Source organism: Triticum urartu, chromosome 3 (genome assembly GCF_003073215.2).
Source record: "Triticum urartu cultivar G1812 chromosome 3, Tu2.1, whole genome shotgun sequence".
Classification (NCBI taxonomy): domain Eukaryota; kingdom Viridiplantae; phylum Streptophyta; class Magnoliopsida; order Poales; family Poaceae; genus Triticum; species Triticum urartu.
Window position 1 is genome coordinate 1,604,403 of NC_053024.1, and position 72,089 is coordinate 1,676,491.

The 72,089-nt window shown below is 47.8% G+C and overlaps 2 protein-coding genes across 3 annotated transcripts; one reads left to right on the plus strand and one right to left on the minus strand.

The window, feature by feature from the left end:
* Positions 1 to 4,733: 4,733 nt before the first annotated feature.
* Positions 4,734 to 8,908, minus strand: LOC125542245 (disease resistance protein Pik-2-like). 2 transcript variants are annotated; one of them, XM_048705201.1, is made up of 4 exons: positions 8,551 to 8,908; positions 7,705 to 8,495; positions 5,850 to 7,583; positions 4,734 to 5,745 (listed from the first exon to the last, which is right to left on the minus strand). In XM_048705201.1, the coding sequence occupies exons 2-4, from the start codon at positions 8,490 to 8,492 to the stop codon at positions 5,031 to 5,033; spliced, it is 3,237 nt and encodes a 1,078-aa protein (XP_048561158.1). In that variant the 5' UTR covers positions 8,493 to 8,495; positions 8,551 to 8,908; the 3' UTR covers positions 4,734 to 5,030. The 2 variants fall into 2 exon arrangements, with proteins under 2 accessions (XP_048561158.1, XP_048561159.1); XM_048705202.1 differs by lacking the exon at positions 8,551 to 8,908 and having other exon boundaries at positions 7,705 to 8,528.
* Positions 8,909 to 14,556: 5,648 nt separating this feature from the next.
* LOC125542246 (disease resistance protein RGA4-like) lies at positions 14,557 to 26,321 on the plus strand. Its single transcript, XM_048705203.1, has 3 exons — positions 14,557 to 15,769; positions 22,062 to 24,100; positions 25,909 to 26,321. Exons 1-2 carry the CDS (start codon positions 14,970 to 14,972, stop codon positions 24,088 to 24,090), a joined length of 2,829 nt encoding a protein of 942 aa, XP_048561160.1. The 5' UTR covers positions 14,557 to 14,969; the 3' UTR covers positions 24,091 to 24,100; positions 25,909 to 26,321.
* Positions 26,322 to 72,089: the final 45,768 nt, after the last annotated feature.

The window sequence follows — 72,089 nt, forward strand, 5'->3', positions numbered from 1 at the left end:
CGGTCTTTGGTCCAAGCTTCCGCTTCATTGGAATTGGAACATTGACTTTCGCCAAACAACCCCATGTTCGTAGATAAGAGAGTTTTAACCTTTTCTTCTCCCATTCCTCGAATGGAGTTATCTCTTTGTTCTTTGTGGGGACTCGGTTTAGGACATGACATGCTGTCAATATTGCCTCCCCCCACCATGCCTTGGAGAGACCCGATGTGTCTAACATGGCGTTAACCAAATCAGTTAGAGTACGATTCTTTCTTTCGGCCACCCCATTTGACTGAGGTGAATAGCGAGGCGTCCTCTCATGGATTATACCATGTTCCGCACAAAAAGCATCAAATTCATTGGAAAAATACTCTCCACCACGGTCGGACCTAAGCTTCTTGATTTTTGATCAAGTTGGTTTTCCACTTCAGCTTTATAGATCTTGAAAAAGTTCAAAGCCTCATCCTTAGATTTCAGAAGATACACACGGCAGTATCTAGTGGAGTCATCAATTAACGTCATGAAATATTTCTTTCCACCTTTTGTCAAAACACCATTCATTTCACATAGATCTGAATGTATAAGCTCTAGTGGTGCAAGATTTCTCGTTTTCGCAGTCGTGTGAGACTTACGAGGTTGCTTAGCTTGCACACAAAGTTGACACTTAGATCCCTTGGCGGTGGTGAAACTAGGGATTAAGTTTAACTTTGCTAGTCGCGACATGCAACCAAAGTTAACATGACAAAGACGTGAATGCCACACATTTGATTCACTATTGTTGCAAACATGATTAACAACTTTATTGCAAACATCTGATAAGGATAAACGAAACAGGCCTCCTGACTCATAGCCTTTACCAACAAAGGTTCCATACTTGGATATTACAAATTTATTTGACTCAAAGACAAGCTTATAGCCATCTCTACACAGAATAGATCCGCTAACAAGATTTTTATTGACGGAGGGGACATAATGCACGTTCTTCAGCCGCATGATCTTCCCCGAAGTAAACTTCAGATCGACCGTGCCAACACCACGAACAGAAGCACTTGAACCGTTGCCCATCAGCACGGTTGAAGTCCCTGCAGTCTGATAAGATGAAAACATGGAAATATCACCGCATACATGCACATTAGCACCCGTGTCAATCAACCAATCAGGAGAATGACATACTGAAAGAATAGTGGGAAATATACCATACCCATCATCCTTCATGTCAGTGTCTCCAGTGACAACATTAGCGGTCTTGCTATCTTTCCCAGGGTGACCCTTGTCATAGCGATTAGGGCAACTAGGAGCCCAATGATCAGGATCCCCACACACATGACAGACACCTTTCTTCTTGTCATTCTTCTTCTTGAAGTTCGTGTGTTGCACAGCCTTGTTCTTCCCATCAAACTTTGCTTTACCATCAAATTTGCCCTTGTTCTTGAACTTGTGGGGCTGGAAGTTCTTCTTCTGTACCAGATTGGCACTAGATCCTCCCTCAATACCTCGAGCACGTGTGTCCTTTGCTCTCACCTTTTCTTCCACATCAAGAGTGCCAATGAGATCCGGGACGAAAAACTCTTGTCTCTTATGCTTCAGTAAGGTAGCAAAGTTCCTCCACGAAGGAGGAAGCTTAGTGATGATACCTCCGGCAACAAACTTGTCCGGTAGCATACAACTGAAGTGCTCAAGTTCTCTAGCAAATGACTGTATCTCATGAGCTTGCTCAACCACGGAGCGCTCTTCAGTCATCCTGTAATCATAGAATTGCTCCATGATGTACAGCTCAGTCCCAGCATCCGAGACCCCAAACTTGGCCTCGAGTGCGTCCCGCATATCTTTTCCATTGCCAATTGACGCATACACATCAATTATGTTCTCACCAAGAACACTCAAGAGAGCAGCTTTAAACAGAGTATCCATTTTCTGAAAAGCTTGTGCCTGTTGAGAATCAAGCTCTCCTTCAGGTTTGCCAAGAGTGGCATCATAGCAACTAATGGTTTGAAACCATAAGACTGCTCTCACGCGCCACCTCTTATAGTGGATACCCTCAAACATAGGAGGTCTCATGGGAGCAGCAAAACCACTTGATGTAAATTGCCTATAATAAGGTTTTTGGATTGTTGGAAATATGCGCAATTTACCAAATAATTTTGCTAATGGAAATACTAGATAAAGCATGACTAATATAGCAAATATAAAGCAAGTCATGTAATCTGACAGAGAGAAGGTAAACATCGTCTGCATATATGAACTTGAGCTAAACACATCTAGAACAGACACTAGATGAAGTTGCTTATACGACATAGAACCTAACATGCGTAGGGCAGAAACTAGAGCCAAGAACTGTAGCAGGACTTCTAACAGAAAGGAGAAGAACACGTACGGGACAACAGCAGCAGAAGCGCTAGGCTTGGGGTCGGTGTCCTCGCCTGCCATGTCGTCGAGGAGGTCGTGGACGTCGGGGAAGAAGTCATCGTTCGGGAAGTAGTCGTCGGCGACCGGATCGTCCATGATGAAGCAGCCAGTAGTCGCGCTGAGCGCTCCCCCAAAACCTTATCACCCTTCTCCCGTACATGACTCAAAAGGTGCGATTTCGGAGGCCTACTGTCCCGACTCGCAGTGCACGCCGCAAGCCGGGATGAGGAAGACAGCAGCAGCTCAGAGATGGAACCGATGGCGAGAGAAGGAGTAGTTCTGGTGCGTCTCTCTGGGAGGAGCGACCTCCCTTTTATAGGCGCAAGAGAAGGAGGCGAGAGGGCGGCGACGGGAGGCGAAACGAAGAGACGGAGATGAAGCGAACAGCCAGCAGCCGAAGGGCAAATCTTTTCAGCTTCTGTGTGACCTTTCGTATACCCGGAGTGCATGGAAAAAATTTAGACATCGGCTCGGCTCATTCCCGCAACCCGCGGCGCGGCGCGGCGAGGCGGCGGAGGAGGAGCGTGCGTGGATGTCCCTCTTGTTCTCATGCTCATACAAGTGGGGAAAGAATCTCCCTTATAAAGAGGTCCAATTTCCTCTAAACTAGCAATGTGGGACTAAACTTTAGTTACACCTCTTGCCTTGCACAAATGGGTCTGCGTGGGCCTCTAGGATTTATTAGAAATTTCTGAAACTGCTATTGGGCTAGGCCCAAAATAGACAAAATTCCAGCAATCCCCACCAGATCCTAGAGGCACACAAAATTTACCTTTGGTTCCAAAACACTGTTTTATATACCGGTACTGCAGTGGAGACTGTTAAGTTGAACTTCCACCTAGAACTCTATGCTACACTAGTAAGCAACTTCATCTAGTGTCTGTTCTAGATGTGTTTAGCTCAAGTTCATATATGCAGACGCTGCTTACCTTCTCTCTGTCAGATTGCATGACTTGTTTTACATTTGCTATATTAGTCATGCTTTATCTAGTATTTCCGTTAGCAAAATTATTTAGTAAATTGCTCATATTTCCAACAATGGTTAGGAGTCACTCGAGAGCCTTCAACCATTATATTGTTAATAAATCAAGAGTTTAGAAATGAAGATTCCCTACTTCATGAAAATCTACCTCAAGTGCGGCTTGACCTTTGTGGTCGATAAGCCATGGTGGAATAGGTTGGCTTGCACTTTGTTGGCCACTTATGGTTTTATGGTCTGTGTGATTTGAAGCCTCCACCAACGTGGAGTAGGATATGGCTTAATTTTCTGAATCTGGGTAAAACGTCATCGAGCCCTTCTATGTTTGCATCCATGAACTCTACTTCCTGCTACAATCAGTGGCGGAGCCAGGACTTTCAACATGGGTATGTAGAGTAAAAAAATTGTTGCCAACAATGCAAAAAATAAAGAAGTTCATAATAATAATAATAATAGTGAAACTATAAATTATTCTTTGTAGCAACCGTGTCTCTACTAATTCAGTTACATTGCAACAACAAGGAGAAATGATGGTGTTTTCCTTTACTTGCATGAAGGATTTACCCTCAAGAAAAGTAACCAAGCAAGCACATTTAAATATTGTTCCTCAATGGTGGAAAATCTTTCAAACTTCTATATGCCCACGAGGCTGTTGTCTTCCTTGCCAGCCCGATACCTGAGTTTCTTTACACGGGTCACCATCGACTAGCTACTTTTCCAGTACTATATACATACTCCCTCCGTTCACAACCTAAGGAGCTTTTCAAGGGTGGAGTGATTGTGCAGGTCGTATTTGAGATGCACCATGTAGTGACTTTGGGTTTGGGTGCTCTCGTTTCTGGATCAGATGATGTTCCTTAGGTTGTTTTTTCTAGTTTTCTAGACCTCATAACCCTACCTCCCAGCTCTGGTGTTTTTTTGTGTTTTTTCTCTGTTCGGTTTTCGACCCAATTTCCCTTATAAATGGGCCACTTCTTCCACGGTCGAATTCTGTTCAGCCGTTCTTTGGCAATAAATACCCCGCTAATGGTTGTTTCGTTAAAAAAAAACTCGCAACCGATCACTATGGTTTATTGATGCCTAGGGCGATCTCGACAACATGCCAAATAGTTTTAGCAAGAAAACAGTCAGAGAAGAGATGTTGCATAGTGCTCATTACGGTTACAAAAACTGCATTTGAGGCTTCCTATCCAAGTCTGTACAGATGCATATGAGCGAGATATATATCAGATGAACCGTAATAAATCTTTCAGGAAATTTAGCTACAAAACAGATGTATATGAGCGAGGGGCGAATTCTGTACAGATTCAGATATATCTGCATTTTTTTTTTTTTTGGGGGGGGGGGTGGGTTGTTGAGTAAATAGCAGTACAACATATGCACGATGGTTTATACGTACGTAGCATACAGGAGGCCTTAATATGCCACAGACACAAACAATGTCGGGGCTTACAGTATTATTAGGACTATTAATCATCACTGCTGTCTGACTGACACACATTGTAAGGAATCAAATGGCCTCATTAGGCAATAATTTGTCCTAAAGATGAAATCCAAATCAAACAAGCGAAAGAAAGGATCAAATCAGCTCACGGAACAGTGTACGCCGGATGCATGATACAGCCGGCGCCCAAGGATATGAATGCCGGGGGGAGCAAGCGCCGTATCATTTGTCCACAAGCAGGGCCATCTGCAGCTGAATCTTCTCAAGCAGCTCTTCCTTGTGTGCGCCACGAAGCGTGTCCTTAACCTCTCGCTTGTTCATGAACAGGAACATCGGCGCACCATCAACTTCGTATGCCTCGGCAATATACTTCATATCATCAATATCAACCTCGAGAAAAATGGCATCTGGAAACCTGTTGGCGAGATGAGCAAAAAAGGGAGCTATGATGCTGGATGCCCCGCACCAGCTCGCGGTGAACTCAATCACGAGCAGCTTGTTGTCCTGCTCGATCATCATGGTCCAGTCATCCAGGCTGCGGATCTTAATCACCGCCGATGGCTGCTCCTTCACATTAGAGAGCGGCCCTAGACGCCTCACCAAACGGCCTCGACGTTTTCTGTTGAATTCCAGTAGGGGATTGTTGGGGTTCTGAGACACTTGGTCTCTGATGTGGGTCTCCGCGGCAGAAACTGTTGTTGAAGTAGGCTCACAGTAGATGGTGGCACGGACCTGCACGAGACAAGAGAAATGCTGGATACCAAGCACAAAGTGATCTGTATCCTCCGATGACTGGAAGTCAATGAGAAGCCTTCGGAGGTGCGGCATGGAGCCTTCTTCAAACTGCAGCCCCGTCCAAGCGCCATGCTCGCAGACGTACCAGAACACCTTGAGGCGCTGAAAGCCATCCTTGCTGCTCACGGACAACCTTGCTGGGCTGCAATATTATCCATGAATACGTACAGTCAGTCACTAAGCTAATTAACTAAGCATTTGCCTAGAAAAATGCAATGCATGCGATAAAGAAAACACTTTACTCACCTTTGTGGTTCACCGGTGAGGCCATATACATGTTGTGGCCGCAGTGAATGCAATTTTAGGAGGACTAACTTTGGCAGCCCCCCGAGGGCGCTGACACCTTCTGCATCTACTATTGAAACTCCGATATGCAAGTGAGTGAGGTCAACAAGGAAAGAGATGTCCTGTGGGACTTTTAGGGGGCACAATAGCCAGTCCAATCTTAGCTCAAATTTCCGCAGGTAACGTGGCCTTACATGGCTCCAGCAGTCAACAAGTAAGTCGAGCAGACGATGAGGGTATTCATCAAGAAAAAGGAACTGCAAGTTTGATTTCCCCACCTCCTCCACCAAATGCTTGATGCCCTGCCGTTCCGCTTCTTTTGCAGTACTATTATACGTAATCCTAAATCTCACCCCAAGCATCCGCAGCCGCATCAACTTGCTAACAAGCCCTGCCACATTGTCAGCAAGTGAGCCATCACCACCCAGACAGACCGTTGATAGTTCCTCCAAATTTTCCATTTCCCCCATTCCTCCTCCCTGTCCCCGTATTGTGAGACCATTTGCAAGCAAACACACCAACTTGCCCGTGCCCTTAAATTCTGGTAATTCATTTACCTCAGTCTGCCTTAAATCTAAGGTAGACAGGTGGTCAAGTTCCATAATTTGTTGAGGCAGCTCTGTGACATCGGCCCCGCCAAGTGCCAAGTACCTCAGCAGAGACAAACTTCCAATGCTTCCCAGTTGTTTGTTTTGCAAGCGCTTGACATCACTGAGATCTAGCACCCGTACAAGTTTGAAGTGATCTAAAAGATCAGGGATCCTTCCAACATCCCCACAAAATGTAAGGGATCTCACCTGAGATAGGTGCAAAGAAATTGCTTTGTCTTGGTCACAAACTGAGCTTTCTTCACTGGTTGAGTCCTCCTCCCGACTCTTTTGTTCCAAAGAACAATAATATTTACTGCTAAACAAGGCGTCACCTTCGTCTTCTTGGCCGCAGTCAAGGCAGATTCGCCGGACCCTTTCATAAGGAAATAGTCCACACTTCAACTTTCCACCTTCAGTAGTAAAGTTTTCTTCGGCTGACAAGGATTCCATGAAATCAAGAACAACACCATGAACAGTACAACCCGTCGGCTCATCATTATCATCATCAAATGCCGGTTGAATCAGTCTCCTATTGATAAGCTCATTGAAGTAGCTTTCCCCTGTTTCCCACAAGCTTTCTCCATCTCTTTTAGCAATTAATCCTTCAGCTTCCCATCTTCTTATCAAATGATCTTTCTTGATGGTACGATTTCCAGGAAAAGCACTCAAGTACAGAAAACAAGACTTCAAAGGAAGTGGTAGATCATCATAGCTGATCTCCAGTACCTTTCTCATCCATTGTGGTGTGGAATGACATTGGTCAGGTGGCAAGCATGCAGATTTCCTAGATAGTAATGCAGCTGTAATAGTTATGGCCAATGGCACGCCGCCACCACACATTTCCAACATGTCATCAGAAACTTCAAGCAGCCTATGTTGTTCTGAAACAGGTACTTTACTATGAAATAATGTTTTGGAATCTTTCTCGCTAAGGCGCTCCATCGGATGAACAAAATCACTGGGATGTATGCAACATGATTCTGCTACATCCGTGGTACAAGTTGTAATCAATATCCTATCAGCAAACTTGTCTTTATTAGGCAAAGCACAACTGATCTTCTTCCAAGTCCATATGCTCCGCATGTCCACGAGCACAACAAAATAACTAGCAAAAAGAACAAAATGGTAAAGTGAACATCAGTACGTATTGGCTGGTATGGCTTGATATCACAATGCGAGAAATATTCAGTTAGTACGTAATAGTAAGATAAGATATGGTTCAGTACCTCTTTGTTTTTAAGAATGCCCAGAGTTTATTGATGACCTTCTTCTCGTCCCATGCTTCCATGTCCTCAGAGTTGTAGCCGTTCCATAAATACTCTTCGCAGTGCCAATCCGGCATTACTTGCTTGAGTATACTGATCAGGGTCGTCTTCACGGACGGGTTCCGGCCGAGATGCACGAAAGCCCCGCAGCTGAACTGCCCTTGGAGTTGTCGGTATATTCCCGTGGCAAGAGTTGACTTGCCAATTCCTCCGGTTCCCACGATGCACACCACCTTACGCCGCTCTTCTTGGACCATCAGGTGGTTAACAAGAACATTCCTTGGTTCATCCCTGCCCACAAGGCGGCAAGGCGCCTCCCCATGGAGCAGTTTAGGATCCATGGCAACTGATTCTCTGGTTTCAGCATCATCTTGTAGTGGACAAGTAGTACTAGTACTAGGCGTTGTGCTGCTGAGAAGGCCGTACCTTGTGCAGCGGTCCCGTGCACCTTGGATCTGGCCCTTGAATTCTTCGATTTGTTCCTCCACATCGTCCAGCTTGGCCTTGGAGGGATCGCCGTCGATCCAGTCCTCCATGTCGTAGACCACCTCCCGGACTTGCAGCATCCACTCGTTGATGAGGGAGTTCCTCATCCTCTGCCTAGCAAAGCTGTGCAAGACATCGCTTAGGCTCATTAAGCTCTCTCGCACGCCTTCAGCGAGGTCAGGATACTGGTTCTCCAGTACTCCCAGCTTATCGAGGAGGGAGTTCATCGCTCCCGTGGAAGAGCTCACCATGGGATCACCCATGATCCCCCGCAGCCACAGCCGCCCCCCCCCCCCCCCCCCCCCCCCCCCCCCCCCCCCCCCCCCAAAGTCAACACAACGATGCACAAACTGGCAACATGAGGCGAATGGAACTACGGGTACCCATGGAAGAGCTCACCATGGGCAGCAGGGGGGATCCCTCGGCAAATGGGAGCCATGCTGTGCGGCTGCGCCGGCCGGATGTGAGAAAAGGAAACGATGCCTCGCACTCACGCATAATCTTTTGGGCTTAATTTCTAGCTTCTCACATACGACCCCTCGCCTAGTCTCCCAAATTCGTTGGGACGGCTTGTGGGAGAAGCTGGGCAAGGGAGACTAGTACGTTTGGTTTCACGTCAAAAACGGTTATAGCCTCGCTGGGCTAGGATACGTGTTTGGTTTCCCTAAAATAAACTCTCTTTGGAGGGCCAGATAGCCTCGCTTGGCCAGGAAATGCTTGCTCGCCAGGGAGAGCCAATTCGGCTCGCTCTCGACGGCAAAACACATCGCACGAAAAGAATCGCTACCGATAATTATGGCAAGAGTCCATGTATTACGGAGTGTATATATGGCACGGTTTGATTTGTTATGGAACGTACGTATTAAGTTTTATACTCCAGCAAAAGAAAATAACCAAACAAGCAGCCCAGGCAAGGCTGGCAAAGCCGAGTTGAGGTAGCTGGGCTAGCTCAGCGATAGCCTATCCCAGCAATGCAACCAAATGTACCCAATGATCTGTTTGTTTGCGCTTCTGCTTTAGTTTTTGGTGTTTTTCTAGCGCTCTAAAAAACACTTCTCCCATTTATACATAAAGCGGAGAAGCACGTTTGTAGGTGCTTCCCTCCAGAAGCTGTACGAAGCACCTCCGAACGTGCTTCTCAGCTTCATGTGTAAACAGAAGAAGTGCTTTTTAGAGGGCTACTAGAAGCATCAAAAGCTGAAGCAGAAGCCCAAACAAACAGGGAGACTGTGAGTTCTTGAATCCCTGTGATGCACACTTTCTTATCTCGTGTGAAAGATCCCGTGCCATGAGCGGCCTTGTGATGGGGCGATTGTGCGGTTTAATTTGCTTGGGTTTAAAAAAATTAGGGCTGTTATCTTTTTTATAATATTTTTAAAGATTATCACCGTCGGTTTGTTGCTACATAATTTTTTTAAAGATTATCACCGCCGGTCCATGGCTTGAAGCGATATTGAAAATGATTATCACTATCGGTCCTATGCTAAATTATCACCGTCGATCTTTTCTATAATTTTTTAGAAGATTATCACCGCCATGGACAGGCGGTGAAAATGATTATCACCAATGGTTTTGTGCTAAATTATCACTGTCGATTTTTTCCACGCGAATGCGAAAACTGGCCGGTGAAAATGATTTTGTAATCTCACTCAGTTCCACATAATATCTCATATAAATTTGTGCACTTATACCAAGTTCCCTTTCGCTTCTAGTGCGTTTCTAGTGACAGACCATTTAGAATGGATTAAGAATAAATAGGTGTGAGAAGTATTGGCTGGGTGCAGGAACCAAGAAGAAAAGTGAGATGTATTATGAAACTAATGGCAAAATAAATAAATTATATGAGATGTTGATATAAATCCCGTTTATGTAATGGAGGGAGTAGTGTCCTGTCCGTGGGCTGCTAAACTTAGCTAGTAAGTAATATAATTAGGCAGTAGTGTTCTGTCCATGGGCTGCTAAACTTAGCTAGTAAGTAATATAATTAGGCATAGGAAAGAGTTTTAGTATTAACCAGCGTCCCCTTCGCAACATTTGCAGGGCCAAATGTCAAAGATACTTACCAGGACACTGATCTGGCTTGATTAATTCTGAATATGCCTATGGTATTGTGTAATGTCATTTTAAGATCCAAAATAATTACTCTAAGATAGGAAAACATGTTGGTAACCATAACAAAAAAAAATGATTGGATCCCTAACTTATCCTGCATGTAGATCTTAATATAGGCAATCTCCAAATCCAGTTATAGCTTAATTTAGTCCAATAATCATATTAGTTCCTACAACCGATTGAAGCCACAAACCGGTTCTGATCCTATACAGAGGTGACCCCAATCGGTTTGAATCATCAACAACATCTATTTTGTGTCACAAACTGGTTGTGATATCTCCTAGAGGCACTATGAAAGATTTGTAACATGAACTGGTTGTAATAGGTAGCATCATAACCGATTCTTGGCTAGCCTGACCTCTATGAACTACATGCATTTCCATAAACGGTCCAGACGTCACAAACACGCATGAACACTCACCTCTATGAACGCACACATGCACACCCTATCCCTATGAGCACTTCCGAGATACTGAGTCGGGTCGGCGGGTCTTGAGAGATTGACGAAGTCATCACAGGCGCCTCGCTGTTGACGGATACATCACCTACCACTGAAAGCAAAGCGCCAGTTAAATCCAGGAAATGTGAGCACCCATGCCAAGTCTAAGACTTGAACCTGGATGGGTTGGTTCCACCACAAAGAACCACACCATGCAAAAGGCCATTTCTATTGTAGGCGCTTTGAGGTAACGTTCCTGAAGGTGTCGAAAAATCTAAGATGCTGACTGACGTTCGTGAGAGGCATGGATAGATTAGAGGGTGTTTGTTTCTAGGGACTTATTGGTTTAGGGACTTAAAAAAGTCCCTATAAGTCCCCATCTAAACCAAACAGGAGGGACTTATAGGGACTTAAAGTGAGCATTTGGGACTTATGAAATAAGACTCTCAAGGAGGGACTTATAGGGACTTATAGTTGTAATATGGTCTTTTAGTCTATGTTAAGTCCGAGGAACCAAACAGGTAAAGACTTTTTAGGGACTTAGGACTTATAAGTTGGGACTTAAAAAAGTTCTAGAACTTATGAAACAAACAGGCCTTAGTTCAAACATGCCATCACTTTGAATGCTTCAAAGTAACTTTCACAAGGCATCGAGAAGGCAGACATGGCACGCTTCAAAGCAGCTTTACCAAAGCATCGAAAAGGCAAAGATGCTATATTGATCTGGACTCTGGATGCTCCAATAAAATGGAACTCATTGGAATGCTCCGTCTCGAACACTCAAATAAAACACAGGGGCATCGAAAAAGCAAAGATTATTTTGGTTTGGACCCCAGACGCTTGAATAATCTGAAGGAAATATGCTCCGACTTGACGTTCATGTTCACATAGATACCCGAAAAGCAAAGATGATGACCACTAAAAAAGAGCAAAATGATGTTCCGTGGATACTCATCGGATCGTCTAATTACTAATTGAGAAGTGGAAGGGGCATTAAAATAAACAAAGATGCTGTCAGTTTCAACACTCCAACGGTAGGTGTCAAAGCAAAGATGCGTGGACAAACGCTCCGACCTAATGTGTGATTATTTGAGTGCGTGGGGAAAACAATGATGTGAAGAGCGTCGCACGGGGGAATTCATGTGGTGCCCTCTGTGCTACCAAACCATTAAAAACCAATTAAAATATAGATAAATTATTAAGCCAATGTATTGTCTCGTTATGGATGTTTCATATGCTTACGTGAAAGAGACAAGGTGTATTGGAAACACCATGCACATTGTTTCATCTAGATGGAACCCTTCTCATATCTCCCTTCACTAATTCTTTGCCACATCATAAAAAATGCTGACATGGCATTGTATTGATGATAATGAAACTCCTACGGAGAATAGCCTAACTAGCAGAATTTTTTTGAGCCCATTGTCATAGACACAACCATACGGTAATTAGTTGATTTGTGATTCCTAAGACACAGCATTATGAAACCAATTTAATGGTTGTATCATTATGTCTTCATATAACCTGACGGGAAGTAGTATAATGAAAAATTATAGTTTTAACTTTCATGAGGGGTGCTGGTCTCAAGGAAAATTAAAGTTGCCCTCGATTGGGACGCTCCAAGCTAAAGTAGTACACAATGGCATCGAAAAAGCAAAGATGCTACTCCTCGGAATGGGCATCAAAAAAGCAAAGATTCTGTTGGTATGGACTCCGGACACTTGAATAATCGAAGGAAATATATGCTCGGACATGACGTTCAATAAGCTGCCATCAATAAGAACGCTTAATGTTTACGTTCATATGGATATCCGCACAAAGCAAAGATGACGACCGCTAAAAAAACAAAGATGATGTCTTTATGGTACTCATCAGATTGTTCAAATAATTGAGAAGTGGGAGATGTATGAAAAAAACTCAAAGACGATGACCGCTCTAAAAATCGATGATGATGACCGCTCAAAAAAAAAATCAATTAAGAAGTGGGAGGGGCATGAAAAAAGAAGAAGATAATGACCGCTCAAAGAAAAAGAAGCAAAGATGAAGTCTTTTTGGATAATTATCATATCCTCTTCAATCTTTCTTTCTTTTTTGATGAAAAACGGTAGGGAAGGTCCTATTGTGTAATCTTTGCTACTGTCTCAAATCAATTAATAACTGGGAGATTTGTGGATACTTATTAGAGCGTCCAATCAATTGAGAAGTTGGTAGGGCATGGGAAGAAAAGATGCTGTCAATGTGGACACTCGAACGGTGGGTGTTAAAAGCAAAGATGCGAGGAGAAAAGCTCTGACCTAAAGTGTGATCATGAGGGGTGCGTCGGAAAACACTAACGCTGTCGTTGTGACCTCACATCATGAATAATGTGGCGGGGGCCAATTCACGTGGTGCCCTTTGTGTTACCAAACCATTATAACTAATTAATGCATAAATAAAATAATCAGCCAATCCGATCCGTTCATGGTTTATATACTATACTCTCCTCACTTAACCCAGTAAATTAAAAATGCTATCATCATGGATCAATGTCTAGATCCAAATGCATCTTCAAGGGCTAGCTACTCCCAATGTATATAAGGCTGGTCATACTGAGGAGTAACTTATATTAGAGCATCTCCAACAGCCGCGCTAAATTTGGTTGGATGAACTTGTGGGCATGATTTTGAACTTGTGGGCATGAACTTTTATTTTATCAATTTGTTTGTGTCAAATTTCACATGTTCATTTTTTTTCAAAATATCATATATGCAAAATGCCCGGCGAGTCGCGCGCGCTGTATTTTTGCGCTCTGCTGGAGCGGCGCGCGCGCGCTGCATTATAGCGCGGCTGCTGGAGCCAGCGTAGGCGGGCGCGCAAAACCAGCCGCAGTGCGCGCGGTAAACAGGTTTTTTGCGCGCGGCGCTTAGCGCGGCTGTTGGAGATGCTCTTAGTGTCATGTATATGACACTAGTCTAAGTTACTATTTTTATAGTGCAAAGTAACACGGTAGTAGTATCATAAATGACTTAATTTATTAGCTTGTAGACTCATCCTTTTTCGGGAAGCGCTATGTTATTCTAAACACGTCTTTCCTCATTAACTACATGTCACATAAGCAAAAATCTCTTGGAGTGCGTTATGTTACTATCTAAGTTACTGCCACTATGACTAGCCTAGGACTAGCCACAATGAAGAGTAACATACACTAGTAACATATACAAATCCCTAGACTATGTTACTACCTTCATAGTGGGTAGTAACATAAGTGTGGTGTCTTGCAAAGCTTCATTTATTAGGTTATAATCTCATATTATGTTGGGACATGTGATGTTATAGTAACTAGCTAAGGGTCTGTTTAGTTGGTGACTAGTGTGGCCAAGCCAAAGTGTGGCTAGCCACACAAATATGGCAAGCCACACAAGTGTGGCTAAGAAATTGGACGTCAAACTTTGGCAAAAGTTGGCAAAAAAATGTCTCTATGACAAATGGGCCATATAGGTAATAAAGTGTGGCAAGCCAAAGTGTGGCAAAAACCAAACACATGCCAACTAAAGTATGGCTGCCAAATTTTGGCTTAGCAAACTGTGGCTGGGAACCAAACAACCCTAGGTTACTCAAACTACCTCTTTCTTCATTAACTCATTGCTACATAAGTAAATTTGCTGAGTTGGACTCGATGTTATTGTCGAAGTTACTCCCACCGTGAGTAGTCTAAACATGTCTAACAAAGATTTTTTTAACAATTATTGTATAGATAGAATAATAAGCTACTCCAGTCCTTTCGTAGTATACAAGTCTCCCCGCACCCCTAGCAAATAAAAAATGCTACCATTGTGGATGCCTGCTCTCTCTTCCCCCGACTCTTTTCCCCAACCGCATCCCATTGTCTCTCCAAGTCGCGCGCGCGCACACACACAGCACTGATCTACCTAGGCCACCAAAAAATCTCCACCAGCCAAGCCGCCGCTTGCTGCTGCTGCTCCAAAGTCTCTCTTCTCGTCATCTCCATTTCTCGACTGATCACGGCAAGCCAGCAGCGGGGACCGGGGAGGCATCCAAGGCGGGGCTTGGCTATCATATCTGGCGGGCGCTCTGCTGCGGCGACGCCGGCTAGCGACTCCGACGGCGGCTCCGCCGCGGCGAGCGACTTCAACGGCGCTAGCTTCGTCCATCGCTTCATCAACTCCACCAGTTGACGTCCATTCCCAAAATGATAGGAGGAGAGGTGATTCAAGCAGTGACCTTCGCCAACTCTGTGCTTAGCAAGGTGGCTGATCTGATCACGAGAGAGAAGTCCGTGAAAGGTGCAGTCAAAAGAGGCCTCAATGACATCAAGCTGGATATGAAACTGGTGATCGCCGAAATCGACTCGAATGAGAAGAACCACCAAGGGGCGACACATGAGAGCAAGGTTGTGCTACTGAAGGAGTTGGCTTATGATATCGAGGACTTCATAGATCGTACGTGGGTTCCGGGTGCATCTGGCCCTCTCCGCTCGGTAATTGGCCTGGACCCTCGACCTGAAATAGTGCAAAGAATCGAGCATTTCAAGGGCAGTATCCAGAAAGTACGGACCTGGCAACCTGATGCCGGATCCAGCAATGGCGAAGACAGTGCTGCAACACGGTCGTCCTGTCCTTCAGCCACACCTCCTAATCCTTATAGCCAAGATCTAGATCATGAGGATACCTTCAGGAGCATCTGCAGACACAGATGTGAGCTGGGAATGTTGCTGTCAGCAGCCGAAGGGCAAGAGCTGAAGGTGATCTCGATTGTCGGTTGCCGTGGCGTGGGGAAGACTAGTCTAGCAAGAGCAGTCTACGACGACTGTCGCGACAAATACGATTGCGTTGCTTGGGTGATTGCATCCGAGTACCCCAATCTGGAGGACCTTCTGGCGAAGCTCCTCAAGGAGGCACAAAGGACGGCTAAGCCTACATCTACAGCTGCACAAGGGAGCATCTCCGATACTGAGCAAACAAGCCTTCGAAATTTCTTGAGTGACAAAAGGTATCTCTCTCTCTCTCTCTCTCTCAAAAGTATAGACTTGGTCCCTCAAGATTTTTTGGTAGACATTTGGTCCTTCAAGTCTTAAAACCAGATAAGTTTCGTCCAAAACCAGATTTTGACCGGGTTTGACCATGTTGACCCGGGTTGATCGATGAACAGTAAATTCGAAAAGTTCCAACAAAATATGAAATTTTGTGGCAACCAAGATGCTTTGGTGCTCTAGGTGTTTGTGTGCTGTTTCGACGTTCTAGGAGCTCGTGGTAAAAAAAACAAACAACAAATTTTGACTCACAAAAAAAAGTAAAAAATTGCTTTTGTTTTGCTAGAGCTCCTCGGATATTATTAGACCACAAATATTTACATGCACCTAGCGCACCCAAGCATCTTGGTTGTCACAAAATTTCAGATGTTTTTGAATTTGTTTGCTAAATTTTTGTAATTTATTGTTCAACGGTCAAACGTGGTCAAAACTAGTCAAACCCGGTCAACGTGCTCAAAATCTGGTTTTGGACCAAACTTATCCGGTTTGGAGACTTGAAGGACCAAATGTTTACCAAAAATTCTTGAGGGACCAAGTCTATACTTTGGGGAACTTGAGGGACATATACATATATATATATATATATATATATATATATATATATATCTTAAGCTTTTGGATTGAAATTTCTTTTTTCTGATGGAGACTTGAACTGTAAATTTGAAACATCTTAATAGGAGAAATTTCCTTTTCAACTCAATGAACTTAAACTTCAACAGAAAGTTTTCCAGCTTGAAACATGACATTTCGGAAATTTGCAAATTGAAAAATATATTAAATATAAAAGGATATGTCAGACCTTTCACCATGGTGGCTACAGAATAGAGAAATATGCTAGAATTTCTCTAATAAATATGAAAGAATAGAGTTCACTTGCGGTTGCTAAACCATGCCTGAAGTCTTGTCCCGATCTCTAAACTCTCGAGTTAACAATCTGGATACCCCAATATATATTTAAGTGATTTACCTAGGGTTCATAACCTTCCACCTAGCCTCCTCGAACAGAAATATATGACATGTTAGCTGCGAACCGCTCAAATACATCGGAGACCTATATCTGTAAACTTAAATTTGAGGAACTAGGATGAGACTTTCGAAATAGTTTGGGACCATGGGTGCATTCTAGTAAAAGAGAAAAATCTAGCCTAAGATCCGCTTCACATAATCCCAGAAGACATCCTGCTTTTAGTCCCTCCCCCTCTGCATGACATAGATATGTCCTTTAAATCATGTAGCCCAATTGCTCCCTCCCGTAACACACATAACACTGCCTCAGCTTCCTTAAGTAGCATCGCACCTTATGCAACATTTGTTGGAAAGTAATCTCTGAACAGAATATTGCTATCTCCAAACTATACATGTATCTAATTCTCTCTCACATAAAAAACTAAAGTTGTTTTCTCTATAAATTTCTGTCCCTTAATCCCATCTATTAAGCTGCATGAAGTTACTAATTCAATCCCAAAGTTTAAGCTAACAGAGAAAGATGGACAATTCACTTATACTTCAATACTCTCTCTCACGTGTAGGCTCCATCAGGTTTTGAAGTGAAAATAGGAGTAGGCTACAATTGTTTTCTTTTATTCGAATCTGAGCTCGAGGCCTCTACCTATGATATCATATTAAGTTGCATGAATTGGCCAGTTCAACCCAAAAGTTTAACGACAACATATCATATTTATTGGAAGCCAATCTCGAAAATTTGAAGAAATATCAGTGTCAGCGATACGAGGAATAGGGTCCACTGCCGAACTTGATGCTGCGTCACCAAAGACGTGGCGAGTCAAGGGCATGTGCACGAGCGCCTGCCCCGAGCACTGGGATTGCCCGTCTTGACAAGGGGAGCCCCGCATCAACCCAGGGATCGCCCCCCGAGCACCGGAAGAAATGTGGCTCCCACTCGGGGCACCAAGTGTCGTTCCCAGGCACAGGAAGGATAAAAGGGCCAAGGGTAGGTGCTCGGGGCTCCCGGAGCACCACAAAGCTCTCGGGCGATGGGGTGACCAACCTCTGCTCGGGCACCATCTCCTGGACGATAGGGGCAAGAGTCGGCCCTCTTGGAGCGTCCTCAGCGGTCGGGACAGTCTGAGCTTTCACGGGTGCCCTAAATATAATAAATAAAAAATTCCCGAGCTCGTGTTAGACCCCAAGCACACTAATTAATAGACAATACAAAAGAAGAGTTGGTTGACTTACGGTGTCGTGGGCCTCTTGTACCGCTAGCGGGCGGTTAGGATCTCGTAGCCCGAGTTCGTCTTTGTATACACCTCCTTTTTCTCGCTCATGGGCATGCGCTTGGAGGCGTCCGACCTCTGCTCCTTTGGGTCCCTAAGTGGCGGAGCTTAGGAGCTCCCTTGCCTAGAGCCGTTGCCTAAAGCTAGGCTGTCACCATTGCCTATCGGCTACACGGCGGTGATGGCCACGAGGTAGGAGGGGAAGGGTTCCATGTCGCCTTGCCCTTCGGATCTAAGTGGTCCTCACAGATGGAGTGGGTTCCCGAAGTCATTGCAGTGGGCCCTCGTGGGCATCGCAGGCTCCCGGGTTGTCACCGCACCCGTCGCCCTAGCCCTGTCCGTCGATATAATCCCCCTGGAATCGAACTCATGGAGGGTCGACGGATCACGTTGCATTGTGGATTCTTGCAGAGCACAAGACCTGGGCTGGGCAGCGGCTCGCTTGGGCTGAGGTTCCTCGCTAGGCCGACGTGCGTCCGGCTGATGTCTACGTCGCTGGTTCAGGCCGGGTGCCCCCTCTCCTGCAGCGGTGCCAGCCATCGTCGCCGTCAGACCAGCGTGACTGTGCGAGCACTAGCCGCACCTGGTTGATGCCTTCGAGCAGCAGCTCCCACTGCAGTCCAGTTTTTCGCCTACGCTGGCCCGGAAGGGAGCAGTAGTTACTTGTGTAGGTCAATGATGATGTAGCACCACTGGTTGTGCCAGTCGTCCCACTTGCTCTTCGTGTCCTGCGGGATGTATATACCTGGACGCGAGCCAACTCGAGCCGGCTCGGGCCGAGCCTGCCCAAAGCTCGCCGTTCCTCGGGCCGAGTCGAGCCGAGCTCAATGCTCCGGCGAGCCTCAAAATGGAGCTCGGCCCGGGCTTTGCCCTAGTTCGGTGCAGCTTGGCAGGCTCGCCAAGCCTGCGTGCTCAAGTCACTGCCATGTGGGTCTCCACATGGATGGTCACCAATGGGAGGCGAGTAAGACGGTGGCGGCGCTCTGATGAAGCTGGGTCGTTGCCGATCGTTCAGGAGGAAGACAGCGCGACGCTCCTCGTGGACACGTGCGTGCGCCGAGAAGAAGACGGGTGGTGAGGTCGCCGGCGGCAAGCGAGGAAGACGGCGGCGGCACTCCTCGTGGACGTATGCGGGCACCGCGAAGAAGGTCCAGAGCACGGCCGCGACGATGAGGGGAGCGAGCAAGTGGTCGACGAGGTGAAGGAGGAAGGGCGGACGAGCGGCGAGCCGGCGTCGGCGTCCGGCATGCTGCTGGCGGCGGTGTATCGTGCGGGCGTGGAGATGTGCATAACTGGGCCAAGGCAGCGTGCTGGCTATGGGCTGCGTGAGACAGCGTGCTGGGCTGCTTGCTAACTTGCTAAGGGCTGCGCTGGGCTGCTCTGCCGTGCGAGCTTTGGGCTCGCGAGTCAGCCCGAGTCGAGCCTGGCTCGGCTCGAGGTGAAAACAAGCCCGATTGTGCAACTCGGCTCGGCCTTTTTGTGTTGCGGGCCGAGCCTGACTCGCTCCGAGCCGATGCAAGCCCGGGCCGAGCCCAAAAGCTCGAGATGTACTCATCCCCAAGCTTGTTCTTTAGGAGGATAGTTGCAGCTCGTGGTGGCCTCGATCTGGTCTAAGCCCTTTCTCTTCCCTGCAAACCGCAACACAAAGAAATAGTGAAACAACGCCACTGACAGCATCGCTCTCGCGGAGTTCGGGAAGAGATGGACCAGATAGATCTGGTACACCGTCAGCACCAATATCGCTGCTATGAAGCTTCTGAAGATTATCGTCTCCTCCGGCCTTGGCTCCAACGGATATGTTGCCGGCCTTGCCATCGCCACTCCTTCCTGGCCCTCAGGGACCAGCATCTTCCGCATTCTTGTCTATGCCCTCTTCATTGAGGGGGCGAGACATCACGAGGTTTGCTTTGCCGGCTGAGGTGGATGAGGGAAGAGCGTTGCCCTGCGTAGCTGGCATCTCTTCATGGCGGTAGTATGGCATGCAAAGCTGGAAGAAAGAAAGTGAAGGGACTCAAGTTGGAAGAGAAGGCAAAAAGGCGTAGGGAGAAATCAAGTCTAAGGGAATGGCTTGTGAAGAACCGAGGTTGAGGGCAACGGTTCTTGGTGGTAGAGTGCGCCTCCGCACGACGCACATAAGTCAGAGTGGTTTCCTCAAAGTGCGTGTGTAGTGGGCCGACATCTTCAAAGCACGTTCCCCTACTACACGCAGAAGTCGGAGCGGTTCCCTTGAACCACACACAGAGTGAGTCGGTGTTGGCGTTGGCCCATTAAAAGTAAGCCTCATCCCTAGTTTCATCCCCTTCAGGATCTTCACCTGATGACAGGGTCGGGGGCTACTGTCAGCGATACGGGGAACATGACCCCCTAAACTGCCGACATGGGACAAACTTGACACTACGTCACCAAGGACATGGCGAGTCAAGGGCATGTGCACGTGCGCTTGCCCTGAGCACTGTGGCTGTCCGGCTTGACAAGGGGAGACTCGCATCAACCCGGGGGGTTGTCCTCCGAGCACTCAAAGGAACGTGGCTCCCACTCGGGGAGCCAAGTGTTGTTCTTATGCACATGAAGGATAAAAGGGCCAAGGGTACACAAAGCTCTTGGGGCTCCAGCTCCACACCAGAGCCAGCTCCCCAATCTCCGCGCCGTAATCTCGAAGGTCTATTTAATGAGGGTCTTTCGGCATACCTACTCCATGTCTGCTACAAATGATGATGCCGGAATCTTGGGTAGGTTCCATTCCCTAGTTGACAGGCTTTGTCAGCTATCTGTAGTCTTGGGACCCACCTACGGAAATCTCCGGCTACAACGACAATCCTCCAACTACCGGCATGGGTCGCCCATGGAGGACACGTGAGCAACAATACCACCCCGCTTTTTACAATACGGCCATTGTAGTGCTCTGAGTCTATAACGGGAGAATGGGGGCCATAAAAAAGGTTTCGGTCTTTGAATTTCTAGTAGACTCGGTCTCTCGTTGTAATCTTCCATACAATCATTCATACACAAAGAGCGGGATATATAGGGTATTACACTTAGAAGGTGGCCCGAACCTGGGTAAACACATCATCTTATCTCCTGTTTGTGACTTCATGTAGCTTTTAAATGATTAGCCGCCGATCGAATTCCAAGGGGATCCACCCGGATCACCATTGCCGATGCTTGTTCTCTGACAATCAGTTTCTTAAAAATTATATCATGTATTCTCTCCCATGAATCAGTAAAGTTTTAGAAACAAGAGAATGGCTTATATTTTTCGTAGTATTTTATTATAACCATATATATTATTATTTTGTGAGATTTAAATAATATATTTAATAGTAGACATTAGAATTGGGTAACTCTGTTTGCACTTCTATTCAGAACCAAATTTGGTAGTAAAATGACATATACTGAAGTATGGCCACGCAATTGTGCAAGATATATATTTGGCTACTTTAATTAAAATAAAATATGAAAAATATATTTTGATGTGCAATTCAAAGTTTTCTTCCGCTGGTATGATGATGATTATACGTTTCTGCAAGCATGGTATACTGGAGTATGAGGACTGTCAGCTGATTAGTCTTTTTCTTCCGCTGGTATGATGATGATTATACGTTTCTGCAAGCATGGTTTCTCCTGGGTTGGGGGGTGGTGTTTTTAAGTAAACATCTATATTTCTGCAAATGATACTATGATGCACAAATGGATGTGTGGTTTGTGTTAAGTTTTTAATTTCCTATTAAATCTACCATGACTATTTCATATATGAGGATTTTAATTGTCCTTCGAAAGGTACCAAGTTTGATACCTAGATATTAAAATTAATTTAGCACTATCTAGATTCTAGAGGTACCAATTTTGGTTCCCTTTATGCTGAAAGTAATGGTGCCTCCAGGTATGTTTCCAAGGCTGATAAAGAAAATGCTTTTCATAATTTTCATAAATATATATATACACATACAGATTTTTCCTGATTTAATAAAGAAAATGGTTGTTTCTAAGAGTAATGTTTACATTGTGCTTGGTGAACCAGGTACTTTGTTGTTATTGACGATGTGGACCGTCTAGAAGTGTGTCAGGCTATAAAACGTGAATTCCCTAAAGATGGCCACAGTAGCAGAATAATTGTGACCACAAGCATGCACTCTATTGCGGCTGAATGCAGCTCGGGCAGTCATGTGTATACAATGCAATGTTTGGACAAAGATGAGTCAGAAGAAGTATTCTGGGGATCCGTTGGTCAAGAGAATCAGACGCCAGCCCTACGGCGGGCTTCAGAAGGCATCATCAAGAAATGTGGGGGCTTACCTCTCGCGCTGATCAGCGTAGCCAATTATTTGCGTCGGCGAGGCCAAACCGAGAATCATGTGGCAGGAGGACTCACAACAGAGCACTGCAAAAGTACTGCCTGCACGCTCGGAGACAAGATACTAAAAGGTCATGATGAGTTCTTGGAAATCAATAGAGCTCTTCTCCAGTGCTACAACAACCTTCCAGACCATGACCACCAGAGCTGCTTGCTTTATGCCAGCGTGTTCCCCAGAGGCCGCCCAATTAACAGCAAAGTTCTGCTTAGAAGATGGATGAGTGAAGAGTTTGCTGCACATGGCACCGTCAGTAATGAAGAAAGTGTCAAAAGTTGTTTAGAGGCCTTCATTGAGCGGTGTATCGTTGAACCAGTAGAGATAAAAAATGCTAGGGTAGCCAGGTGCAAGGTTCACAGCATAATGCTCGAGTTCATCATCCACAAGGCCGTCTCAAAGAAATTTGTTGCTCTGGTTGACAAGGATGAGCTCGTGTCCAACAATGGTACTATCACCAATGTTCGTGTCCGCCGACTCTCTGTTCAGGATAGCACCAAGGAAGGAGTTGATGATGCTGTGTGTTCTGCGAGGGGTATTGACTTATCTGTTGTGAGGTCACTAACAATCTTCGGAAGCCCTCTTCTTGACCTCCAAGACTGCGAGTTACTGCGAGTTCTGGATCTTGAAGGTTGCAAAGGGGTAAACAATGATACTGTTCTCAAAGCCATATGCAAGCAGCGGTTTCTCAAGTATCTCAGCCTGAGGGGCACTGATGTTGACCATCTTCACCAAAAAATAAAGCACCTAGTGCATTTGGAAACACTGGATATTCGAGACACATTGGTGGAAGTCGTGCCCATTGAGGTCATCAGGCTACCACTGTTAGCTCACCTGTTTGGCCGGTTTGAGCTACCCCATGGAATCAAAGAAGAAATATCAAAGCAAAGCAAATTGCAGACTCTGGCTGGAGTCGTGGTTACCGAGGCAGACAAAAGTTTTGAAAACATTATACTTCATGCCCGAAAACTGAGGAAGGTTAAGATCTGTCAAGCAACATCATATTCCTCCAACAGCCGCAATAGATGGATGAATCCACGTAGCAATTCGCCGCTTAAGGAGCGCTTCACCGGTAGCAAAGCTCTCCAGATTCTATCAATTGATTCAAGTGACTTGGCTAAAGAGTTCATAAGGTTCCTACAGGCTCCCTGTGCAATTACATCTATCAAACTACGGGGGCAGCTGGACAGATTACCTGCTACTCCTGCCTTAAGGGAGCTGTGCGATCTAAATAGGCTGCTACTTATCTCAACTGGTTTGAGCATTGAAGACTTATCTGCACTGCAAAGTTTACCTTGCTTGGAATATCTCAAGCTAGCAGAAGATGGGCATGGGTTTCGGGGCAGGAGCTTCGTTGTGAAGAGTGGTGGATTCCCAAGCCTGAGGCGACTGTGCTTCGAAGCCCCAAGGCTCCCACAAGTGAAAATCGAACAAGGATCCATGAAGTCTCTCACCATACTTGACCTACTTTGCCCAGATCCAGTTATTCCAGAGCCTCGTTTGGGAAGACCTTGGTGTTTCCTTCAGCTAGAGACCAGGCTTGGCGTGGAAGGTGTATCGTATCTTGAGAATCTCAAGGAGGTGATCCTCCACCACTCTATGCGGGAGTCAGAAGTGCAAGCTTGGAAAGAGGAAGCCATTAGGCACAACAAGAAGCCATCTGTGAAGAGGCAACCACAACCAACCATCCATGCGGCATAACCATGAATACGTACGTGTTTGTCACCTTAATTTAATTACCTGTCTTTTTAATCTCGTTTGTTCAGTTCAAAGTCACCTTTGCCTGTCACCTGTCAACCATGAGGCAAGGTGACTCGATGTCACCTTTCCTTTTTGATCTTGCGGTGGATAATCTATCTATCATGTTTGATAGTGTTTGAAGGGGATCTGGTCTGTGGCCTTGCCAAAGATCATAAAGATAATGACGTGTGCATTTTGCAATATGCAGATGACACCATCCTTCTCTTCCAAGATAATTTGGAATAGGCCAAGAATGTTAAAAGAATTCTAAGTCTCTTTGAAATCATGTCGGGCCTGAAAATTAACTTTCATAAGAGTGAAGTGATATGTGTAGGTTTGGAGGAAAATAGAATTAAACTTTTCGAGGACATTCTCACTTGCAAAAGAGGGAACCTTCCGTTTAGATGTCTTGGAATTGCAGTGGATGAACACAGACTAAAAAACAGTGACTGGAATCCTTCTATAAATAAAACAGAGAGGAGAATGGGGGGTTGGTTAGGGAGGTTTCTCAATATGGCCGGGAGAATGACCCTGATTAATTCCTCCTTGACTAGCCTGGTCCTCTTCATGCTTTCATTTTATGGGCTACCAAAAGGAGTAAAAAAGAGGTTGGACTGACCCAGAGCTAACTTTTTATGGAGTGGAGAGGAAAACAAGCATAAATATCACTTGGTTGCTTGGGAGAAAGTATGTAGACGAAAAGATCTGGGTGGTTTAGGGATTTTAGACAGGTTAGTAAAAAAACAAGGTGACTCGCATTTTTGGCAGGGGCTGCCGAAATGCAAAAACTTGTTCCTAACTTGCTGCAGATTTAAGATAGGTGATGGGAAGAAAACTAGATTTTGGGAAGACGTGTGGATTGGGAAACAAAAATTGTCGGATGCTTTTTCTAATTTGTACAATGTCTCACTCAATCAAAACATTACTGTCTGTGAAGTTATCTCTTCCAACTTGGCCATTCTTCAATTTAGAAGACCGCTGGTGGGGGAAAGAGCAGCTCAATGGCTAGAGCTGGTGGAAATTTGTAGGAAAGTCAAGTAAAACAATAATAATGATAAGTTGCATTGGATACCTGACGTATCAGGGGCGTTTAGTGTGAAATCCTTTTATTCTGTTTTACAAGTTGGGGAAAAATGTCCCAACAGCTTCCTATGGAAAGTTAGGGCCAGTTTTTTTCGGCGATTCTCCCAGAATCGCCCTCCTCCCCAGCTTCTCCCAAAATCGCCACTCCATAATTTTTTTACAATCCTATCTAGTTAAGGTCTAATTAGCTAGGATTGTAAAAAACATATGAAGTAGTGATTCTGGGAGAAGCTAGGGAGGGGGGCGATTCTGGTAGAATCGCCCAAAAGAACTGGCCCTTAAAATCCCTCCGAAAATCAAAACATTTATCTAGTTAGTTATGAAAAAAGTATACTGACTAGAGATGTTTTGTTATATAGAGAAGGAAAATGTGAAGAGAAATGACTTTTTTGTAATGGAAAAGAATCAATCAACCATTTGTTCTTCCGATGTCTGCTTGCCAGATACACGTGGAATGTGGTCAGTCATTGCACTGGGTTCCGATGTGACTTCGGTGATATGGACACATGCCTACATGGTTGGCTTGGGGGGTTTGGGTCAGAGAATAAGAAAAAAGTCTTTGTAGGGGTGGCAGCTCTAATATGGAGTATTTGGAAAGCTAGCAATCTAGCGTGTTTTCAACACATTTGGCCTGCTGATCCTAGTGTAATAATGTTCAGAATGTCACATTGGATTAATGAATGGAGTTTTTTGCAGGTGAGGGAGGATGCAAAAGTGGAGTTACAACAGGGCGCAAGGTTGCTGGATCGAGTCAGCAGTGATGTTTTCCAGTCAAGACAGGGTGGGCGAGCTGGGTGCCTAGGCTGAAGAATTGCTGAGATGAGAAATGGAAAATCTATGTAATCACAGGGAGGAAAAAGTGGCGGGTTTTTATGTTTCAGGATAGTTTGCGAGTGTGAAACCTGGATTTTACTCGTGTAATAAGGTTGACTGGGGGAAGAGGGGGTACTATGTCAAATGGTACATAGAGCCAGAGGGGGTTATGCGTTCTCGTAGTGCGCATAGTAGTGATTGAAAGGGAAAGGGGTGTGTTTTGGTTGTATCAAATACTGCATGGTTTCGTTAATGAAATCGGGGGAAAGATCCCTTTCTTTAAAAAAAAGTTCAAAGTCACCTGTAAAAATGTTGAACTTAACCCTCTCGCCTGTGTGTTTTTTTTTTGAGGGCAAGCATTAACCTTTATTAAGCAACGACTTGGGCTAAATCGCCCATTACAGCGTCAGCTACAAGAGCTGGAACATCATCATCGGATACAAGCACTCCCCCAGAGGGGAGAGATAAGCCTAGTTTGGCTAACTGGTGAGCCGGCATATTGGCCTCACGTCTACAGTGGAGCACAACACAAGAGCTGTCGCCTGTGTTTTCAGTTAGCTGTTTAGTTGTAGTTTCCTTCAGTTAGCTATTTCTTCAGTTAAGAATAAGCAGGTCCGTGCCGTGAGCTTGTTCAGGCATGGATCAAGTTAGCTTTCTGTTAGTTGTTAGCGGCCACAACTGTAACCGTGGGATGGCACGATGTAGCGCAGGGATGGCCGCCTCGTTGAGGCTAGCTGTTACCTCTGCCGGCAGTGTATGGATTTATTTGATGCAGTCGACAGCACAACTAAACCTATAGCCATGCAATTCTATTATCAAATATCTCAAACGAGCACTAAGGAAGTTGACACAAGCAACAGCAACAAGAATTGTGGTATAATACGCTCACTATGACAGATTTGAGCAACTGGTTCTTGTGAAACCAAACAGGTAAGCAAGAGACCACGCGAAACACTTGGTTAAGCGTCAAAAACAGCCAATTCAGAAGTAAGCCAATGGTGAAATACGATAGTCTGCAGTCGAATTAGCACTACCTAGGTTAAACATGTCACCTGGAGGTGGCATCTTTCTCCCCTGCTTGCAACAGCGATCTAGCACGCAGAGCGCCTCCTCGGGCTCGGCGACTCTCCGCAAATACATCGAGCGATGAGGGTAGCGAGGAGTCCCCGCCGCCTCCATCGCCGCCAGAGCTAGGGTTTGCTCGGCACATGTCCTATCTTACTAGGCTATGGGCTGCCATTCTGCAATGAAACCTTGCCAATTCATTGACCTTTGGTAGCGTCGCTTTCCTTCCAACAGAAAAATGAGCCCATAACTTCGAACTGAAAAAAGCGCGGCCCATCCATACTTTTGCCTAGTATATGCACAGATATCGTCCAACGACTCCAATCTTCATTTCTCAAAAAAAAAAAAACCCGACTCCAATCTTCTTTTTGAAGATCAGTACAGATGCAAGCGTTCATACATACGCGCATACACTCACTCCTATAAACACACGCACACACTCTACCTCTATGAGCATCTTTGAGAGATTGAGCCGCCATGTCATCTTGAAATTTACGAAGTCACTGTAGGCGTCTCGTCGTCGACGAGAACGTCTCCTCCCACTGAAAGCGCATCGTTGAAAATACTAAAATAAATTCAGAAATAATGCAAGCACCAGGAAACCCTGGTGGGCTGGGGATACTACGGTCCCTCTAACCATCCAACCACAGGTTGGTTCGCAACGACTCCAATCTTCAGCTACCACGAGTCTACAACTAATCCGCTTAACAAAGAGAAGAAAAAAAATCAACGCAATGCACCGTACGAACCAGGAAGTGATACAAAAATGCACTCCAACAAAGACATGCACGTTCATAGGCTTACCTTGCACACTTTTAAATCCCAAGTGCCCCATTCTATATGCCCATGAGGTTGCTATCTTCCTTGCCAGTTCGACATCTGAGTTTCTTACACAAGTCACGGTCGGCACCTTTTATGGATCGGAGTGAGTAGCTAAGGGCCTCTTTGATTCGCGGGATTGTAAAAACATGGGAATAGGAAAAACATAGGATTGAAATGTCATGCTCATCTCAATCCTATAGGAGTTTAGGTTGTTTGATTGCATCATAGGAAAAACGAAGGATTCTTTTAAAGAGGTTTGACTGGATGCCAGAAATCCTATGGGAAGTAGTACAAAAAATACCTTAGGAAAAATTCCTGTAGGATTCAATCCTATGAATCAAACAACCAATATAGAAAAAATTCCTAAGGATTCTAATCCTCCAAAATTCCTATGCAAATCCTTTGAATCAAAGGAACCCTAAATGCACACATTTTCCTCTCGCCCATTTCGGTTGCTAACCAACCTAACCCATGGGTATAAGAGATTCAAACAAAGCACGCAACCGATCACTGATCATTGGGCACTTGGGTAGTGTATACGCAGAGATGTCAATTTCACATGCGGCGCCAGGTCGGATCGGACAGTTGACCGACTCACTGCACACGAGCACTCTCTCGGCGCCGAGAAGGACAAGGAGTGACCTCGAGCACAGTCAGCTCCGTGATGCTACACGCGATTTTCATTGCTCATCACCTCGATCTTATTCTCTACCGGGGACTAGTCATTATCATATCAGCTTCTGCTCTCTTTTCTAAAATAAAAATAAATAAAATAAAAACAGCTTCTGTAGCTGCTTCGCATGGAGTGCACGAGCTTTTAAATCTATAAGGGCGGATCGTCTGCACATTTCCAGATCTTATAAATCCCCGTGTTGTATATGTGAGAGCCTCGGCCCCGTAGGAAGGAGGCATATAAGCCTGGAAGAGGAGGGTGCGAGTGATGTCGTTGAGTGTGCGAATAGCACGCTCAGCCTTGCCGTTGCGGGCAAGACATATGTAGGTGAATGCCGTTGCGGGCAAGGAACTCGACAAAGGTGGAGTTAACGAACTCAGTGCCATTGTCGGTTTGGAAGGACATGACCGGGAGATTGAATTGTGTGCGTGCATATGCTACAAAGTTAACGAGGATATCACATGTGTCGGATTTCCGGTGGAGTGGGAAGGTCCACATAAAATGAGAAAAATCATCGACAATAACCAAGTAATATTTGAAGCCAGAGTTACTAGCAATAGGTGATGTCCACAAATCGCAATGATGCAATTGGAACGGAACGATACAAACTGTGGATGATCTAGAAAATGGTAGACGCACGATGCTTGCCAAGTTGGCATCCATGACACACTTGAGTACTTTTATTATATGAAATAGCAAATTCTGAAGATAAATGTGACATAGAGTCATGACCCGAATGTCCTAAGCGACGATGCCATAGCTCCGATGCGGTGGTGGTGGCGACGAGTCCAAACGGCGAGGTGGTGGTGTTGGTGTTGGCGAAGAACTCGTAGAGTTGACCAGGGCTACTGCAGCGAATAATCTCGCGCCGAGTGTGAAGATCCTTAATAGAAAAACCACACGGGTCATATTCAACGGAAACGGAGTTATCAATGGTAAACTGATGAGTAGAAAGAAGATTTTTGATGATATCTGAAACAACTAGAACATTGTTAAGGTGGAAAGTGTGGCTAGTTGTGCGGAGAGTAACGTGGCCGGTGGCGGTGATGGGAAGAGGATCGCCATTGCCAACGGTGACACGAAGAGAAGGAGGAGGATGGGAGGGGTGGAGAGTATACAGGGTCGGAGACCATGTGCGAGGTTGCGCCGGAGTCCATGATCCATGCGCCCGGCGTGGAAGGGCCGGTGGCTGGAGAGCCGGCAGTGGCGTTCAGGGCGGCGACGAGGGCGGAGCAGTCCCATGCTGGGCCGGAGGTGTAGGGCGCCGCGGGTGGAGGCGGGTTAGTGCCCCATGCCTGGCCGTGCAGCGGCGCCAGTTGGGTTGTGTAAGCAACCTGACCTGGGGGCACCCAGGTAGACTGACGGGACGGTGACGCTGGAGATGCGGACCGCGGGGCCGGCCCGAGGAGGCCAGCGCCCCCGGCAAGAGGAGCCGGCGCGGCGTAAGGGCGCCAGGCGGGCTGCATCTGCTGGGTCTGGCCGGTGTACGGGTGGAAGCAAATCCACGGGCCGGGTGCCGCGCGGGGGGGGGGGGGGGGGGGGGGGGGGGGGGGGGGGTGAGTGGTGTTGGAGTTGGCTGCACCCCCGCCGGCGTTCTTCTTCTTCGACCAGCGGCCGCCGTTGCCGTTGTGACCGCCCGAGTTGCCGTGGTCGCCTGAGTTGCCGTTGGTGGAGGACCCGGCGGTGTTGCCGTAGAGAGCGACTTGAGACGACACGGAGCCACCGGGAGCGGCGTTGGCGAGCTGGTTCTCCCATAGAAGGAGGATGGAGCGCGTCTGTAGGAAGGTGGGAGCCGGAACTTGCATCTTGACGAGGGTCGTGATGTCGGAGAAGCGCGGGTTGAGGCCCCGAAGGCAGGTGAGGACCAAGGTCTGGTCGGTCACGGGCTGCCCCACGTCCGCCAGCGCGTCGGAGAGGGCCTTCAGGTGGTGGCAGTAGGCGGTGATGATGAGGTCGCCCTGGACGATGGCCCGGAACTGCGCCTCGAGGTAGACGGCCCGGGTGAGCTAATTGTCGAGGAAGAGGTTCCGAATCAGCGCGTAGGCGTCATACGCGGTCTGATCTTGGGCCATGATGGTGTCCAGGATGTCGTCGCTGATGATGGTGACGGCGAAGATGTGATCCATGAGCTCGTACTTGCCGAGGAGGATAGTGATGAGCATGCGCCATTGGCGTAGTTGGACTGCTGCAGGTCGAGGACGACGGGGACGTGCGTCTTGACGCTAGCCACGTGGACGGCCTGAGATGCCGGCAACGTGAGGGCGGGTGATGCGGCAGCGGCGGTGGAGTTGGTGAGGGCCCTGGAGGTTTGCGCCCCGAGCATGGACGACGAGGATGCGGAGGTAGACATGGCGGCGATCTGGGAAGGGAGGAGGGACCGCGGCGGCGCCTAGGGTTTGGGGCGGCGGCGGTTGAGGCTGGAGCGCCGGAAGCTAGGGTTTTACGAAAGAAAGGCTGATACCATATAAACGAGAATCAGTTTGAGGGAAGACGCCTCTCAAAGAGCGATCGGCTCATATATTTATAGCAAGATTATAAGTCTTGAAGACCAAGAAAGGAACCTATACGCGTATATGTACAACCCGTATGCAAACGGGAATATGTGTTGTTAGCTATGCAAAGTCATACTTTAACAATCAGGCTTGGAGAGCGTGGCCATATCGTTGGAGGTCCGGGATGCCGAGGCCACCGAAGGCAAGAGGGCGGCAAACCCGGCCCCAATTGACTAGACAGTGGCCACCATTGGCCGTCTTGCGGCCGTGCCAGAGAAAAGCGCGGACGAGACGAGTGATCCGTTGGAGGATCGATGGATGCAGCGCCATGGCAATGAGAACATGAGTTTGCATAGCGGAGAAGACGTGTCGTATGAGCGCCAGTCGCTCACCACGGGAGAGCATGCATGGAGGCCCACGTATAAGGGCCAATCGTCTGCACATTTCCAGATCTTATAAATCCCCGTGTTGTATATGTGATCGGTGTGTACTTTCTTACATGATGTCGCTTTCGTCCTTGATGGTGGAAGCCCGTGAATTAAAAGGACCTGTGAATGTACTATATATGAGATACTGAAGATGCAACAACCTTCACTCTGAAAGTGGCGAACACACGCAGCAGCAGAGACGGTTTAACCACCACGGGATCGAGAGACCACATCGACCGTTGTTTACTGGAGTACTATACGAGGCTGGATTTAGTTTGAGACATTTAGCAGCAGGTGGCCAGTGCCAATCAGGTCTTAAGTCCTAACAAGTGTTGCAAGACCCTGTTTTTTTTGTACAGTCAATTAAGTTCAAAAGACATGCATGATGTACGGCAGGGGGATCAGGATTAATCAAGCACGCACTTTTTTAGCATCAAATCAAGCACGCACATGCTAAGCCGGACAGGCCCCTATGCCTATGGGGAAGAAACACGTAGCCGCGTTGATGTGTGCAACCACACGCTAGCAGCTAGCGCGGCACATAAACAAATTAGCCAGACGTACGCACAGCCTGATATGATCGTGCACACGATGGATGGATCGATCGCATTGGAGTATATTGTCATGGTGGTGTCACGGCAGATGCCATAGGATAGATTAAGATGGGAGGTAATAGCACCCCAAATCCACAAACTTGCACAGAATGTGGTGTTTTAGTCCAAAACTTGCAAAATGTTACTGAGGACTCCACAAACTTGATACCCTATGTGATGTTTTGGTCCACAGCCACTCACAACGTGACATGTGGCAGTCCAGGGGTGGACCGGTCAGCTGTGGCAATTTTGCACAAAGGCCCCTGGCGTTCACTTGATTCAACCCGCACTACATCCCACCTGAATTAAATGCAACAGGAGTTCGCAGATACGTTCGATCTCTCCCGCTGTCCTGTCGGGGGAGACAGTGTGTGTGGTGATTTCTTGATGACGGTTGTCATGGCGCCGTCGTCGCCGGAGTTCACCGGCGGGATTGAGCCACCTCTTTCCGCTCATCTCATCCGGCCGTTCGGCGTCATCCCACCGGACTATGGTGAGCTCCTGTCCCCTCTTCCGCCTCTTCCTTGTTCCACCCGTGCTCTGTTTCCTTGTCGCCGGTTTGTCGTCGCCGTCCACATCAGCCTCGCCGCGTCTGTGTGTCTCACGGTGGCGTGCTTGTTGGATGTTGTTTGTTTTTTCTTACAGCAGTAAAGCTAGGGTTTTTGCGTAGTGGGTTTTGGCCGAGTAGATTAGGTTAGGTTTTAACCTCGCAAAGTCTTGGGTTTGGCCTAACAAGTGGTTCCTTCTTTCTCGTTCACATGTTAGCTTGTTAGACGCGAGTTGTTCGGTCCTCCATTCATGTGCATCGGAAGCAAATCTGGCAATAGTGGATTGTGTTCATTGCCACCAAATTGAGTTGTCCAATGCTAATGCTTACTTGTGCAATGGTGTTAGTGATGCCACCAGTTGGTTGTGTTCAATGGCAGCAACTTCAGTTAGCCCAAGTCTTGCTTTTTGGACATTTCACTGAATTTTTTCAGTTAACTATAGTTATCTGAATTTTTTCAGTTAACTGTAGTTATCTGAATTTTGTCAGTGCACTGTAGTTATTCACAATGTTTTCAGTGCACTGTAGTTAATTGAACATCTTATTTAACTGAACTTCTGAGCTAACTGAATTTTACTGTTAATTTTATACATCACTGTGCAATGCTTACAAATTACACATCTTTGATGCAGTGTGTGATTCAGCAAATGGACAAAGGGTGGACACTTCTTTCTTTACACTTGAACTTGAGCATGGTGGACTTTTCTGTGGCCCAATCAGTAATTTGGAGTACTGGAACCCTTCAGTGGAAGTTCTTGATTATGTTGATGCTACCACATTCTCATATTCTTTCCTTGAAGACCACCTAACTTGGTTGGGATATCCAGTGGATGAGCACATACTTTACTGGTGCTTGCCTGACAAATCAATTGCAGATGGTTTGGTCAGAATTAAATCTGATGATGATGTGCAACACATCATCAGAGCTAGTGTCAATCATAAAGTGCTTGCTCTTATGGTTGACCATGCAGATTTTATCAGCAATTTCAGGGTTGAATCCATATGCACATTGCCATCAATTCTGTGCCCTATTGCAATGCACACTGCAAGTGAAGCATCTTTCCACCAGAGTGTAATTTCTGTCAATGAAGATGAGCCATTTTTAGAGTTTCCTGCAACTGGAACAGAACCTGAAAGCTTGGTTATACAAGGTGTAGATCACAATTTGCAAACTAAAGATGGAGCAACAATAATTGAAGACATAGTTGTTTTTGACTCAGATTCCAGTGACAGTGATTATGACATAGATGAGGGGGATGATGATCTTTATGATGACAACATTGACTTTAATGTTGATGAAGAAGCTGAGGAAGAAGAGGATGATGTGGAGGTAGATGACTATTTGCTTGATGATGAAGATCTTAATCTGCCCATTGAGGAAGCAGAGCAGTTGAGGTACAAGTTTAATGCCTTCAATTCAAAGGTGGACATGGCTGCCCCTGCCTTCAAAGTTGGGATGGTCTTTGCTGATGTGAAGGAGCTTAGACTTGCTATTACTGCATATTCTGTTAAGAACAGAGTTCAGATCAAGAAGTTAAAGAATGACAAAACTAGAATAGAGGCTGTTTGTGAAAGAGGTTGCCCATGGTGGCTAAAAGCTGGGAAGGACAACAGGACAGGTGGATTTGTAATCAAGGCTTACTATGGAGAGCACATTTGTCAGAAGAAATAGAAGATAACGCAGATGACAGCTAAGTTTCTGTGCTAGTATTTCATAGATGAGTTCAGGGATGACCAGAAAATGTCACTTGGTACATTTTCAAGAAAAATCACCAAGCCATTCAATGTGACCCTTAACAGATGGAAGCTAGCAAGGGCTAGAACTGCAGCCCTGAAAGAGATCCATGGTGATGAAGAACATCAGTTCAGTAGGCTATGGGACTATGATCATGAGTTAAGGAGTACAAACTCTGGCTCTACATTTCTGTTATCAACTGAGCTTAAGAAAGACCCAATATTTCCAATGGGCAGGAAGTGTCTGAAGACACTGTACCGGTCTTATGATGCATGTAAAAGAGGGTCACTACAGAGATGAACATTGCTAGACAGACAAGGGCAAGAACCATAGTTGACAGAGGAAAAGGATCTGAAGCTACTGGCAGAGGAAGAGGAAGGAAAAGGAGAGGAAGAGGAGAAGGAAATCCAACAACAAGGAGAGGAAGAGGAGCAAATGCAAATCCAGTGCTTGGCAGAGGAGCAAATGTAGTGCTTGGAAGAGGAGCAAATCCAGTGCTTGGCAGAGGAGCAAATCCATTGCTTGGAAGAGGAGCAAATGCAGATGCAGTTCCAGCAAGAGGAGGCAGAAATGTGCACTCTTGGAGAGGCAGGGGAGGAAGAAATGCAGGTGCAGGTACAGGAAGAGGAGCAATCCCAAGTGAGAAGGCATGGTGGCTGATGTTTGGAGAAGATATTAGCAACAGCCTAATTCCTGATCTAAATGCTCCCCTTGATGCTTGATTTGGTGGCAGTTCAAACTGTCACTATTTTTGTTAAGGCCTGAAGCAATGTAAAACATTGAGTGGCCTTTTTGGATGCAGAAAGGAGCATCTAGTGCCTCATTATTTGATGGCTAATAGTGGCATTAAGTGCCCTTTTTGTAACTAAAAACTGTGATGGCAAACATGTGGCATTAGCTGGGTTTTAATGCTTTCCAAAATTCAGTTAACTTCTGTCATTTAGCAAAGTTCAGTTTAATTCAGTTAAGGCTGTCCAAAATTCAGTTAAGGTTGTCCAAAATTTAGTTAAGTTCTATCAGTTTTCAAAGTTCAGTTTAATTCAGTTCATTATGTCCAAAATTCAGTTAAGTATGTCAGTTTGCAAAGTATTTGCTGCCACTGTTACAGCAAACTGAATGTACTTAGCTGCAATTATTTGGCCCACAGATAACTGAATTTTGTTTAAGGTAAAAAACAAAAAATGTTCGGCCTGGGTCTCGAACCCAGGACCGTGCTTTGGTAAGCTAGGAGCAATGCCAGTGGAGTAGTAGTCGTGGTCTGGTGTATTTGCTGCCACTGTTGTACTAATACTGATTTTTACAACGGGCCGACGATTCAGTTTTCACACCTGTCTTAAAGACGGCAACCCACCACTCTCGTCGCCCATTACCACTCCCCACTTCCCTCGTCTCCTCGTTTCTTGCGCTACCCACCTCCATCTCATCGCCACACCCAAAAACCCTCGCCGAGGTCGAAGCCGCCGCCGCCGCCATGGACGGCAGCCTCGAATGGCAGAGGGTCATCGAAGATCTGGCCGGTGACGACCAGGCGGCGCGGGCGGACCTGCAGGAGATCGCGCGCTGGTTCCCGAGCATCCAGATGATGAGGAACCACGCGCGCGGCCTCATCAAGGCAATGACGGACGGCGAGAAGCGTCGTGCCATGCCCAGCGGCAATTTTGGCGTCGTCGGCATCCATCCGGCGAAGATCCTGCAGTTCGCCATGGGGGAGACGCGGTCGGATGATCCGGACCAGCGCGCGCGCTGGTGGATGTACCGGTCCGCCAGGGCGCCGCCGCAACAGCCGGATCCGAACCGTGTCGCCTCCAGGGCGAAGCGCGTGCGGGAGGTCGTCCTTGCCCTCCCCGCGCCAATCAACAGGGCGTATTGGGACAGGTTCCAGCCTGAGCTCCTCCTTCCCGACGACGTCTCCGACGCGGATTCGTCGTCCGACTCTGAGCACAAGCACCTCACCTCCGACGCGGACTCTGGCTACGACCCGGAGACCGAGTCGTCTGAAGAGTGGGAGGTGGACGTCATCGTCCTCTGTGACGACGAGCCGGATTCATCGTCCGACTCTGAGCACGAGCACCTCACCTCCGACGAGGACTCTGGCAACGACCCGGAGACCGAGTCGTCTGAAGAGTGGGAGGTGGACGTCATCGTCCTCTCTGACGATGAGCCGGATGAGGTGCAGATGGCACCACGGGCTGTGCACCTCCCCATCGACGTGGACGCGCTGCCGGATGTGCCTGACCTCGTCGTCGTCAAGCAAGAGGAGGCGGATGAGGTAGACAAGGTGCCTATGCAGGAAGACGAGGCAGACGGCAGGAAGGGGAAGAAGAATGCAAGCAACAAGAGGCCTACAGATGGGGTGGTGCGCCGCTCGGAGAGGCTGAAGATGTTGAAGAAGAATTGAAGCAGAAGCCTTGAAGAAGATGTGATGCAGTTGAAGAAGAAGAGTTTAGGTATGCTGATATTGTACAACAGCATATAAGTTAAGTATTTAGGCAATGTTTTTAAGTGTGCTCATATATTCAGAGCATATAAGTTATTTTATGATGCTATGGTGTTGTTAAGTATGATGGTGAACTAATGTGTTGAACTAAGATGTTTAACTACGATGGTATGGTCAGTTATGCGAAACTAAGGTATGAATGTTGCTGTTTAGGTGTTGATGTTGGAAATATGCCCTAGAGGCAATAATAAAAGGATTATTATTATATTTCCTTGTTCATGATAATTGTCTATTATTCATGCTATAATTTTACTATCCGGAAATCATAATACATGTGTGAATACATAGACCACAATGTGTCCCTAGTGAGCCTCTAGTTGACTAGCTCGTTGATCAATAGATAGTCATGGTTTCCTGGCTATGGACATGGGGATGTCATTGATAACGGGATCACATCATTAGGAGAATGATGTGATGGACAAGACCCAATCCTAAACATAGCACAAGATCGTATAGTTCGTTTGCTAGAGTTTTTCCAATGTCAAGTATCTTTTCCTTAGACCATGAGATCGTGTAACTCCCGGATACCGTAGGAGTGCTTTGGGTGTACCAAACGTCACAACGTAACTGGGTGACTATAAAGGTATACTGCGGGTATCTCCGAAAGTGTCTGTTGGGTTGACACGGATCAAGACTGGGATTTGTCACTCCGTATGACGGAGAGGTATCTCTGGGCCCACTCGGTAATGCATCATCACAATGAGCTCAAAGTGACCAAGTGTCTGGTCACGGGATCATGCATTACGGTACGAGTAAAGTGACTTGCCGGTAACGAGATTGAAGGAGGTATTGGGATACCGACGATCGAATCTCGGGCAAGTAACGTACCGATTGACAAAGGGAATTGTATACGGGGTTGCTTGAATCCTCGACATCGTGGTTCATCCGATGAGATCATCGAGGAGCATGTGGGAGCCAACATGGGTATCCAGATCCCGCTGTTGGTTATTGAGTGGAGAGCCATCTCGGTCATGTCTACATGTCTCCCGAACCCGTAGGGTCTACACACTTAAGGTTCGGTGACGCTAGGGTTGTAGAGATATGAATATGCAGTAACCCAAAAGTTGTTTGGAGTCCCGGATGAGATCCTGGACATCACGAGGAGTTCCAGAATGGTCCGGAGGTGAAGAATTATATATAGGAAGTGCAGTTTCGGCCATCGGGAGAGTTTCGGGGGTCACCGGTATTGTACCGGGACCACCGGAAGGGTCCGGGGGTCCACCGGGTGGGGCCAACCATCCCGGAGGGCCCCATGGGCCAAAGTGGGGAGAGGAACCAGCCCATAGTGGGCTGGTGCGCCCCCCTTGGCCCACCCCATGCGCCTAGGGTTGGGAACCCTAGGGTGGGGGGGCGCCCCACCTGGCTTAGGGGGCACTCCACCCCTTGGCCGCCGCCCCCCTAGGAGATCCCATCTCCTAGGGCCGGCGCACCCCCTAGGGGGCCTATATAAAGGGGGGAGGGAGGGGGCAGCCGCACCCTTGAGTCTTGGCGCCTCCCTCTCCCCTGCAACACCTCTCCCTCTCGTAGTAGAACGGCGAAGCCCTGCTGCGGTGACCCCTGCATCCACCACCACGCCGTCGTGCTGCTGAATCTTCATCAACCTCTCCTCCCCCCTTGCTGGATCAAGAAGGAGGAGACGTCACGCTGACCGTACGTGTGTTGAACGCGGAGGTGCCGTCCGTTCGGCGCTAGGATCTCCGGTGATTTGGATCACGTCGAGTACGACTTCCTCATCCCCATTCTTTGAACGCTTCCGCGCGTGATCTACAAAGGTATGTAGATGCAATCCGATCACTCGTTGCTAGATGAACTCATAGATGGATCTTGGTGAAACCATAGAATTTTTTTGTTTTCTGCAACGTTCCCCAACAGTGGCATCTTGAGCTAGGTCTATGCGTAGTTCTCTTTGCACGAGTAGAACACAATTTGTTGTGGGCGTAGATGTTGTCAACTTTCTTGCCGCTACTAGTCTTATTTTGCTTCACCGGTATTGTGGGATGAAGCGGCCCGGACCGACCTTACACGTACGCTTACGTGAGACTGGTTCCACCGACTGACATGCACTAGTTGCATAAGGTGGCTAGCGGGTGTCTGTCTCTCCCACTTTAGTTGGAGCGGATTCGATGAAAAGGGTCCTTATGAAGGGTAAATAGAAGTTGACAAATCACGTTGTGGCTTTCACGTAGGTAAGAAAACGTTCTTGCTAGAACCCTTTTGCAGCCACGTAAAACTTGCAACAACAATTAGAGGACGTCTAACTTGTTTTTGCAGCAAGTGCTTTGTGATGTGATATGGCCAAAGTTGTGATGAATGATGAATGATATATATGTGATGTATGAGATCATGTTCTTGTAATAGGAATCACGACTTGCATGTCGATGAGTATGACAACCGGCATGAGCCATAGGAGTTGTCTTTATTTTTTGTATGACCTGCGTGTCATTGAGAAACGCCATGTAAATTACTTTACTTTATTGCTAAACGTGTTAGCCATAGTAGTAGAAGTAATAGTTGGCGAGCAACTTCATGGAGACACGATGATGGAGATCATGATGATGGAGATCATGATGATGGAGATCATGGTGTCATGCCGGTGACAAGATGATCATGGAGCCCCAAGATGGAGATCAAAGGAGCTATGTGATATTGGCCATATCATGTCACTATTATTATTTGATTGCATGTGATGTTTATCATGTTTTTGCATCTTGTTTACTTAGAATGACGGTAGTAAATAAGATGATCCCTCATAATAATTTCAAGAAAGTGTTTCCCCTAACTGTGCACCGTTGCGACAGTTCGTTGTTTCGAAGCACCACGTGATGATCGGGTGTGATAGATTCCAACGTTCACATACAATGGGTGTAAGACAGATTTACACATGCAAACACTTAGGTTGACTTGACGAGCCTAGCATGTACAGACATGGCCTCGTAACACAGAAGACCGAAAGGTCGAGCATGAGTCGTATAGAAGATATGATCAACATGAAGATGTTCACCGATGTTGACTAGTCCGTCTCACGTGATGATCGGACACGGCCTAGTTAACTCGGATCATGTTATACTTAGATGACGGGAGGGATGTCTCTCTGAGTGGGAGTTCATTATATAATTTGATTAGATGAACTTAATTATCATGAACTTAGTCTAAAATCTTTACAATATGTCTTGTAGATCAAATGGCCCACGTTGTCCTCAACTTCAGCGCGTTCCTAGAGAAAACCAAGCTGAAAGACGATGGCAGCAACTATACGGACTGGGTCTGGAACCTGAGGATCATCCTCATAGCTACCAAGAAAGATTATGTCCTAGAAGCACCGCTAGGTGACGCACCCATCCCACAGAACCAAGACGTTATGAACGCTTGGCAGACACGTGCTGATGACTACTCCCTCGTTCAGTGCGGCATGCTTTACAGCTTAGAACCGGGGCTCGAAAAGCGTTTTGAGAGACACGGAGCATATGAGATGTTCGAAGAGCTGAAAATGGTTTTTCAAGCTCATGCCCGGGTCGAGAGATATGAAGTCTCCGACAAGTTCTTCAGCTGTAAGATGGAGGAAAATAGTTCTGTCAGTGAGCACATACTCACTATGTCTGGATTACATAACCGCTTAACTTAGTTGGCAGTTAATCTCCCGGATGACGCGGTCATTGACAGAATCCTTCAATCGCTTCCACCGAGCTACAAGAGCTTTGTGATGAACTTAAATATGCAGGGGATGGAAAAGACCATTCCTGAGGTATTTTCAATGCTGAAATCAGCAGAGGTAGAAGTCAAAAAGGAACATCAAGTGTTGATGGTCAATAAAACCACCAGGTTCAAGAAAGGCAATGGTAAAAAGAACTTCAAGAAGGACGACAAGGGAGTTGCCGCGCCCGGTAAGCAAGCTGCCGGGAAGAAGCCAAAGAATGGACCCAAGCCCGAGACTGAGTGCTTTTATTGCAAGGGAAGTGGTCACTAGAAGCGGAACTACCCCAAATACTTAGCGGACAAGAAGGCCGGCAACACAAAAGGTATATGTGATATACATGTAATTGATGTGTACCTTACCAGTATTCGTAGTAGCTCCTGGGTATTTGATACCGGTGCGGTTGCTCACATTTGTAACTCAAAGCAGGAGCTGCGGAATAAACGGAGACTGGCGAAGAACGAGGTGACGATGCGCGTCGGGAATGGTTCCAAGGTCGATGTGATCGCTGTCGGCACGCTACCTCTACATTTACCCACGGGATTAGTTTTAAACCTCAATAATTGTTATTTAGTAGTAGCTTTGAGCATGAACATTGTATCAGGATCTCGTTTAATTCGAGATGGCTACTCATTTAAATCCGAGAATAATGGTTGTTCTATTTATATGAGAGATATGTTTTATGGTCACGCTCCTATGGTGAATGGTTTATTCTTAATGAATCTCGAGCGTAATGCTACACATATTCATAGTGTGAATACCAAAAGATGTAAGGTTGATAATGATAGTCCCACATACTTGTGGCACTGCCGCCTTGGTCACATAGGTGTCAAACGCATGAAGAAGCTCCATGCAGATGGACTTTTAGAGTCTCTTGATTATGAATCATTTGACACGTGCGAACCATGCCTCATGGGTAAGATGACCAAGACTCCGTTCTCAGGAACAATGGAGCGAGCAACCAACCTATTGGAAATCATACATATTGATGTGTGCGGTCCAATGAGTGTTGAGGCTCGTGGTGGCTATCGTTATGTTCTCACCCCCACTGATGACTTGAGTAGATATGGGTATGTCTACTTAATGAAACACAAGTCTGAAACCTTTGAAAAGTTCAAGGAATTTCAGAGTGAGGTTGAAAATCAACGTGACAGAAAAATCAAGTTTTTGCGATCAGATCGTGGAGGAGAATACTTGAGTCACGAATTTGGCACACACTTAAGAAAATGTGGAATAGTTTCACAACTCACGCCGCCTGGAACACCTCAGCGTAATGGTGTGTCCGAACGTCGTAATCGCACTCTATTGGATATGGTGCGATCTATGATGTCTCTTACCAATTTACCACTGTCATTTTGGGGCTATGCTTTAGAGACTGCCGCATTCACTTTAAATAGGGCTCCGTCGAAATCCATTGAGACGACACCGTATGAATTATGGTTTGGGAAGAAGCCTAAGCTGTCGTTTCTAAAAGTTTGGGGATGCGATGCTTATGTCAAGAAACTTCAACCTGAAAAGCTCGAACCCAAGTCAGAAAAAAATGCATCTTCATAGGATACCCTAAAGAAACTATTGGGTATACCTTCTACCTCAGATCCGAAGGCAAGATCTTTGTTGCCAAGAATGGATCCTTTCTAGAGAAAGAGTTTCTCTCGAAAGAAGTAAGTGGGAGGAAAGTAGAGCTTGATGAAGTACTGCCTCTTGAAGCAGAGAGTAGCGCAGCTCAGGAAAATGTTCCTGTGGTGCCTGCACCAATTAGAGAGGAAGTTAATGATGATGATCAAGATATTTCTGATCAAGCTCCTACTGAACTTTGAAGGTCCACAAGGACACATTCCACAACAGAGTGGTACGGCAACCCTGTCTTGGAAATCATGTTGTTAGACAACGGTGAACCTTCGAACTATGAAGAAGCGATGGCGGGGCCGGATTCCGACAAATGGCTGGAAGCCATGAAATCCGAGATAGGATCCATGTACGAAAACGAAGTATGGACTTTGACTGACTTGCCCGATGATCGGCGAGCCATAGAAATTAAATGGATCTTTAAGAAGAAGACAGACGCGGATGGTAATGTGACCATCTATAAAGCTAGGCTTGTCGCTAAGGGTTATCGACAAGTTCAAGGGGTAATGTGACCGCTGTGTAGTGTTCCTGAAGTACCTGAAAAGTAAGGAAATGTTCCTGAAGTACCTGAAAAGGACTAAGGAAATGTCTCTCGTTTATGGAGGTGACGAAGAGCTCATCGTAAAGGGTTACGTCGACGCTAGTTTCGACACAGATCTGGATGACTCTAAGTCACAAACCGGATACGTGTATATTTTGAATGGTGGGGCAGTAAGCTGGTGCAGTTGCAAGCAAAGCGTTGTGGCGGGATCTACATGTGAAGAGGAATACATGGCAGCCTCGGAGGCAGCACATGAAGCAGTCTGGGTGAAGGAGTTCATTACCGACTAGGAGTCATACCCAATGCGTCGGGCCCGATGACTCTCTTCTGTGACAACACTGGAGCTATTGCCCTTGCCAAGGAGCCCAGGTTTCACAGGAAGACCAGGCATATCAAGCGTCGCTTCAACTCCATTCATGAATGTTCAAAATGGAGACATAGAGATTTGTAAAGTACATACGGACCTGAATGTAGCAGATCCATTGACTAAACCTCTCCCTAGAGCAAAACATGATCAACACCAGAATTCCATGGGTGTTAGATTCATCATAATGTAACTAGATTATTGACTCTAGTGCAAGTGGGAGACTGTTGGAAATATGCCCTAGAGGCAATAATAAAAGGATTATTATTATATTTCCTTGTTCATGATAATTGTCTATTATTCATGCTATAATTTTATTATCCGGAAATCGTAATACGTGTGAATACATAGACCACAATGTGTCCCTAGTGAGCCTCTAGTTGACTAGCTCGTTGATCAATAGATAGTCATGGTTTCCTGGCTATGGACATGGGGATGTCATTGATAACGGGATCACATCATTAGGAGAATGATGTGATGGACAAGACCCAATGCTAAACATAGCACAAGATCGTATAGTTCGTTTGCTAGAGTTTTCCAATGTCAAATATCTTTTCCTTAGACCATGAGATCGTGTAACTCCCGGATACCGTAGGAGTGCTTTGGGTGTACCAAACATCACAACGTAACTGGGTGACTATAAAGGTATACTGCGGGTATCTCCGAAAGTGTCTGTTGGGTTGACACGGATCAAGACTGGGATTTGTCACTCCGTATGACGGAGAGGTATCTCTGGGCCCACTCGGTAATGCATCATCACAATGAGCTCAAAGTGACCAAGCGTCTGGTCACAGGATCATGCATTACGGTACGAGTAAAGTGACTTTCCGGTAACGAGATTGAAGGAGGTATTGGGATACCGACGATCGAATCTCGGGCAAGTAACGTACCGATTGACAAGGGAATTGTATACGGGATTGCTTGAATCCTCGACATCGTGGTTCATCCGATGAGATCATCGAGGAGCATGTGGGAGCCAACATGGGTATCCAGATCCCGCTGTTGGTTATTGACCGGAGAGCCATCTCGGTCATGTCTACATGTCTCCCGAACCCGTAGGGTCTACACACTTAAGGTTCGGTGACACTAGGGTTGTAGAGATATGAATATGCAGTAACCTGAAAGTTGTTCGGAGTCCCGGATGAGATCCTGGACGTCACGAGGAGTTCCGGAATGGTCCAGAGGTGAAGAACTATATATAGGAAGTGCAGTTTCGGCCATCGGGAGAGTTTCGGGGGTCACTGGTATTGTACCGGGACCACCAGAAGGGTCCCGGGGGTCCACCGGGTGGGGCCACCCATCCCGGAGGGCCCCATGGGCCAAAGTGGGGAGGGGAACCAGCCCATAGTGGGCTGGTGCGCCCCCCTTGGCCCAACCCATGCGCCTAGGGTTGGGAACCCTAGGGTGGGGGGGCGCCCCACCTGGCTTGGGGGGACACTCCACCCCTTGGCCGCCGCCCCCCTAGGAGATCCCATGTCCTAGGGCCGGCGCACCCCCTAGGGGCCTATATGAAGGGGGGGAGGGAGGGGGCAGCCGCACCCTTGAGTCTTGGCGCCTCCCTCTCCCCTGCAACACCTCTCCCTCTCGTAGTAGAACGGCGAAGCCCTGCTGCGGTGACCCCTGCATCCACCACCACGCCGTCGTGCTGCTGGATCTTCATCAACCTCTCCTTCCCCCTTGTTGGATCAAGAAGGAGGAGACGTCACGCTGACCGTACGTGTGTTGAACGCAGAGGTGCCGTTCGTTCGGCGCTAGGATCTCCGGTGATTTGGATCACGTCGAGTACGACTTCCTCATCCCCGTTCTTTGAACGCTTCCGCGCGTGATCTACAAAGGTATTTAGATGCAATCTGATCACTCGTTGCTAGATGAACTCATAGATGGATCTTGGTGAAACCGTAGAATTTTTTTTGTTTTCTGCAACGTTCCCCAACAGTTGAAGTATCCAATGTTGTAGTTAGTTAGTTATGAATATTGTTGTCAGTTAACAATTTGAATGTTTGCATGTGGTGTACTGATGCATGACATCCCATGACTAGGGTCCATATGCAACAATTTGTTGCAACCAACTCTTTCCCAAAATAGTATGCACATATTCAGTTAAATATTCAGAACTCTGAAAAATTCAGATAACTAAAATTTTGTGCACTCAGATAACAAATTTAGTTTTCTTCTGACTTTGATAACAGATTTGAGTTAGCTTAGTGCACTCAGATGACAAAACTCAGTACTATTAACTATGACCAAATTCAGTTAACTCCCAAAATTTAGTTAACTGTCAAAGTATAGGTAACTGTCAAAAATTTCAGTTAACTGTTAAAAAATTTAGTTAACTGTCAAAGTACAGTTAACTATGACCAAATTCAGTTAACTCACTAAATCAATAATAAGACACTTCAATTAAATAAAAGTACTTAAATTGAAGTACATACTTCAGTACACAAATTAGTCAAATTACTGAATACAAATAAGTCTGGAACTTCAAGTGCAAGGTCATACTGGACCTGCTACTAATGATTACAATAACCAGTGCATCACTCAAATTCTTCAAGCATCTCTTTCAGCTTCCTTATCTTTCCCTTGGTGTCTTCCTTATGTTTGAAAAGATCACCAATCATGTACTCTAACTTCTTCTTCTCTTGCTCTAGCACATTCCTCTCCAGCACCAAGTTGTCCCTCTCTGCACCAGACTGTCCCTCTCTTCCATGATACTGTCCCTCTCTTGCTTCATGAGGTCCCTCTCTTTCTCTGCCTTGGCCCTCACAACTTGATGAATGTTTGTGAATGATTTGTCAAACATCTTATTCTTATCCAAATCTTCCTTCATGTCAGCCAGAGCTAGTTGTGTGTTGCCTAGTTGGGCTAGAGCTTGCTCTAAGCAAAATCAACCTTAAAAAACCTCAAGTCTTTTTCCATCTTTTCCTTCTCCCTCACAACCCTAAGATTTTCTGCAGCATTAACTACATTGTCCTGGAGCCTAAGCTTGTTCTCATCTTCATACATGCCCCAAATCCTAGCTAGGCTCATCTTCAAAGGGGCAGGCCACTCAGGGTCAACCCACTCCAGATAGCTGCATTTAGGTATCTTCTACAAATTTGCAACAAAGAAAAATATTCAGTAAAATGAAAAAAAGTAGTTATATACTAGGTCAACTACACTACAAATGTTCAGTTTACATGAAGAACAAACAGTTTACTTCATTTGGTTTTGTCAGCTTCCACACATTCAGAGTTACAAACAACAAGATTCAGTTAACTGACAGATATAACTGAATGTATTCACTTAATTTAAAGAACTGCAAACAAACAACAAATTCAGAGTTACAAACAACAATCCACAATATTCACTTAATTTAAAGAACTACAAACAAAACAAAAACATTCAGTTAACTGACAGAAGCAAAAACAACAACATAAGCACTGAATCTAGCTGTCAACACAACTGAATCAAACTGACCAAATGAATCAAACACTGAATCTAACTGCCCGAACTAAACTGCTGAATCAAACTGACAAAATGAGCTACTAACCTTCTGTGCACAAGCTAGGAATCTCCTCCCACTATCCACTAATTCAAATGCCACCAGCTTCTCACACACACATTCATGCTCACATCTAGAACTCAAATCTGTGGCCAGGCCGCTCCATTCCACACACAAGATGGTGGCAGGTAGCTAAAACAAAAGTAAATCAGCTTCATTTACTAACTAACAATGCACACCCAAAGAAACCCTAACTAATCATACCATAGAAAGAGATCTAACCTACACTTCACTGTGGACTAACCCAGCGTCGGACGAAATGCCACAATCGCTCAAGGAAACCATGGCCACGAGCTGTGCAAATGTTCAAGGCAGGGGATGGGGGAAGGGACCTTGCTGCCGGCGACAGAGGAGGGAGAGAGAGAGCTAGAGGGAGAGCTAGAGGATGGAGAATGGCGAACAGGAAGGAGAAAGGGGGACAACAACGGTAGGTGGTGGGGTGGGGGAACGGGAGAAACGGGACCAACGACGGGGTGCAGTGCGGGTTGAATCATGTGAACGCCAGGGGCCTTTGTGCAAAATTGCCACAGCTGGCCGGTCCACCCATTGGACTGCCACATGTCACGTTGTGAGTGGTTGTGGACCAAAACATCACATAGGGTGTCAAGTTTGTGGAGTCCTCAGTAACATTTTGCAAGTTTTGGACTAAAACATCACATTCTGTGCAAGTTTGTGGACTTGGGGTGCTATTACCTCTTAATATGGAGCCGATGGACTAAGGAGGATCCGGAGGAGGGATGGCCGGCGCGGTGTAGAACCATGCACGAAATGAAAGCCCTCGTGAGGAGGTAAAGCTCGTACTCCTGCCTAGACTTGTATTGCCAAGAGATTACAATGTGCTCCTTGAGCTGTATTCCGAGAGGAGGAAGAAGGAAGAAGTTCTCTTAGAGATCGATCAACCCTTCTACACGATGGCCTTGGGCCCTTATTTATAGAACAACAGTGTCTTCCTGACAAGTGGAACCACTGGTACTGTGGCCATGCTCCCAAGCCCGTCGGGTATGATCTGTGGTCCCCTCCGGATTGCCGGGGAGGGGACAGCACCACTGTGTACTTTAAGTATAGTGACGTCCGCCACACTATAGCTATGCTCCGGCTTGTGCCTTTGTACTTCTACGGCGACGTGAGCGCCAGTCTTCTTTCCGTGATTAAAGGGATGTGACTTACTTTTGATCGGGGTGACAGGATATGGCCGTTGGTAAATACATGCGGCAAATTTGACAATTTTGACGTGTGGACAAAAACATTTCACAAAATGAATTGTTCTGAAAAAAATCACCCAGTTGACGGTTTTGAGTGGCGTCGGACACAAAGGCGCCACACCCTGCGGTGCAGCGCCTAGATCGCTGGCGTTGCACGTCTGTCCAGCGTAGCACCCCGGGCCCCGCACCGAGCAATGCAGTGCCTCAGAGCTAGACGCCACACATGTAATGTGTCGCACCTATTCCGTAGGCGCTGCACTGTGACTTACATGCAGCCGCCACATGCTAGCCCTCCCGCACCCATCCCATTCTTCCAGCGGTTACAGAAGCATCGCGGCGGCGGCTGGCTCCTCTCCCCTTCTCAATCCCCTCTTCAAAATATTTAGATATGATGATTTGGTCCGTGGAATTCTTCACCATTCCATCCTACAAGGTACTCTCCTCCGACCCCCTTCTTTCTATCCAGAAAATGTATCTTATTTTGAAGATTTGTGGAACCCTTGTTTCATTGGATTAGAATCTTGCATGTATATAGATTTGTGGGATTTAAGATTTGTAGATGATTTGTAATTATTTTGTAAACCTAGTATAGTTTATTTCTATTGAAAAGATATGCTTTTATGATGAAATCCTAGATTCGTATTGACAAGAATGCTTTGGATAGATATGTTGAGATGTTATTCACATGAAACCCGGTAAATGCCTTTGGCTCCTAGGTGCATATGCAGCCATTGTCGAAATACACATTTCGAAAAGTTAAAAAAATCGGAACCAAAATCCTGCGTGTATATCAGGACATTTTATGTGTGTGCACAAGGTTTCGGTGAAAAACGACGTTTTTTGTGGCTTGAGTAAAAAAGACAATTTCTGATGCATCATTCTAACTATTCACAAGGCATTTCTTTATCTTTTTTACAGAAGCCACAAACAATGTCGTTTTTCACCAAAACCTTGTGCACGCACATAAAATGTCCGGATATACACGTGGGATTTTTGTTCTGAATTTTTCAAAATTTCGAAATATGTATTTCGATAATGGGTGCATATGCACCTAGGAGCCAAAACACCGTTCCATGAAACCATTATAGAACTCTATATTGTTTTGGATACATATATTAGGAAGCATAAGTAGTTAGCTAATGTATGTTTATTGTTTGAAATTTGTAAGATGGTTTGGCTTCTCGATGATCACTATGACACTCGACACTGGGCCTACTTGATGTCGGTGGATAAGCGGGTAATAATCAAAGTGGCTAGTATTATGAATTTTGTGTTTATTTCAAACACAAATGCCTCATATGTAATATTCCGATTTGCTTGTTTGTACGAGCTTCAACCTCTAAAGATTCAGTCTCACAGGGTCAGACTTGGGGGGGGGGATGCGCTATGATCAGCGGTACACACCGTACATAAGGGAGACACGACTTCTCCCTTTCATTCAGTTGGTCAGTCGGTCGACGTAGAACCTCAATGTTGCAACAATTACCGCGTTTGTTTATCATTGGAGGCCGAAGACATGGAGTTTCCATCTTCAGACCGGGGAGATGACTGTTACGCTACAGGATATTGCTATGATCGCCGGTCTTCCTATTGAGGGGAATCCTCTTTGTATGAGCACCCATTTTGATGGGTGGCGCGAGCAGATACAGGCCCTTATCGGTATGGTTCCTGCAGAGCCTCCGGTACCAGAAGGATACAAGAAGAAGTAAAGAGTCGCAACCGGTGCTCCTTTCACCTGGATTGCATTGAACTTTAGGTTTTGCCATGAGGATGCTACTGATGATGAGGTTAAGATATATGCTCGTGTCTACATGTGGTACGTTATATCCAGGACTATGTTTGCTGACGGCACAGGCAAGAATGCCCCATGGATGTGGCTGAAGGCGTTGACGGTCTTCGATAGCAAATGGAGTTGGGGTTCGGCGACACTGGCTTACTTATATAGATAGGCAGGCAGTTGTTTCTTTTCACTTCATTGCTACATTATCAATGCGATTTTCTTGTTAATTCAACCATGTTTTATTTTATGTGCAGTTGGATGAAGCCTGTTGTAGGACCTCAAAGGACGGATGTATTGCTGGTTGTATGCTCATACTTTCTATATGGAGCTGGGAGCGATTGCCGGTTGGACGACCGAAGACCATGAAGTATGAGCCTTGGGATGACAAAGACGACCCACTATAGTACCCCACTTGGGCTTACAAGTGGGATGTGTTAAATGAGACAACGGATGATCCCTCGCTCATGTACAAGCAGTACACGAGCGAGTTGGACATGATTATGGCTGAGCAGATGAGTTGACATTGCATCAGTCATGCTTAAGCAATACTCAACATAAATGTTGCCTTGTTGTATGCTATGTTCCAGGCGGAATGGGAGCCGTATGGAGAAGGGGATACATTTGGTAAACCTCTAGAATTCGTGTTGAATCCGATGTGCCTTCGGGATAGGGATCTATGGCATATGCAGTGCCCACTCATATGCAACTGGGCGGTTGAGCTTCACATGCCATATCGGGTGTTTCGCCAGTTTGGTTTGTTCCAGCCGCACCCGCCGGAGTGGGAGGACACGAACAAGTTGCTACACGGGTAAGAGAGAATGAACCTTGTGCAGTTAGCAGCTTCTCGGCAGTTTCAATGACCGGCCGACAGTGTTCGAAAGCCTCACGCATTGCTTGAACGCCCAAAATGCACGGCCAAATACTCGGATGGTCCTTCCATCTTGAACCGTTGTTTTTCCCCATGAGGCTTGACCACATGAACCATGCCCGGGTTTGTGGCGACCATAGCTAGCAATAACCTAGGGATTCAGTTGTATTCTTCATCCCAATTATCATACAACATCTTAAATGCGGCTTGCTTCACCTTCCATGCCTTGCCGTATTTTACCTTATAATGAAAGATGGCTTTCATAAGGTCCATGACTTTTTGGATGCTCATTGTTGGAAGTGTTGATATTGAGTTGGAAAGCCTGTAAGCAATGAACTCATACATGAGTTGTCTATGGTTTGGGGACACAACCTACCCATCAACCCTCTTGCCTCGGCACATATTACTTGATACACAACTCATTATGTGCCAAGTGGGCCCTCCTTTCCATGGTCTTGCACGCACAATCCATGGACATTTTTCCTCTTCACATGCGACCATGTAGCGCACATTGACGTCCGAGTTCACTACCTTGTGTGGACAATAATGCGCTGACTCCGTTCAGACGGATGAACTCGAGGAGGATCGAAGGCCGAGTAACCAAATTGAAGATGAAGCGTAGTGGTCTAAACGCTCTTTTATTTCTTTACGGAGTAGTGATCTAAACGCTAATCCATACTACTAGCTGATGCCCTGGTTATGAATATAAGAGCGTTGTTTTCGACAGAGGGAATATATTAATATCGTGAAGATACCAATTACACCATGCCTTTGCAACAAAAAAAATGTCCAACTAGACTTTGAGGATGCACACAGCCAAAAGGAAGGAAAAAAATAAAAGAACAAGAAAAAAACTGCAAAGTGATCAGTCACTCTCAACAGTAGCACACTAACCGCCACCAAAGATAGTACCCAAACCGCAAAAGAGGTCCTGCAAAGACGACGCCTCCAAGAAGGGAACAGAGCACAAGCACTGTCGTCGCCCGATCAATGATCTTAGGTTTTCACCATGGAGAAAGTACGACTTCTGAAAACAATGCCTTCAACAAGATCATTGTCAGGCACAACCAATGAAGGCAAGACCTTGGGTTTACACCCACAAAATCGAGACTCGGTACTCGATGAGCACCACCAAGACTGAAGTCCTCCAGTGTTGCCGCCCCCACATGCCGAGGCCGCTACCGCAAGTCAACCCAAAGCTCAAGTCTTCATCGCATCCAAAGCACCTTTCCCCCATTTCTTCTAATCCTCCAATCATAGCCACCATGACATTATCCCCCTCTCTAAATACCATGGAAATCTAGAAGTAGACATGTCCCATGGTATGGACAAAAAACGGAGCTTCACTGCACCCACTTAAAACACACGAGCATATACACATATGTGCATGGCCGAATTGCATCCGATCTAGGAAATCAGGAGCGTCCTCCGCCCATCTGTAGATCTTCGGTGGAGAAATCCAGAACTCATCATCAGGCAAATCAAAGAGGATCGAAAACAGATAGATCAACAGTTTGGCACAAGAAGACCACAAGGGCAGCCACAATTATTGATCTGGATCGGCAGCCCCCACGCCGCCAATCCACGGGACCAGGCTGCCCCGATGTCCCCAACCGACTACCGAGGCCCCAAGTTAGAGCTGGAGTGGTAGAGAAGGCGACCCATGCTGCCGGCTACAGTGGCGGCAAGGAGGGGGAGATCGAGGGTAGGGTGGGCTAGGCGGCGAAAGGAGGGCCGACCAACTGCTCAGCAGAATCCGCACACGCGGATCAGGAAGCCACCCAACAGATCGTGCTAGTGGAGCCCCACCGCACGCCGACCCAACATAACCGCCCTGACCTCTGAACACTAGGGCTTTAGATCGGGGAAGGCCAGATCAAGTCGCCCCAGCTGGTGGCCGCCGCTCAGCCACACTGCCTAGATCCGCATGCCGTGCCAAGCCACCCTCGCGCCGCTCTGCCACCCAAGCGACACTGAAGTTGCATTCCCACGCCGGCGCGCATGTTCCCCGCATAGCCGAGCGTTCCACCCCACTCCATTCCGCGCGAGAGGAGGAACCGAGCCTGCAACCGCCAGCAATGGCCTCTGAAGACGGCAGGGGAGGGAGCGGATGGAGAAGCTGGCAACGGCTAGGGTTTTCTCCCGTGACGCCCACGGGAGCGTGATACGTCTCCGTCGTATCTACTTTTCAAACACTTTTGCCCTTGTTTTGGACTCTAACTTGCATGATTTGAATGGAAGTAACTCGGGCTGACGCTGTTTTTAGCAGAATTGTCATGGTGTTATTTATGTGCAGAAACAAAAGTTTTCAGAATGACCCGAAACTTTACGGAGACTATTTTTGGAAATAATAAGAAATCCTGGAAAAATATCAAGACCAGGGGGCCCACACCCTAGCCACGAGGGTGGGAGGCGCGCCTGCCCCCCTGGGCATGCCCTTCTACCTCGTGGGCCCCCTGGAGCTCCTCCAACCTCGACTCCAACTCTATATATTCACTTTCGGGGAGAAAAAATAGGAGAAGAAGGATTCATCGCATTTTCCGATACGGAGCCGCCGCCAAGCCCTAAAACCTCTCGGGAGGGCTGATCTGGAGTCCGTTCGGGGCTCCGGAGAGGGGAATCCATCGCCATCTTCATCATCAACCATCCTCCATCACCAATTTCATGATGCTCATCGCCGTGCGTGAGTAATTCCATCGTAGGCTTGCTGGACGGTGATGGGTTGGATGAGATCTATCATGTAATCGAGTTAGTTTTGTTAGGGTTTGATCCCTAGTATCCAATATGTCTGAGATTGATGTTGCAATGACTTTGCTATGCTTAATGCTTGTCACTAGGGCTCGAGTGCCATGATTTTAGATCCGAACTTATTATGTTTTCATCAATATATGAGTGTTCTTGATCTTATATTGCAAGTCTATAGTCACCTACTATGTTTTATGATCCGGCAACCCCGAAGTGACAATAATCGGGACCACTCCCGGTGATGACCGTAGTTTGAGGAGTTCATGTATTCACTATGTGTTAATGCTTTGGTCCGGTACTCTATTAAAAGGAGGCCTTAATATCCCTTAGTTTCCGCTAGGACCCCGCTGCCACGGGAGGGTAGGACAAATGATGTCATGCAAGTTCTTTTCCATAAGCACGTATGACTATATTCGGAATACATGCCTACATTACATTGATGAATTGGAGCTAGTTCTGTGTCACCCTAGTTTATGACTGTTACATGATGAACCGCATCCAACATAATTCTCTATCACCAATCCATTGCCTATGAGCTTTCCATATATTGTTTTTCGCTTATTTACTTTTCCGTTGTTATTGTTATCATCACTACAAAATACCAAAAACATTACTTTTGCTACCGTTACTTTTGCTATCGTTACCACTACTATCATATTACTTTGCTACTAAATACTTTGCTGCAGATATTAAGTTTCCAGGTGTGGTTGAATTGACAACTCAGCTGCTAATACTTGAGAATGTTCTTTGGCTCCCCTTGTGTCGAATCAATAAATTTGGTGTCGGTGTCAAAACCGGCGGATCTTGGGTAGGGGGTCCTGAACTGTGCGTCTAGGCCGGATGGTAACAGGAGGCAGGGGACACGATGTTTTACCCAGGTTCAGGCCCTCTTGATGGAGGTAAAACCCTACGTCCTGCTTGATTAATATTGATGATATGGTTAGTACAAGAGTAGATCTACCACGAGATCAGAGAGGCTAAACCCTACAAGCTAGCCTATGGTATGATTGTATGTTATGGTTCGTGTCCTACGGACTAAAAACCCTTCAGTTTATATAGACACCGGAGAGGGTTAGGGTTACACAAGGTCGGTTACAAAGGAGGAGATATCCATATCCGTATTGCCTAGCTTGCCTTCCACGCCAAGTAGAGTCCCATCCGGACACGAGACGAAGTCTTCAATCTTGTATCTTCATAGTCCAATAGTTCGGCCAAAAGATATAGTCCGGCTGTCCAAAGACCCCCTAATCCAGGACTCCCTTAGTTGCCCCTAAACCAGGCTTCAATGATGATGAGTCCGGCGCGCAGTATTGTCTTCGACATTGCAAGGTGGGTTCCTTCTCCGAATACATCACAGAAGAATTTGAATACGAGGATAGTGTCCGACCCTGCAAAATAAGTTCCACATTCCACTGTATAGAGAATAATATTTTCACAGATCTAATTTGCTGGTTTGTTTTGGCGGCATGATGTTATGTCATGGCCCCATGATTATTCGAACCATTTTTCTTCAACCAGCTCCACACATAACACGAGGCAGTTTCTTGACACGTCTTGCCGAAGCGGAGATTGTGTTCCCCCAATTACGGGATTATCATTAATGCGGTCGTGGGTAACCCAACCGTGTCTAGGACTCTTAGATTATAGGCAAGTCCTAAACGGCTACGGAGAGGACGCTTGATATTCACCCTCTTTATAAAGGGACAAGGTTTTCGCTTTTTCCCTCTCATGCTCAATCGAACCCTTCCCCCGCCTCGAGTTCTAACACCCAAAGCCCAGGCTAGGTGCTCCGGATCTTCAATCATGTCCGGATCCAGCCTTCAAGGCCGATGGATGCCCTCCTCCATTATGGAAGAGGACATTAAGAAGTTGAGGGAGGCCAGATACCTGACCGCTGAGGTTTCGCATCGGCTGCCTGCTCGAGGGCAGATCGTCCCTACTCCCGAACCCAACGAGAACGTCGTGTTCGTCTCCCACTTCCTCCGAGGTCTAGGCCTTACTCTGGATCCCTTCGTCAGGGGTTTGATGTTCTATTACGGGCTAGATTTCCACGATCTAGCTCCGGACTCCTTTCTCCACATCTTGACATTTATTGTCGTGTGTGAGTCCTTCCTCCGCATTACCCCTCACTTCGGCCTATGGCTCAAGACCTTTGAAGTAAAGCTGAAGGTGATCGAGGGGCAACATGCAGCGTGCAGAGGTGCATCAATAGGCAAGATGGCAGGAGCTCCATGGCCGAAAGGTTCCTTTCTAGAGGTGTTCGAATTATGGCAACGGGAGTGGGTTTTACATCACGGCTCCTAGAAGTGCCAAGTGGGCGGCTGCCCCCGCTTTCCGCTCGGGCCCCCCACCACAACTGATGTTATGGATTAGCAGAGGTCTGAGCCGGGGTCCAGCCAAGGACGTGCCTATACTACAAAGCCGCATCCGAGATCTCTTCGAGTGAGATTTTAACTTGGCTGTGGTAATACAAGTTATGTTGGTTCGTCAAGTCCAGCCTTGCAAACGCCGGCCCCTTCGCTTGTGGGAGTTCAACCCAGAGGGACTACATGCCATTCAAAGTTTACTCGGCCTGACGCACAAGGAGATGTACAAGTCATTCTTCGGTCCTCAAGTAGAGTGTCCGGATATTACCGAGGATGTGGGCCTGAGCAGTAACCGCGCCGCCGAACAAGTAAGAACTCCTCTGGTCGAACACACTGTCTTTTATTCGTCACGAAGTTATTTCTGAGAGTTCACTTTTTGACCAGGACTGGCTAACAAAGGCGAAGATGATTCGGTGTTTGGCCCCCCTCCCTGAGGGCTTGGAAAATCCGGTATTGGAAAAGATGCTCGAGGTCGCACTTTTCCCGGAGCCCTCGAAGGAAGATACCGGGGGGGATAATACGGGCGGACGTGGGCCCCATCGCTGTCCGTTCCAACCGAGGGAATGAGCGTCTCCACGAAGGAGGACACCCGAGGAGGAAAAGGACTGCTTCCGAGGATCCGGCAGCCGAAGCCTCCAAACGGGAGAAGAAGTCTCCCACAGAGGGTCCTGCCTTGGGGGGTGCTTTTGCCGCACAAAGTCCGCAGAGGGATCAGCCCTCCAACGAGTCGTAAGTGATCCAAAATACTTTAATAGTAAAGGTATGCTATCTTTTTTCTGAGAAAATAACCACCGCATATATCTTGCAGTTCGGGCCTTAACCCCTCTTAGCTGAGCTCGTCTTCGGGGGTCTTCTTCCAGAGATGATGGAGAGCGAAACGCCTCCCCAGGACTCCTCCGCTCAAGAAGCGGGCGACCCCGAAGTGTCGTCACGGAGGGCCTCTCCGGATCCGGTGAGGCCAGAAGATAATCCCATAGACCCCCGATGTCCCCAGCGTCCGGCTCCCGAAGAGAGCAGACAAAAGAGTCTGGCACTGTCTGGTGTGCGGTCAGAAGTTCTGAGGGAGTTGGTGGGGCGAGCAGCCATCTCTGAAGAACACTGTATGCTGATGGGTACGGTGATGGAGAGAATGTTGTCCGCCGAAAGCGGATTACATGAAGCCTTTATGATTCTACTGACAGGCTTTGAGGTACGTGAGATAATATGTGATAGTACTACACATGTAAGGTGTGCCCTGTGTAGATAGTAGCCCCTGAGACTCTGGTTGTCGTCGAGAACGGCGACGAACATAGGATCATATTCCCAGGCACTAACCAGACTGCCCCTATGTGCAGGTGGTGGAAGCTCCGGTGGCTAGCTGGACTAGTGAGTTTGCCAAATTAAAACGGCAACTGGATGCGGCAGACGCCGACATCGAGCTTGTTAACAAGAGGCTTGACGAGGCACATGGTAAGTGTTATTATCTGATGAACGCCACATAGTAAGAGTAGCATGATGCCAGTATCTTTAATATGTTGTGACTGCAGTTGGAGCTGCCACCGTGGAAACCTTGCGTGCAGAACTTGCCCGAGCCAAGGAACAAGCGAGGATTATTAATGCCGCTGCTTTGAAGGCGGCCGAAGAGTTGAAAGCCGAGAAGGCCGCACATTGCGAGAGCCAAGAGAAGATGGCCAAGATGGCCGTAGAATTAAAAGACACTGCCGACCGTTGCCGGGTCCTTGAAAAAGAAAACCGAGCGAAGGCAACGGACCTTGAGAAGGCCACGGCGGCGGACAAAGACACCCGTTCTGCTATGAGAGTGAAGAAGGAGGAGCTGCGGGAAGCCGGGGATATTGCGGCTGGGAAACCCTTCATGTTACGGAGGAAGTTCGAAGATCCACGGTGTGCCCCTCTGGATCGGCTGTGGAGTTCGGCAGATGCGTATATGGATTTGGCGGCGAGCGCTGCCGATGCGGCCAAGTACTTCCAAGGTCAGACAGATCGTGAAGTGGACAAGCTGTTCTGGTCGCAATTCCATGTTCTAGAGCGTCCGCTTTCATTGACTGACCAGCTAGCCGAATGGGCCAAACTGAATAGGTTGTCCACACTCGCCATGAGGTCTGTTGTGGATCAGCTATGGCCGGAAAAGCCAAAGCCGAACAACTATTTCAGCTTAGTGCAGTAGTTCCTTGGTGAGGTGCCGCGCATTAATGCGATGAAGAGGTCGGCGTGCATAGAAGGCTCGTGGATGGCCCTTGCCCGTGTTAAAGCATACTAGGCAGAGATGGACGCTACCACTGTTGCGGTGCAGGGTTCGGCCATAGACCGAGTGGCTGCCGAGCATTATTTCGAGGAGGTTCTTGAGGGTGCTCATTTGATAGAGGCCCAGTGCTCGAAGAATATTATGATTGAGTGATATGTATTCTCATTGTAAACACAATGCTTTTATGAAGTTTTTATAAGGCTATGTTTATACTTTTGCCTGAAAGTAGTATGATGCCTCCTGTGCGGCCGTTTATGTATACATGTGTATAACCTGAAAGATTGCAGCCGTCGGCTTCAACCCCCACGCATATAATGCAAAGGTGCTTGTAAAAAACGCGTGTTCACACTTAACCCAATGTCTTGGTCCTATTAAGGAGGCGATAGTGTAGCGAGCGAGGCAACCGGACTATAATGCTTTAACACTTTCACTTAGCCATAGGAGTTTGACAGTGGGGCTACTAGATAGCCCCTGGTGGCTCCGCACTCTCCCGATCGCGGGGTGTGTACATGCCTGGCCGGAAAACGGCCCTTCGTTATGGCGGAGGAATTCTACCATTCTGATAGGTCATCGAGTGGTTGACCAGTCTCATGCTATATCATGACAGTCAGTTTTCGGCTTTCTCTACTGAGGTGCTCGTCCGGATGAACCAGGGCACAATCGCAGTAGTTCTCCTGGTGCTACCTTAGCCGATAAAGCGGAACGTAAGGCACCAAAACACTGGAGCCGCGCAAACCCAACATTTGACAAAAGACAAAGATTCAAAGCTGATGCATATAAGGCCAAACTCGCGATGCCGAACACTCCCTAAGGTATTCGGTCTTTATGGTATAAACCAGGCCTAAATAGTTCCCTTTGTAAGAAGCCCCTTGTGTCCAGGTATGTGCATTATTCTGACGTGGCCACATGCCAAGACGTCAGCATCCTTCTCAACTGTGCTGAGAATTCGGTGGATATGTATCAACAAGAGACAGTAAAAAAGGTTTACGCAGGGTCTTAATCTAAAAAGAATCCTTGGAGCGGGTCCCTGCTGCACGTCTGCGCCTGTGTCTCTGTTGTGCCGTATCCTGGACGGGTGTAGCACGATGATCATCTGTAAAAGAGAGGAACTTTGGTGAAAAAGTTGTCGTGCAAAAAGATAGTTTTTAAAGAAACCATGTATAATTCAAGATGAGTAAAAATTGCCACTTGTCTGCGCCCGTTGAGCCCCTTGTATTTGTAATAGGGGTGTGACCATTGATCCGGTATGAATTGCATATAGCTGCGTCGGACTCGTCCAACCGTGTCCGAGGTCTTGATGACCTGTTAAATGCTTTAGTTGGTGAGGCCATTTTTAGTTGTGCAGCTGCCAAGGCAGCCGCACTCTCTTCGGCGCGCAAAGATCACTTAATACTTCTGTTTCCTGTAATGATGCCACCTGGGCCGGGCATCTTGAGTGTGAGGGAAGCGTAGCGCGGTATCGCATTAAAGCAAGTGAAAGCTTCGCGTCCGAGTAGTGCTTGATAGCCACTTTGGAAGGGAGCGATGTTGAAGGTTAAATGTTCGCTACGGAAGTTATCGGGGAAGACAAATATAACCTTTAGTAGAAGGGAGCCCATGCAATGAGCCCCTGGGCCTGACGTTACTCCTTTGAAGGTAGTATTGCTATGGCAAATTTTTGTTGGGTCTATCCCCATTTCGCGGATTGTATCTTGGTATATCAGGTTTAGACTGCTGCCACCGTCCATCAGGACTCGTGTGAAGTGGTATCCGTCAATTATTGGGTCTAATACCAGGGCAGCTCATCCTGCACGCCAGATACTTGCTGAGTAATTGCCGTTTTGTTTCTTCCCTTGATCACGTGTAACACGTTTATTGTTTTGACTTCTGGTGGAAATTTCTTTTGTTCCCCAATGTCTGGCTTGAGAGGCTCATCCTTGTCTTCGCTTGGTGTATCCTCCCCCTTATGTACGGCATTGAGCTTGCTGGACTGCTTGAAGACCCAACATTCTCTGTGGGTATGATTGGCTGGTTTGCCAGGGGTGCTATGGATCTGACATATTTGGTCTAGAATTTTTTTTAGGCTGGACAGTTCGTCTCTGGAGCCTTTAGAGGGCGGCTTTTGCTGGCCTGGCCGAGAGCTTTTGAATCCGGCGTTTACTGCCGTGCTCTTCGTGTTGTTTTCTTTATTTCGGCGTTTGTTATTCCTGTTGCGCCGTGATTTCCCGTTTCCATCTCTAACTTCAGATGTACTGGGGTCACTGGTGCTGCACCTGGCTAGCCAGCTGTCCTCACCCGCGCAAAAGCGGGTCATGAGGCTTATTAATGCTGCCATTGTTCTCGGCTTTTCTTGCCCGAGGTGTCTGGCAAGCCATTCGTCACGGACGCTATGCTTAAAAGCTGCCAAGGCTTCGGTGTCCGGACAGTCGACAATTTGGTTCTTTTTAGTAAGAAACTTGTTCCAAAGCTTTCGGGCTGACTCTCCGGGCTGTTGAGTTATATGACTCAAATCATCCGCGTCCGGAGGTCAGACATAAGTCCCTTGAAAATTTGCCTGAAAAGCATCTTTGAGCTCTTCCCAACTTCCAATGGAGTTTTCCGGGAGGCCTTTAAGCCAGTGACGAGCTGGCCCTTTGAGCTTGAGGGGTAAGTACTTGATGGAGTGGAGATCATCTCCTCGAGCCATATGGATGTGGAGGATATAGTCCTCGATCCAGACCCCAGGGTCTGTTGTTCCGTCGTATGCTTCTATGTTTACTGGTTTGAATCCCTCTGGAAATTCATGGTCCATCACCTCATCGGTGAAACACAGGGGGTTTGCGGCACCCCTGTATCTGGGTGTACCGCGTTGGGCAGATGTTTGTTGTGTTACATCGTATGCTGGGGCGCGCTTGCGTGGTCCATAGATGGATCTGGTTGTGCCGTCCTTTTGGTGCGAGCCCTCGCGTGGATCGTGTATTGTCTTGTGAGTGGCATTGTTTGCCGCTCTATGTTGGCCGTGAGGTCATCTATCCGGCCAGGTGGCTGTTTTGATTTTTGGTTGTGGGGGGTCTGAGGCCACCTCATCGAATTCAGGTAGTAACTTCCGCTTTGGGTAGCTCTTCGTGGGGCGATTGTCGCCGTACTTCGCTGCTGTGTTGAGTACTTTACTCCATCTGATTTGGAGTGTGTCCTGCGCAGCCTTGAGCCTTTGCTTCTGCTTTTTCAGACTCCTCGCGGTGGCAACAAGCCTTTGACGGGCATTCTGCTGCTCCGGGTGCCTGTCCGGCGTTATGTCGTCCGGACTATTATCTTTGACAGAATTGGTTTGTTCGGTTTGATTCTCCGTATTGCCGTGGTCCGGCAGTGGTTCGCCCTGCTCCAATGCTGGGTCTGTATGATCGTTATTTCTGCTGAGGCGGGATTTGGGGCAGCGCTTGCGCCGCCGCTTTGACTGGTTCTTGAGGGAACAAGCCTTCGGTGCGTCCTTCCGTTCCTCGTCGTCGTCTTCTTTTGGTGTGTCCATCATGTATACATCATATGATGAAGTGGACGTCCAGCGCCCTGTGGGCGGTGGTTCCTCTTCGCCTCCCGCATCGTCGTCCACACCGTCGAAGTCGAGCATGTTGGTTGAGTCATCGACAGTGGCTATTAAGTGGGTGGTGGGTGGGCGTCGAATTTCTTCGTCGTCCGCATCCCAATCCTGTTGGCCATAATCCGGCCAGGGCTCTCCTGACAAAGAGAGACCTTAGTGAATTCAGAATGTCGCCGAAGGGCGAGTGCTGAAAGATATCTGCGACGGTGAATTCCATGATCGGCGCCCAATCGGATTCGATTGGCGGGGGCGCGGGCGGTTTGGAGTCAGAAACAGAGTCCGGCACCTTGGAGTCACGGGCTGCGCAGAGGGTTAGGCTGGTGTTTGGCTCGATCGCCGTTGAGACTGCAGCCTTTGAGGCGGTGTCTAACCACCTGTCCTCGATTGGCGCAGTTGGCTCCGAGCTAAAGGTCGGAGCTGATGCGGGCGTGGCCTCTGGGGTACTGTTCGGCGGCAGAGCTAGGTCATACCCATCGCGACAGTGCGGCGCGCACGGCTATGGCTCGAATGTGTTGAAAATCAAGTCTCCGCGGATGTCGGCCGTGTAGTTCAAACTTCCAAATCTAACCTGACGGCCAGGGGCGTAGCTTTCAATCTGCTCCAGATGGCCAAGCGAATTAGCCCGCAGTGCAAAGCCGCCGAATACGAAGATCTGTCCGGGGAGAAAAGTCTCACCCTGGACCACATCGCTATTGATGATAGTAGGAGTCATCAAGCCTAACAACGACGACACAGAGGAACTCTCAATGAAAGCACCAATGTCGGTGTCAAAACCGGCGGATCTCGGGTAGGGGGTCCCGAACTATGCGTCTAGGCCAGATGGTAACAAGAGGCAGGGGACATGATGTTTTACCCAGGTTCAAGCCCTCTTGATGGAGGTAAAACCCTACGTCCTGCTTGATTAATATTGATGATATGGGTAGTACAAGAGTAGATCTAGCACAAGATCAGAGAGGCTAAACCCTAGAAGCTAGCCTATGGTATGATTGTATGTTATGGTTCTTGTACTACGGACTAAAAACCCTTCGGTTTATACAGACACCAGAGAGGGTTAGTGAGGGAGTCCTGGATTAGGGGGTCTCCGGACAGCCGGACTATCTCCATTGGCCGGACTGTTAGACTATGAAGATACAAGATTGAAGACTTCATCTCGTGTCCGGATGGGACTCTACTTGGCGTGGAAGGCAAGCTAGGCAATACGTATATGGATGTCTCCTCCTTTGTAACCGACCTTGTGTAACCCTAACCCTCTCCGGTGTCTATATAAACCGAAGGGTTTTAGTCCGTAGGACAACAACCATAACATACAATCGTACCATAGGCTAGCTTCTAGGGTTTAGCCTCTCTGATCTCGTGGTAGATCTACTCTTGTACTATCCATATCATCAATATTAATCAAGCAGGACGTAGGGTTTTACCTCCATCAAGAGGGCCCGAACCTGGGTAAAACATCGTGTCCCCTGCCTCCTGTTACCATCCGCCTTAGACGCACAGTTCGGGACCCCCTACCCGAGATCCGCCGGTTTTGACATCGACATTGGTGCTTGATGGATCCTACTATCATCGATAGCGATGCGGTCCAGGGTGAGACTTTTCTCCCCGGACAGATCTTCGTATTCGGCGGCTTTGCACTGCGGGCTAATTCGCTTGGCCATCTGGAGCAGATTGACAGCTACGCCCCTGGCCATCAGGTCAGATTTGGAAGTTTGAACTACACGGCTGACATCCGTGGAGACTTGATCTTCGATGGATTCGAGCCTCAGCCGGGCGCGCCGCACTGTCGCGACGGGTATGACCTAGCTCTGACGCCGAACAGTTCCCAGAGGCCGCGCCCGCATCAGCTCCGACCCTTAGCTCGGAGCCAACTGCGCCAATCGAGGACGGGTGGTTAGACACCGCCTCAGGGGCCGCAGTCTCAACGGCGATCGAGCCAAACACCGGCATAATCCTCTGCGCAGCCCGTGACTCCAAGGTGCCGGACTCTTCTTCTGACTCCGAACCATCCGCACCCCTGCCAATCGAATCCAATTGGGCGCCGGTCATGGAATTCACCGCCGCGGATATCTTTCAGCACTCGCCCTTTGGCGACATTCTGAATTCACTAATGTCTCTCTCTTTGTCAGGAGAGCCCTGGCCGGATTATGCCCAACAGGATTGGGATGCGGACGATGAAGAAATTCGACGCCCACCCACCACCCAGTTCGTAGCCACTGTCGATGATTTAATCGACATGCTCGACTTTGACTCCGAAGACATCGACGGTATGGACGACGATGTAGGAGACGAACATGAATCAGCACCTATAGGGCACTGGAAAACCACCTTGTCATATGACATATACATGGTGGATACACCCAACGAAGGCAATGGCGGCGAGATAGCGGAGGATGACCCCTCCAAGAAGCAACCCAAGCACCGATGCCAGCGGCGCCGCTCTAAGTCCCGCCAAAGCAAAAGTGGTGATACCGGCACAGGAGATAATAACACTCCGGATAGTGCCGAAGACAACAACAATCCCCTCCAGCAAGATTTAGAGCAGGAGGATGAAGGAGCCAGCTCTCCTGAGAGAGCGGCGGACGGAGAGGAGGAGGATGACAATCACATGCCCCCCTCCGAAGACGAGGCAAGCCTCGGTGACGATGAATTCGCCGTACCAGAGGATCCCGTCGAACAAGAGCGCTTCATGCGCCGGCTTATGGCCACGGCAAATAGCCTGAAGAAAAAGGTGCAACAGCTTCAAGCTGATCAAGATCTGCTAGCTGACAAATGGACTGAAGTCCTCGCGGCTGAGGAATATAAACTCGAGCGTCCTTCCAAGAGTTACCCAAGGTGCAGGTTACTACCCTGACTGGAGGAAGAAGCGTATGATACGGCTGATCGGCCACCTCGTGGCCTCGATAGAGAGGCATTCCAGCCAAAAGCTCAGCCTCCACCCCAACGCCATTCAAATAAAAAGGCATGGGGAGATACGCCAGACCTGCGAGACATATTGGAGGATAAGGCAAGGCATTCAAGATTGATCTACGGATCACGAGGGCGCACCACTCTGCGAGACGATAAACATCACGCCGGATACAGTAGAAGCAAATCCGGTCGGGCCGAACACAACGGGCAAGACCCATTCGAGCTGCGTCGCAATATAGCCCAATACAGAGGCGCCGCACACCCCTTGTGCTTCACAGACGAAGTAATGGAACATCAATTCCCAGAAGGTTTCAAACCTGTAAATATTGAATCATACGACGGCAAAACAGATCCCGCAGTATGGATTGAGGATTTCCTCCTCCACATCCACATGGCCCGCGGCGATGACTCACACGCCATCAAATACCTCCCATTAAAGCTCAAAGGACCAGCGCGGCATTGGCTTAACAGCTTGGTAGCGGACTCCATTAGCTGTTGGCAAGATCTGGAAGCCGCATTCCTCGACAACTTTCAGGGCACTTATGTGCGACCACCAGACGCCGATGATTTAAGCCACATAATTCACAGCCAGAAAAGTCGGCCAGGCAATTCTGGACCCGGTTCCTTACAAAGAAAAATCAAATCGTCGACTGTCCGGATGCGGAGGCCTTAGCGGCTTTCAAGCACAACATCCGAGACGAGTGGCTAGCTCGGCACCTTGGTCAGGAAAAGCCGAAATCTATGGTAGCTCTCACGACGCTCATGACCCGCTTTTGTGCGGGAGAAGACAGCTAGCTGGCTCGCAGTAATAACATATCAAAGAACCATGATACCTCAGATACCAAGGACAGCAATAGCAGGTCACGTCGCAACAAGCATAAGCGCCACATTAACAGCAAAAATACTGAGGATACTGCAGTCAATGCCGGATTCAAAGGCTCTAAACCCGGTCAGTGGAAAAAACCATTCAAACAAAGTACGCTGGGCCCGTCCAGCTTGAACCGTATACTCGATCGCTCGTGTCAAATACACGGCACCCCAGACAAGCCAGCCAATCACACCAACAGGGATTGTTGGGTTTTCAAGCAGGCCGGCAAGTTAATTGCCGAAAACAAGGACAAGGGGCCGCATAGCGATGACGAGGAGGAGCCCCGGCAGCAGCACACTGGAAGACAGAAGTGGTTTCCCCTGCAATTGCGGACGGTGAACATGATATATGCAACCCACATCCCCAAGAGGGAGCGGAAGCGTGCGCTCAGGGACGTATATGCGTTGGAGCCAGTCGCCCCAAAGTTCAACCCTTGGTCCTCCTGTCCAATCACCTTCGATCGCAGGGACCACCCCACTAGTATCCGTCATGGCGGATTTTCCGCACTGGTCCTAGACCCAATCATCGACGGATTTCACCACACTCGAGTCCTCATGGACAGCAACAGCAGCCTGAACCTGCTTTATTAGGACACGGTGCGCAAAATGGGTATAGACCCCTCAAGGATCAAACCCACGAAAACGACCTTTAAGGGCGTCATTCCAGGTGTAGAGGCCCATTGCACAGGCTCAATTACACTGGAAGTGATCTTCGGATCCCTGGATAATTTCCGAAGTGAAGAGTTAATCTTTGATATAGTCCCGTTCCGCAGTGGTTATCACGCGCTGCTCGGGCGAACCGCATTCGCTAGATTCAATGCGGTACCACATTATGCATACCTCAAGCTCAAGATGCCAGGACCTCGCGGAGTTATTACAGTCAATGGAAACACAGAGCGCTCTCTCCGAACAGAGGAGCACACCGCGGCCCTCGCAGCAGAAGCGCAAAGCAGCCTCTCAAGGCAATCAACCAGTTCGGCGTTTCAAAGCCCGGACACCTTCCAGCGCTCGGGGCAATCGGCAAATAGACCGCCTGGCGCTATCTGAGCTTGCGTAGCAATACGACGGCCACCCCAATCCCGGCCCAATGGCGATATTCGTGCCGCGCGTACATAATTACGCATTAAAAATACCATGGGCACAGGTGGGGGGGGCACAACTGCGGCACGCCCCAAAACGTGGCCTAAACCGCACTAGGGGCTTCCCATTTGGTTATTTTTTCTTTTTCTTTCAGGACCTTAATCTCTGGAAACACTGTCCGGCAGCACTATTGCCAAACACATGATGCAGCAACCAAGGAGGCAGATAGCTACGTTATACCACGGAATCCCTAGGTTGATTACAGTAACGAGCGAAATATTCGATTTCATATCATTCCTCAGCTTGCCCTTGGAAGGGACATAGTCCTACTCTTTGCTTATCGCACTATCTGTATCACTCTGCTTTAACGCAATTTTTCAATAAACAATGCATGACATTACGACTATTATTGCATTCTTGTTATATATGTGTGTGTGTGTGTGTGTTCATTAATGATGCCTTGCAACCGTACACTATGGTACGGCCAATACACCAGGGGCTTACGTACCCCACAATGCGGTGTGAAAAGTCCGAACACTTTCACAAGTGCGGCACTCTGAACTTATAGCATTATATGCATCATCTCCGAATCATGTCTTTGGTCAAATGTTGGGTTTGCCCGGCTCCTATGTTTTGGTACCTTACGTTCCGCTCTATCGGCTAAGGTAGAGCTAGGAGAACTACTGCGATTGTGCCCCGGTTCTGCCGGGCTGAGCACCTCAGTAGAGAAAGCTAAAACTGACTGTCATGATAAGGCGAGCGACTGGTCGCTGTTCGGCGAGGTTTTTTGAGTCCCTAAAGACTTATGCCACTTAGGGCAAGGGGCCGACCCTGTCCGGCTTACAGGCGTATATCGCGCCCCGAATTCGGCCTTCCGAATACCAGGGGCTTCGCCAAAATTTAAAATTATAGAATTCTATGGCTAAGTGAGAGTGATAAAGCATTATTAGTCCGGTTGTGTTGTTCGTTGTGCTGAGCACCTCCCTCGAAGGACCCAAACATGGGAACAAGAGTGCTCAGGTTTATCCCGAACACCCCAGCACTCGTGGCATGGGGGCAGAAGTCGAGGACTAGCCATCTCTCAGATTGGATAAACAGCCAAACAGAAGGTAATATTTTACATCCCAACAAGCGTTGCATAGCGCATATGAAACAAGTTTTCATACATACAGGATAAAACGAGCAAGTCTCATTCAAATATTACATCTTTCGAACACTCATCCGTGATGAGACGGGCGCCCGGCAGAACACCCTCGTAGTACATCTCGGGGTGGCGGTGCTCCTTGCCCTCTGGCGGCCCCTCCTTGATCAGCTTCACGGCGTCTAGCTTGACCCACTGCAATTTCAAACGGGCGAAAGCCCGGCGTGCACCTTCAATGCAGACGGATCGCTTGACGACCTCCAGCCGTGGGCAGGCATCCACAAGCCGCCTCACCAGGCCGAAGAAGCTGTTCGGAAGGGCGTCGCCAGGCCACAGCCGGACTATAAAGCCCTTCATGGCCTGATCGGCCGCCTTATGTAGCTCGACCATCTGCTTCAGTTGGTCGCTCATTGGCACCGGATGTTCGGCCTCAGCATATTGAGACCAGAACAGCTTCTCCGTCGAGCTTCCGTCCTCGGCCTGGTAAAATTGTGCAGCATCGGACACACTGCAGGGCAAATCTGCGAATGCTCCCGAAGAGCTCCGGATCCGGGTAAGTAATCGGTAATTTACTTTTACATGCTTGTTTTGCATATAGAAAGCCTTACCCGCCGCTATCTTCTTTATCGCGTCGATCTCTTGGAGGGCCTTTTGGGCTTCTTCCTTGGCACTTTTTACACTCTCGAGGGCCATGGCAAGCTCAGACTCCCGCGTCTTGGAGTCCAGCTCCAACGCCTCATGCTTCGCCACAAGAGCCTGGAGCTCTTGCTGCACCTCGCCCACCCGAGCCTCGTGCTTCTCTCGCTCGGTGCGCTCCTTGGTCGCTGTATCTTCGGCCTTGGCCAGCGCTCGCTTCAGGGTCGCCACCTCGGTCGTGGCCCCTGGCAAACATACAATGATCCTGTCATTTTGCAATCGCGCCCTTTTTTATATATACATATATATAGACGGGGTATTACTTACCCTTGTTCTCCTCGAGCTGCCTCCTGGCAAGGCCGAGCTCTTTCTTGGACCCCTCGAGGTCCTGCTTCAGTACGGCGACCTCCGCAGTTAGTGCGGCGGACGCCAGTAGCGAAGCCTGCATATGCATATTGACATACTTATATTAGACTCCTGCGATATTATTTGATCCTCTGTTCGGCTTTTATTTGTGAACACCAAACAAAGCATCAGGGGCTACTGTCTATGCGGTAATATTCCTACTACATTTTAAAACACTTACCTCAAAGCCTATTAGAAGGCTGGCACAGGCTTCAGTCAATCCGCTCTTGGCGGACTGAACCTTCTGGATCACTGCACTCATGATGCGGCGGTGCTCCTCGTCAATGGAAGCACTGCGAAGTGCTTCCAGCAGGTTGTCCGGTGCCTCTAGATGGGCAGAGGTCACCGGCACAGCCATTTTTCCCCTCTTAGAAGGAGGCCGCCTGCCCAAGCCCGGAACCGCTCGAGGGTCCGGCACGGTGTTCGGCTGAGGGCCGAACTCGAAGCTCTCGGGGGCCCCGTCCCCTCGGCCCCCGGAGTCCGGAAGGTCGCCTTGAGGCGCCTCCGGGACTGTCTCCCCTCGATCCGGTGCCTCTTAAGACAACACCTCGGCGTCGTCGGCAGGATGAGGGGAGGTGGCGGTCGGGACTGGATCGCTATCCATGTCCGACGAGCCCAGGTAGCCGTCCGATGACACCTCGATATTGGCTCATGGCGGCCTGCGTAATTATGTTTGGCGATTAGGGAAAGCAGTGCAACCAAGGAATCTTATGGGTTACTTTGGTATCCGAATACTTACAATCTCCCTGGGGGCTTGGCCCTGGGCAACCACTCATCTTCGCCTTCGTCGGCGGTGGTGGAGCTGTCCGGAAGGAGAGTCCTTCCCTTCTTGGACCCTTCGGCCCCCCAGTTGGGGCGGCCTTCCTTTTTCTGTCTCCCCCAGTCGGTGGGGAGCATCTTCTTCTTCTTCTTCCTCGTCTTCGGGGGAAGAGTGCCCCGCAGAGTCATCGGACGGTGAGTTCGACGACGCCTGGCGTCGGGAACTCTTTTGAGCTCCCTTGGCCTTCTTGGTCTTCTCCGGCACCTTATAAGGGGCCGGAGTCAACATCTTCGCTAGAAGAGAGTCTGCGGGGCCTTTGGGCAAAGGAGCGGGACAGTCGATCTGTCCGGCCATCTTCTGCCAGTCTTGTCAATGGTATGGGAGTTTAGATCCCGGATAGAGTCAATCTATATAAAAAGAATAAGTATCCTGTGAAAGGTAAAGCAGCTTACCGCACTGGCTTGGCGCTTCACGCTGAATCCACGATCCTCAGTAATAGGGGGAGGGACCTCGGCACTTTTAAACAGCACCCTCCAGGCGTCTTCATGAGTCGTGTCGAAGAGCCTGTTCAGAGTTTGGTGCTGCGCCGGATTGAACTCCCACAAGGTGAACTCCCGTTGTTGGCACGGGAGTATCCGGCGGATGAGCATAACCTGGACTATGTTGACAAGGTTGAGCTTCTTGTCCACCATGTTTTGAATACATGTTTGGAGTCCGGTCAGCTCTTTCGAACTACCCCAGGATAGGCCCTTCTCTTTCCAGGAGGTGAGCCGCATGGGGATGCCAGATCGGAACTCGGGGGCCGCTACCCATGCGGGGTCGCGCAGCTCGGTGATATAGAACCACCCCGATTGCCACCCCTTTATGGTTTCCACAAAGGAGCCCTCGAGCCATGTTATGTTGGGCATCTTGCCCACCATGGCGCCTCCGCACTCCGCCTGGCGGCCGCCCACCACCTTCGGCTTGACATTGAAGGTCTTCAGCCATAAGCTGAAGTGGGGCTTGATGCGGACGAAGGCCTCGCACACGACGATAAACGCCAAGATGTTGAGGACGAAGTTCGGGGCCAGATCATGGAAATCCAGGCCGTAATAGAACATGAGCCCCCGTACGAATGGATGGAGAGGGAATCCCAGTCCATAGAGGAAATGGGTGAGGAATACTACCCACTCATGGGGCCTGGGTGGGGATGAGCTGCCCCTCATCTGGGAGCCGGTGCGCGATGTCGTCGGGCAGGTATCCGACTCTCCTCAGTTTCTTGATGTCTCCCTCCGTGACGGAGACCATCCACTTGCCTCCGGCTTCGGACATGATTGGAGAAGTTTGAGGTGGGAAGTGCGGACTTGGGCGCTAGAGCTCGAGTGCGCGAAAATGGATGAGCAGAGGAGGAAGAAGGCGTGGATAGAAAGGTGAATCCTTATCCCTTTATATGGGCGGACAAAATTAAGCGTCCCCACTTGCCTGGTAAAACTCGCTTATCCCCCAAGCGCCGCAATTGATGGCGCGGTTGGGTTACCCACGCCCATATTGATGAGAATCCCGTAATAAGGGGACACGATCTCTGCTTTGACAAGACGTGTCGAAAAACTGCCTCGCGTTATGTGCGGGGCTGGTTAAAAGAAATGGTTCGAATAATCACCGAGCCATGACGTAACGTCATGCTGCCAAAACAAGCCAGCAAATTAGATCTGCGAAGATATTATTCTCTCTATGGTGGAATGTGGAACTTATTTTGCAGGGTCGGACACTATCCTCGTATTCAAATTCTTCTGCGGTGTATTCGGAGAAGGAACCCGCCTTGCAATGCCGAAGACAATACTGCGTGCCGGACTCATCGTCATTGAAGCCTGGTTCAGGGGCTACTTAGGGAGTCCTGGATTAGGGGGTCTCCGGACAGCCGGACTATCTCCATTGGCCGGACTGTTAGACTATGAAGATACAAGATTGAAGACTTCGTCTCGTGTCCGGATGGGACTCTACTTGGCGTGGAAGGCAAGCTAGGCAATACGTATATGGATATCTCCTCCTTTGTAACCGACCTTGTGTAACCCTAACCCTCTCCGGTGTCTATATAAACCGAAGGGTTTTAGTCCGTAGGACAACAACCATAACATAAAATCATACCATAGGCTAGCTTCTAGGGTTTAGCCTCTCTGATCTCGTGGTAGATCTACTCTTGTACTATCCATATCATCAATATTAATCAAGCAGGACGTAGGGTTTTACCTCCATCAAGAGGGCCCGAACCTGGGTAAAACATCGTGTCCCCTGCCTCCTGTTACCATCCGGCCTAGACGCACAGTTCGGGACCCCCTACCCGAGATCTGCCGGTTTTGACACCGACAGTTAGGGTTACACAAGGTCGGTTACAAAGGAGGAGATATCCATATCCGTATTGCCTAGCTTGCCTTCCACGCCAAGTAGAGTCCCATCGGGACACGAGACGAAGTCTTCAATATTGTACCTTCATAGTCCAATAGTCCGGCCAAAGTATATAGTCCGGCTGTCCGGAGACCCCCTAATCCAGGACTCCCTCATTTGGGTTGAATACTTTACCCTCGAAAACTGTTGCGATCCCTTATACTTGTGGGCTATCAAGACTATTTTCTGGCGCCGTTGCCGGGGAGCATAGCTCTATTCTTTGAGTCACTTGGGATTTATATCTGCTTATCATTATGAAGAACTTGAAAGATCCAAGAACCAAGATTTATCCCTCAACTACGAGGGGAGGTAAGGAACTGCCATCTAGCTCAGCACTTGATTCACCTTCTGTTTTGAGTAAGCTTGCGACACCTAAACCTGCTTCTGCCATTCATTCTAATATGTCGCATGTTATTGATGATGCCACTTCTGCTATGCATGATACTTATGATGTAACTACTTCTATGCTTGATACTACT

Excerpts from the sequence above, each read along its gene's own strand:
- LOC125542245 (XM_048705201.1), bottom strand. The coding sequence starts at position 8,492 with ATGGGTGATCCCATGGTGAGCTCTTCCACGGGAGCGATGAACTCCCTC. Across the intron at positions 7,584-7,704 it reads GCATTCTTAAAAACAAAGAG|TTATTTTGTTGTGCTCGTGG; the intron begins GTACTGAACCAT and ends TCTTTTTGCTAG. Across the intron at positions 5,746-5,849 it reads CTCACCGGTGAACCACAAAG|CCCAGCAAGGTTGTCCGTGA; the intron begins GTGAGTAAAGTG and ends ATAATATTGCAG.
- LOC125542246 (XM_048705203.1), top strand. The coding sequence starts at position 14,970 with ATGATAGGAGGAGAGGTGATTCAAGCAGTGACCTTCGCCAACTCTGTG. Across the intron at positions 15,770-22,061 it reads AATTTCTTGAGTGACAAAAG|GTACTTTGTTGTTATTGACG; the intron begins GTATCTCTCTCT and ends TTGGTGAACCAG.